Below are 72,089 nucleotides of genomic sequence, written 5' to 3' on the forward strand. Positions count from 1 at the left end.
TGGGGCACCGACTGGGGTGAGAATGGCTACTTCCGCATCGCGCGCGGCTCCAACGAGTCCGGCATCGAGTCATTCGTGGTCTCCGCCTTCAGCGACGTCACGTCCGCGTTCCTGCGCCCGTCCGTCCGCCGCACCACATAACAGAGGGGCCAACTCATCAGGCCGCTGTGTGTCGTCAGTCGCCCCTTTCAAACGTCCAGGGGGATAATGTGGTTTAATTTTACTAGGTACATTGGTTAGGTTTTGATCTGTTGTACTGTTTTGGTTTAAATGCTGTCTAGCGAGTATATGGTAACTCTGGATTCAGCGTGATCTACTTGCTCGCAACAGTAGATTTGTTCCTGTATTTTTTTCTAAGTATTCATTCTCAATTTTTGATTTCAGTGCTACCTAGTCCACAGAATAAGTAATAGTATTATCATACAGAACGGCCACGCACTGCCCCGCCCCGATTCGAATTACCTCGCCCCGCGACAGCAGATTGACGAGATTTTGGCGAACGTTCAGTTCGGTTTTTAAGCAACTTACACAATGACGCATGACGCGTGTACAGAAATGCCGTTCACACATAGAAACGGAAATGATTTTTTCCCCTCACTAGCTCGGAAAGCCGTCTTTTATCCTTTAAAACAAGCGGGGAAAAACGCATTTTATCCACTAGTGGGGAAAGTAATTTGACCTTGGATGGAGCGTGTTTAAGTAGCTTTTGACAGATAACAAAACGTAAAACGCTCATAATAATGGTTCGTTCGATATTAATTATCATTAAATAAATGGTTTGAGAATTTAATAAAAAATACCAAATTTAGCTTTATTTAATGATTTTAAGTCATAAACCTTAAACTCCATAAGAAACATTTGTTTTTTTTAAATGACGTTGAATGTAATTCTGAACGCATAAGTTGAGTCGATGCAATTTCAAAACGCATCGTCAGAAATGTCAACATTGTTAACAAAAATTTTCTCACCGACTCCGACACGTAAAAATACACAACTTCCAGAGTTTTCTGTTATAATATCGTATTATCGTAAAAAAATTAGTGATTCCTGGGATGAAGATGATCTAACGCCAGTGGATGTTGCACTTTCCTCGCTATAGTGAGGGGAAAAGTTTTGTGTTACACACTGGTGCAATTGTATTTTACTTCTCGTGTGTTGAAACACTCGCTACGCTCAGGATTCTATTTTAAAACCACTCGCTTCGCTCGTGGTTCAACTATAGAATCCTTTCCCCTGCTCGTGTTTCAATTCCACACTCGCGGGTAAAATACAACATTGCACCCTTGTATAACAAATAACTATTGATGTATGGCGTGTCCGCCCTGTGCTGGTTCTTACATGAAAAACAAAACTTAAATTTCAGCGTTATGTGGGGGAAGTAGTCCTTTTTGCCACTGTATTGACTAATTGTGTGTGTGACCCTCAGGCACAAAGGCCACGCGCTCACACAAAAGAAATAATGGCTTTTCCCCCTCACTAACTCGGAAAGCCGTCTTTTATCCTTTAAAACAAGCGGGGAAAAACGCATTTCATCCACTAGTGGGGAAAGTAATTTGACCTTGGATGGAGCGTGTTTAAATAGCTTTAGATAATAGATAACAAAACGTAAAACGCTCATAATAATGGTTACTTCCATATTAATTATCATTAAATAAATGGTTTCAAAATTTAATAAAAAAAATACCAAATTTAGCTTTATTTATTATGACTTAATGATTTTAAGTCATAAACCTTAAATTCCATAAGAAACATTTGTTTTTTTAAATGATGTTGAATGTTATTCTGAACGCACAAGTTGAGTCGATGCAATTTCAAAACGCATCATCAGAAATGTCAACATTGTCAACAAAAATTATCTCACCGACTCCGACACGACAACTTCCAGAGTTTTCTGTTATAATATCGTATTATCGTTAAAAAAATGAGTGATTCCAGTGATGAAGATGATCTAACGCCTGTGGATGTTGCACTTTCCTCGCTATAGTGAGGGGAAAAGTTTTGTATTACACACGGGTGCAAATGTATTTTACTTCTCGTGTGTTTAAACACTCGCTACGCTCAGGATTCTATTTTAGAACCACTCGCTTTGCTCGTGGTTCAACTATAGAATCCCTTTCGCTTGCTCGTGTTTCAATTCCACACTCGCGGGTAAAATATAACTTTGCACCCTTGTATAACAAATAACTATTTCAGATCTAAACATTGTATGGTAAGGGTATTTTTGTACTGGAATATATAGGTATGTTGTACTTACGATCTCCAAGAGAAAGTTATTCTATTGCTAATTATGAATACTTAATCGATCGAAAACGAATTCGATGAACAGATCTTACAGAAGTATATTTAATGTGTACGTATAGTAGTGGATAAGGTATTAATACTTACTCGTATAATGCTAATAGATTATAATTAGGGACCGTTGTAGTACAGTGCCAAAACAAAGAAATAAAAATGATTGTTGGTATTTGACCACAATCTCTGGTGTGATAGTATTTTGTTTTATTTTAGCATTTTATAAATGTCTAGTCTGTAATACTGTGAAAACAGTCTGTGTATACCAATTCTTAAAAATAAAAAAATGCTCTAACATCTGTCTACATATAATTGAGTACTTTTCAGTGGATCCAGGAAGCTAATACATAGTTTTTCTCCGAATAAATAAATACTCGCGGATTTGTGAGAGAAAACTAAATCGAACCCGCTCACAAAATTTCACGAGAATCGGTTGAGAATTGCGACCTGTAGTTAGTTAGAGAACATTCGGACATACGAAAGCATTTTCGCCGCCCAAGCTGAAACGGAGACCTTGGCTAACGCTCGGTCAATTACGGGACAATCTAACACAAGTCGAGTCAATAAGGATTTTATACTTTCAAGGATCAAATGGAAAGTGCCGTATATTTTTATATTTAGGATTTTTGCATAAAAATAGCGTAAGAATAAACCATACCTTGTTAACTTTATTGAAACAGTAAGAGTATTTCTTGCTATGTATTATATCAACTGCCATTTTGATTTTTAGTAGGTACCTAGAGTCGGACCACGGTAAGTTTTCATGCCAAGTGCTACGTCAAGTAGTTTAAGGAGTTTATAGGGATTACATTGTATGCGTTTTTATTGCAAAGTTTGTGCAAAGTTAGCGTGGTCGGAGTCTATTTTAATAATTTTAGTTTACTAACTATGTATTAATTAATGATTAAATTTATGAATTATGTCGATTAAAAATACAAAAATACATGATCTTAGAAAACTCTTGTTTTAATTAATGCTCAATTACGTTACAACATAATTACAATATCGTTACCCGCTTGTCACAATTAGGCTGCCTTGAACGGTAATTGATATCCTTTTTCACCTCAGCAGCTCAAACAAGCCTACTTTCGTCACTCCCTGGAGTGAGGAAAGTGCGACTTTCCTCACTCCAGGGAGTGAAACAATGTAGCTTTTTAATTTAGTGAAGGCCATGAACTTCATACTACGGTACGGTACGGTACGGTACGGTACGGTCCGGTACGGTCCGGTCCGGTCCGGTCTCGTCTTAGTGTGCAACACGAGAGCAAAGTTATTTTACATCTCGTGTTTTTGAGTCCCGAGGAAGCGAAAGATTGTACCTTAGAATCTTTCGCTTCCGCGGGACTCAAAATAAACACTCGCAAGAAATAGTAGATTGTGTCACAAGGGAGCAAAATGACATATTTACGGCGAGGGCGTACAATTGAATCCTAAACGAAGCGAAGGATTCTATAATAGAATCCTGAGCATAGCGAGGGATTCTAACATAGAATCCTGAGCGTAGTGAGGGATTCAAGTGTTAACGCCCAAGGTGAAAATAATTTTGCTACCATGTGACACATACTGCTTTTCACATCACCTATGAGGAAATTACATACTAACATTAGGTTTCAAAACATTATTATTTTAAGCAAAGATCGATACGGACAAAGTGCCAAAAATATGTGTACACGACCTTAGTATAGGTACATACTTCTGGCACTTTGTCCGTATCGATATTTTCAGACGTGACTGTAGTGACAAATTAAAAGTACCTACAGCTCATAATTATGTACCTAATATCTTTTCAAAAACAGCAGCAAACAACTAAAATGATACAATGAAAATCAAGTACATTATTTTTGTAGATTTTTCTGATAACAAATTAGCTCTTACCCCTTTGAACCAAATCTTCGGAAGAACACTATGAAGACTGATATCACTTATATTTATTATTATTAGTGTCGTTACCGGGATGCTGCTTAAAACATCTGACACAGATGAAAAGGCCTATTATTATTGATTTAAACTAAGTATTTACAAAATTTATACAGAATACAGAACCGCATAATGCTTTGTGAAATATTTGTACAATTTTTTTTAATATAAACTTTTTAAATTGCATAGACAAGTATGGCTGCGTTTAAGGAGACCTAAAATGTCAAAATGAAAATTAAATTATTAAACTAAAGTTTTTTACGTTTCTTTGTAAATATTACGCAAATTAATTAATTTACTTAATTTAAATATGATATTAATTAATTTAAAATACGTTAATTACATAATTACATTTTTTGTTTACAATTACAACAAAATATTATTTAAGTTAGAAAAATTGTATGCACGTAATCGATTATAAAGAAATTGTAATCGATTATCTGCATACTAATTTCATATGTCTTTGTGTCAATATTTCATACTGGCAACAAAATGTCCTTGAACAGAAAAGTGCCACTTTGATCCCTCCTAGCAGGGAAGAAAAGTTCCCTTTTCGAATAGGTGATGTGAAAAACCAACTTTCCTCTCTTGTTGCACAAATAACTATTTACAAGCTTTTATTTAACTTGCAATGTACCTATGTAAGTATGTATGTAAAATGTTTGTAAGGGTCAAATCTTGCAAGTTAAATTTGACCCACTTCCCGGTTTCCGATGAAGCTGATAATTTGTAAGTCGTGTGACAATGCAATATTATGGTACCATCGAGCTGATCTGATGATGAAGACAGGAGGTGGCCATAGGAACTCTGTGATAAAACAACGCAACCTAATTGTGTTTGGGGTTTTTAGAATTTTTTCGATGAGTATTACCTGCCTGTGGAAAAAAAGTACAGTCAGCGATAAAAGCTTGTACCAAAAATGAAATTTTTGCCAAAAACGTATTATTTATAACAAGCAAAACGGCTCAACCGATCATGTTCGCTATAGTTTCCATTCAAAGTATTCACGATTTCGACGAGATTTGCTATTGCAATTGTGGCGCTTATGGCAGAAGATGAGGGATAGGAACATACCCACGGAATTGACCAGCATATTCCAATATTGGTACGCAAATCAGCGCAATAGTGTACGGTGGACTAATGCACGTTCGGACTCGTACGGGTTAGAGTGTGGCGTAAGACAGGGTGGGTTGTCTTCGCCAAAGCTCTTCAACCTGTATGTGGACGGGCTTATATCGGAGCTCAGCAACACGCATGTGGGTTGTCACGTCGACGGTGTCTGTGTAAATAACATCAGCTACGCAGACGACATGGTGTTGTTGAGCCCATCGGTGAAGGCACTGAGAAGGCTCCTGAATATTTGCGAGTCCTATGCGAGCAGCCACGGATTACAATACAATGTAAACAAAAGTGAATATATGATCTTTAAGGCCGCCGGTAAAAGACCAGAAATGCCGCCACTTAATGAGCCGGATATTTTCCTCAACGGCACACCATTACAGAGGGTTTATAGATTTAAATATCTTGGGCATTATCTAACCGACGACCTTAAGGATCATTTAGATATCGAAAGAGAACGCAGGGCACTGGCGGTGAGGAGTAATATGTTGGCCCGCAGGTTTGCTCGTTGCTCGGATCAAGTTAAGATCACGCTTTTTAAAGCGTTCTGTCAGAGCTTCTATACGAGCAGCCTGTGGTTCAACTGCACTCAGAAGGCGCTCAGTGCCCTGAGGGTTCAATATAATAACGGCTTTCGGGCGTTGTTGAAGCTGCCCCGCTTCTGCAGTGCTTCTAAAATGTTTGCGGAGGCACGCACAGATGGGTTTCACGCCATAGTGCGTAAAAGAACTGCCTCGCTAGTTAGTAGGATGCGGAGCAGCTCTAACGGCATCCTAAAAATGTTTGTAGAAAAGCCTGACTCTCCCATGCACAAACATCTTAACAATTTAATGGTCATGAGTAGCTGATTTTGTCAAATTTAAGTTTATATTTTTAATGTAATTATTTTAATTTAATGTACTTGTTATTAATTTTTTACAAACATTAACAATAGATTTTAAGTAATTATGTACTCTAACCAATGGATCATAGAAATCTGAATAAAAAATTATATTATTATTATTATAACAGCCGATCTATACGCGCTGGTGGCGAGCCTGTCCTTAATATTCTCGCAGCACTCTTTAACCAGCTCATACAAGATACTCGAACTCCAGACTCCTGGAAAACTGCCATCGTCACGGTCACGTCAAGGAGACATTTCAAAACTTGCTACCTATCGCCCTATAAGCCTCCTTTCACATACTTACAAACTTTTTTCCAAAGTCCTTTGCAACCGTCTCACTCGTAACCTCGACGAATGCCAGCCACCCGAGCAGGCCGGCTTTCGCAGCGGATTTTCTACAGTAGATCACCTTCACGCGGTAAAACCGTTTATGGAGAAATGTCATGAATACAACCGTCCCTTGTGCATGGCCTTCGTCGATTATGAGAAGGCCTTCGACAGTGTCGAGCATTGGGCCGTGTTTGACGCTCTTCATCGCTGTTCCATAGATGCGCGCTAGGTTGATCTGTTTCGGGAGCTGTACGGCTCGGCAACGATGCAAGTTCGTCTTCACAAGACAATTAACACGATTTCACCCAAGCTTTTTACGGCGGTACGCTTGCATGGGACAGAACCGGTATTAACATCTATGGTGTCTTCTTGTCGCACTTAAGATTCGCCGACGATTTTGTTTTGTTTGCCGAGTTTCTGGATGATCTCCAAAGCTTGATCCAAGGACTATACCATGCTTCTTTAAAGACAGACAGACGGACAGACAGACGGACAGCGGAGTTAATAATAGGGTCCGGGAGTGTTTACCCTTTGGGTACGGAACCCTAAAATTACATACAACCGAATTGATAACCTCCACCTTTTGAGATTTGGAAGTCGGTTAATAATTAATTTGCCAACCAAATCAAGCTCATTATGACATTAATTGCGAACTGATTTTGAAATACTTGCTAACCTTAAGTTGCTGATCAAATACACATTTTGGCTGACCAAATATATATTTTTAACCGACTTCAAGATTTCAAAAGGAGGAGGTTATCAATTCGGTTGTTTTTTTTTTATGTTTGTTACTCCATAACTCCGTCATTTCTGGACCGATTTTGAAAATTCTTTTTTTGATTGTAAGTATATACATACAGATTGGTCCCGTTTTTGTCAAAACGCAGTTCTGATGATGGATGATGATGATGATCAGAACGGAACTCTTCAATGACGCATAGTTCACGTTTAGCGATTTGTCCTCTTCGTTATGTTTGTTAAGCAAGTTAGGTTTTCAAGAAACATTTTTGTCAAGCTCGAGTTCTGATGATGGGATCCATGAGGAATCGAGGGAACTCCTCAAATGTGAAAGGCATACATATAGTGATTTTTGTATTTTTATCAACAAATCGAGCATTTCCATTTTAAAAAGTGACATTTGATGAAGTGGAACTGCTGATGATGATCAGAATGGAACTCTTTAATGACGCATAGTTTACGTTTGGCGATTTGTCCTCTTCTTTATGTTTGTTAAGCAACTTAAGTTTTTAAGGCATATTTTTGTCAAGGTCGAGTTCTGATGATAAGACCCATGAGGAACCGAGGGAACTCCTCAAATGTGAAATGCATACACATTGTGATTTTTGTATTTTCATCAACAAATCCAGCATTTACATTTAAAAAAGTGACATTTGATTAAGTGGAACTGCTGATGATGATCAGAATGGAACTCTTCAATGACACATAGTTCACGTTTGGCGATTTGTTCTCTTCCTTATGGACCTAGACCCAAACTTGGACCCGGACTCGGACCCGGACCCGGGTCTGGACATGGACCCCAACTCGGATCCGGATCCAGAGGGAACTCTGACCCAAACTTGGACCCGGACAGCCGGACACGGACCCGGACTCGGATCCGGACCCAGACCCGGACCCGGAAATGCTACTAGAAAAGTGGGTTAGGTTAGTTTAGAACTGTGACCCTTACAGAAACGAAATGCTACCAGAAAAGTAGGTTAGGTTAGGTTAGAACTGCGACCCTTACAAAAACGAAATGCTACTAGAAAAGTGGGTGGTTTTACCTCCTTTTCTACATTATTAGGCAATTAGGCAAAATTAGTCAAAAGATGGATTAGGATAATTACGCAAAATATGCTGTCTATTTCATTTCATTGTCTGGAATCTAAGAGTGCACCATCAACAATAAGTAAACTTTCAGCGGCATCCCCCATTGAAGTCGGTTTTTTTTTTTCTTTTTTTTTTTTTTTTTTTTATACCACGTCGGTGGCAATCAAGCATACGGCCCGCCTGATGGTAAGCAGTTACCGTAGCCTATGAACGCCTGCAACACCGGAGATATTACACGCGCGTTGCCGACCCTTTAAAAACCTGTACACTCCTTTTTTGAAGAACCCCATACTGTAGCCCCTCGGGAAAACCTCGGCAGGGAGCTCATTCCACAGCCGAAGCGTACGCGGGAGGAAATTCCTCTTAAACCGCACAGTTCTTAAAAATTATTGTTCATCAAAATAGGAATATTTTGCAGATCGATTAAATAACACCCATTTTATTTTATATCAAGGAAGTAGGATTCCAATAAAAAAAAATAACCAACTTTAAGGCATAGTCAACTTTATTAAAACAGTAACAGGATTTCTAGCAATGTATTAAATCAGTCTTCAAGTGCGATTTTGGTAATTTTAGTTTACTAACTATTTATTAATGATTACTTAAGCCGTTTGAAAGCTAAAAAAATATTATTGAAATATTTTGGTTTTATTCATGATGAAGTGCGTTACAACATAATTACAATTTCCAGATAAAATTGCGGTCAAAACTAGATGGCGCACCATGGCGCCGCAATATTCTTATAACATAACATCTGACCGTCTGCGTCTAGCATGAATAGGGGGCATTACTGCAATGTTCTGCCACCAGAGTGCAGCACTAGCCCCTTTAAACTATAGAGTAACTTATACAAATACATACTGTGCCTTTAACAGTATTTTGACAAGTTTTTAGAGATAATAAAATATGACATTGATGCATCAAGGCGGTTTGTTAACAGACGACCTACCGGGAAACGCGAATCCGAAATTTTGCTATCTGCCTCTTTATCGCTCGAATATGCAAGTGACAGAGATGTTAGATAACGAAATTTAGATTTTCTTGTATCGCGATAGCCCCTCAGATTGTGGTAGTGGGGGCGCCACTACCACCTTCGCGTAATATTGCGTTCTCACGCGCGAGTCCATACTTGAAGTCGAGCAAGATGTATGGAGTCGCGCGCGAGATCGCAACTCATGCTAGCAGGTCTGATATACAGATAGAATCTTGTTTTGAAAATAGATTCATACAGTAACAATTTCAAAATATAATTTAACCATTAACTACAACGTATTGCATTAAACACATTCTTTAACTAGTAGAGTAACAAAAAACATTAAGAAGTAATTCTAAAAATAATAGTTTTTAGGGTTCCGTACCCAAAGGGTAAAAACGGGACCCTATTACTAAGACTCCGCTGTCCGTCTGTCCGTCCGTCTATCCGTCTGTCTATCTGTCTGTCACCAGGCTGTATCTCATGAACCGTGATAGCTAGACAGTTGAAATCTTCACAGATGATGTATTTCTGTTGCCGCCATAACAACAAATACTAATAACAGAATAATATAAATATTTAAATGGGGCTCCCATACAACAAACGTGATTTTTTTGCTGTTTTTTCCGTAATGGTACGGAACCCTTCGTGCGCGAGTCCGACTCGCACTTGGCCGGTTTTTTTAACTTATGTTTCTTTAAATCTAATTTAAACACTACATGTATTGTGAACTGTGTAAGGTATGTAATAAAGATGATTGTATTGTATTTAATTATTTATTGTGTTTATCTGATACTTTATTCTTCTGAGGGTTAAAAAAATGTAAACAAAAAAACTCGTGACTAAGAATATGACAAATGACAAACCAAACCAATGGAGTGCAACATTTTGTATTCATGGATGTAATCGGTAACACAGCAAAGTGTCATGATTGTTAGTTGTTATTGTTTTCATTTTTTTAGCCACATGAATTAAACTATAGGTAGCAATAGGTACAGTACAATTAACCTAAAAATAAATTAACTCTAAACTTAAATCTATATTTACAAGACTTATCCTTGTAGATGGTTGTATTAGCTTGCCCTTATCCTATTTACTTATGTACTTCCAAGTATCTGTGGCATTGTTTTTACAATATACAGGCAAATAAAATAAAACCTAATATGTAGTAAATTGTGCAATATAAGCGATATGGTCAAAATTGTTACCGACGTTCAAATGGTCCCACATCCTTACGATCCTACATCGGAGTACAAAATAAATACCATAAATCACATAAATGTCTATATTCAATATTCATAACAAAGAGTATCATTGGTATGACCAAAGAGGATATAATAAGATAGAGCGGTACTGTCATAGTAAATTTTGTAACCCCAGTAAATTCACTGCCATCTATCGACACACCTTAAAACTAAAAATGAAGATTTATAAAAATACGATAAAATGTATTTAAATGTGGATAAATGATTTTTTTTATTTGCATTAATTATTTTTATGATTTTGACCCATGTTCTTTCACTGATATGCGTTAAAATTGTGAAATAACAAACAAAACCGTCAACGCCATCTATACTACAGTACCTAGGCCAAAGCTAGTAGCGCCCTCTGATCGAGAATCAAATTTTCTTGATTTTCGAGGCACGTTTTTTCCTTAGACTGTATCCGTCCATTACGGAGTTATATCTATCTTCGGTATGACGTTACTACTTTTATTCCAACCGTTGTACAAGTAAATAAAAAGTAAAGTAAATAAAAAAGTCTGTCCATCATCTTGTTTTGTTCTTCCAATTGTAAATATTTTTTGAAAATGACGATGTACAGTTACTACAAATAAAATATATTCTATTCTATTATATTCTATTCTATTCATTAATAATGCATCGCCAATACTACACATTACATGGGACCTTGTATAAAGTTAAACAGTTTTTTTTTCCCCAAATTAAATATTGGTTTTAAAACTATTTCACTAACAAATGAAGTCGCAAAAGCAAATGTTCTACATTTAACACTAGGTGAAATTAATATGCAGTGATGATACATATAAGGTGCTTCCAAATAATTAATACTTTATAAGAGTTATTTAATTCACTAATCCTAATCTCCGCCTCATCCCACACACACTCTTCCTAATACCTGTGTGGGAAAATATAAGTACAAGAGGCTTACTAGTTCCTATTGATCTCACAGATCCGAGATCGTAACCATCATAAGATGCATGCATGGCTTACGCCTATACTGCTGCACAGACGCTCTATGGACGGGATTTTTAGTATATGGAAATGAATCTAAATTCAGTTTTAAACGAGAACGAGGGGGCAGTGCAGAGAAATTAAATACGTTTTGTTCGAACAGGGCGGCTAATAAATACATAGGATTTCACACATAACATAAATCACAGTACGATTATGATAAAATATAGTTTCAGTACTATATGTTGTATATACGTATACAACGAACGAAACTCAATTGCAAATAAAATAAGAAGTACAAATGACGGACTTAATGCTTTAAGCTCCAACTCGATGGACTGATATCATTAGGGTGTCGGGACCTTATGATATTACATGAAATATGCGGCATCGTGAGCGTAGGCTCACAAGTCACAACACAAGTGGAATAAATCTAATTTCAATGGGATGAAGTCGATAGAAGTGGGTACGATCGGCGTGTCCGTTTTGTGGCTCTCAGTTCACCACATCTATTGGTTTAGGGCTGCAATGGCTTCACTTGGCTGACTAAAGGTCGGTAACGGCGACATTCCTATCGCGGAGAAGCACCGGGGGCGTGACGAAGAGTTAGCAGTTCTAGCGAGAACAGCAGCACGCCTTGTTTCTAACACGACGGCTTAACGTATTGAAAGTCTAGTTTAAGTATTTGGCCTAAAGGTCGGTACCGGTGACATTCCTATCGCGGAGAAGCACCGGGGGCGTGACGAAGAGGTAGCAGTTCTAGCGAGAACAGCAGCACGCCTTGTTCTAACACGACGGCTTAACGTATAGAAAGTCTAGTTTAAGTATTTGGCCTAAAGGTCGGTAACGGTGACATTCCATAGCCGTTGGTGTTACAGAGTCACAGCAGTGGATCATGCGTGGTGCCCACATGGTGGGTTGTTTCCCTTGCAAAATCCGTGAATGTGTGCTGTAAATATGCGAACGAACGGTCGGAGATGTTGGCATCACTGAAGAGGACAACGGTTGGCCCAGTATTCCACGAGCGAGCAGAACTTCGACGCGCAGATTTGCGCACTCTTGGCACACCAAGCGAAGACAATTTGAAGAGTGAGGTCAGCAGCTCAAGGGTGAAGACGACGCTGAGTGACGTGTAGTGTTGTTAAGCCCAAACTTGGGGTGGAGAGCTAGAGATGCGGCCTGCCCAGAATGGGAAAAAGGCCAGGGACACAAAAAAAATTGTAGGGAGACACGAAGCAACGTGTAACAGGGTTCGAAGACGCCGCAATGTTCGAAATCGATAAGTACTCGGCACGGCTAATAATTTTCGTGTTTTTTTTTTCATTTGCAATTTGTTTCCTAGTGGTTCAGTGTTTTCTGTGTTTTGTGGCCACTCAAGTAGAACATTGAGGAGATTTGAAGCGGTAACAACGGTAAGGGCGGGTGGCGTTAAATCGTCGATCCCCGCTTTACCTGGAAGGTTAGTGCTCAGATTCACTTATAATCTCAAAGCTCTAGTGTTCCAAACTCTCAATTAAGTCTTTTATTAACGGATTCTTAGTTTAATAAACGTTCGTCCTACGTTGGCCAGCTTAGTGCTCGGATGGCCGACGTGAAACATGAGTTGTCCGCCATGCGTCTGCTATGCGCCCACCAGGAGTTGGAGCTGGTGAAGCTGAGAGACTCGCCCTCGGCATCCGCCGCCCCCCTGCCTCCGGCCACCGTTGGAGCGCCGGCCGCTGTTGGATACGCCAACGCTTTAAAGGGGCAGCCGCCTCGACCAGTGCAGCCACAAGGCCCGTCGGTCATCTTTTATCCGGAGGCCGGATCGGAAGCAAAAACAAGTGACGACACCAGGAAGATCCTGCAGGATGCAGTTAAGCCGGCAGAGGCGGGCATCAAGGTGACGCAGGTTCGCCGAGTGGGCAACTCGGGTGTGGTGGTCAGGACCGCATCCGAGGAGTCCGCACAAAAACTTCGGGACGCCGCACCGCCAGGACTTCGCGTGGCAGTACCAAAGCCCAGGATGCCGAGGGTGGCGCTGCGCTACATACGGACCGAACTGCCCGGGGAGCAGATCATACAGGAGCTGCATAGGATCAATCTGGCTGACGACACCGACTGGCCCTTGTCCCGCTTTAGGGATGAGTGCAACTTGGGCCGAAATATCTGGTCATTTTGGAATGCTCCCCAGCCGTGCGGGACAAACTGGTCAGCTTGGGTACACGGTATACATTGGCTGGAACGAGACGGAGGTATGCGATTACATCTGCTCGACATGTTGCACGAAGTGCCAGCAATACGGGCACCCGGAGAAGTACTGCAGATCGAAGGATGTGGTCTGCGGTAAGTGCGGTGAGACGGGACACAGTGCCGCCGCTTGTACACGGGGGTGGCCCGGAGCATGGCCCTATATGGGGCGCCGATTTGGGCCGACAGGCTCAATGCAGAAAATAGGGCTCGACTCCGGGCCCCGCAAAGAGTGGTGGCCATTCGGGTGGTGAGGGGCTACCACACGGTGGCGTGGGCGGCGGCATGCGCCTTAGCGGGCACAATGCCCTGGGAGCTGGAGGCATAGGTGCTCGCAGAAGCGCACAGAGAGCGGGTAAGGCGTAGAGCCCTGAATGAGTTCCCTGTTCCTGAAGAGCTAAGAGAGGAGCGCCGCCAAGCGCAAATGAGGATGAGGGACCGATGGAAAAACGACCTGGAGGACTCCCTCTATGGAGTTCGCACTATAGGGGCACTCCTCCCGTCGTTCGACCATTGGCTAGAGAGGGGGCATGGCAAGATCGGGTTTAGGCTGACGCAGGTAATGACCGGGCATGGATGCTTCGGTCATTACCTGCATAGAATCAGGAGGGAGGCCAGCACGGTCTGCCATGAGTGCAGCGACCCAGATGACACTGCCCAACACACCCTAGAGGTGTGCAGTCGCTGGGCGCAGGAACGCCGCACCCTGATCGGTGCCATCGGAGTGGATGATCTCTCGCTACACAGCGTCGTAGCTTCCATGCTGAGGAGCGAGAGACTGTGGGAGGCGGTGGCCTCCTTCTGCGAAACCGTCATTTCACAGAAGGAGGCCCTGGAGCGGGAGCTCGAAGAAAGAGCTGATGCGCTCCCGATCCGGCGCAGACGTAGAGGCAGGAGACGGGCGCATTTTGCTGCCCGTCAATACCCCTAGTGGAGTCCGTGGGTAAGGGGCCCAGGATGGAAGACTCCACATGTCTGGAGGAGGGATTGTAGCGCATTCCAATCCTTCCCTCCTTTGGCGCGGAAGCCTCTGGGTGAACCAAGGTAGCCGGGGGACGTCGTGGTAGAACGATTGCGACCCCATGGCGCCCCCATAAAAGACAGTGCGGAGAATCGCCGCAGGGGATGTTAGTGGGTATTCTCCTCCCCTCCGTCTGACTAACAGAGGGAGCAGGAGGAGCGAGTCCCACATACCACCCCCCCATATGGGCATTTACCCCTGCGACAAAAAAAAAAGGGTTCGGAGGTTGCCACCACAGAACTTCCCGTGGTTGCGAGTTCGCGCCGACTCGACCTAGTACTTGTTCAGGAACAGTACAACAGTCGGCCCGGGATTCTGCAGTGTGGCGCAAACCCTAAGGCTGGCGTCCTCGTGCTCAATCGCGCAATGGCAGTAACGCTTCTACATCATCTGAGCAACGAGTACTGCGCGGTGGTTCATGTAATCATGTCGCACACGGAGAAACCAGTCTGCATGTAGTGTCGGCATACTTCCAGTACAGTCATGACATCGGTCGCCATGTAGCTCATCTGGAGACAATTCTTCAACGGCTTTCGGGCAAACCTATTCTCATAGGAGTTGGCAGCAACGCTCATTCGCCTATGTGGCACTGCGATAGGAGACAGTACACTGGAAGAGGACCTGACACGGAGTACAGGAGGAACCAAAGCTAGTACTGCACAACGTTTCGGGACAGCCGCCGACATTCAGCGGACCCAACGGTATGTCAAACGTCGATCTGACCGCGGAGTTAACGTGTGCGACTGGACGGTACATGAGGGCGCCAGCCTCAGCGATCACCAGCATATCACCTTCAAAACGGTCTTCGGTAGGTTAGATTCGACAGCCAGTGAGTCATCGACACGTCTGCCGCCGCCATTCCGGACGCGTGGAGTCAATTGGGCCAACTTTTTTTCGAAGATACACACTCGTATGGACAGGATTCACCCAGGCCTTCCCGCCAACAGATACAGCGAACGATATTCGGAGATCTTGCTGCGCACTGCCCAGGAGACCTTGAGCTACTGCGGCAAAAAGAACGATGGTAGGTATGAATGGTGGTCCCCCGAGTTGGACGCGTACCGTCCGAAACCCAACCGGGCTCGGCGCGCGTGGCAGCAGTCACGCCGCTTAGGAGGTACAGCAGAACAGTATCTTCATGACGAACTTCGTGCCCTTCGGGGCAGATACAAGAAAGCCATGAAGCAGGCAGAGCTGGATTTCTTTCGCCGGATAGCCGAGTCAGGTAATGACGATCCATGGGGATTGGCCTACCGAGAGGCTTGCGGGCGCTTGCGCCTCCCGCCGAACATCACCAACGGCATCAAGCTTGTAGAGGGTTACACCGAATCCACCGGGGACACCATGTCAGGCCTCCTTCAGACGCTGTATCCAGACGACAAGCCGGACGGTGATACCATTTACCACCAGTCTGTTCGTGTAGCGGCCACCTTCGCGCCATCTGGTCGCGATATGGAGGCCCCTGGAAAGGAGACGGTCGAGCGTATCGTGCGCACCCTGCCTAACACGGCTCCAGGTACAGATGGTATCACGGCAGTCATTGTCAAGTGGGCGTGGAAGGCCACGTCGGATGAGATGTGGCTCATGTTCAGTAAGTGCATCACCGAAGGAGTCTTCCCGGAGATCTGGAAATCTGATCGCCTCGTCGTCGTGCCAAAGGGTAACGGTAAGCCTCTTAGAGACCCGAAAGCGTATAAACCGATCACGCTTCTTCCTATTCTAGGTAAGATATTGGAACGCGTTATAGTTTCTTGTGCTCCCTGCCTGTACCGTAACATCTCGGACGCTCAATTTGGACTCACTCGGGGCCGGTCGACAGTGTCTGCGCTGTGCCGCAGAAGGATCGCTCAGGAGGGAGATCAGCTGGACCCCAGGGAGCACCGGAATCTCAAATCGACGGTTAGGACCGAGATCGTAGCTCAGTGGCAGGACAGATGGCGGACCAGCGAAAACGGACGCGAGTTATTACAGCTTCTTCCCAGACGTGGGCGTGAGGCTAAGTTCAGACTGGATAGAACCGGACTACGTGGTTTCCCAGATCCTCACCGGGCACGGATGCTTCAGGCAGCGCCTACACCAGCTAGGCCTGTGCGAATCTGCAGAGTGCCCATGTGGCGAGTACAACGAGAACCGGGATCACGCCCTCTAGGAATGTGTGCTGTATGCGGACGAACGGTCGGAGATGTTGGCATCGCTGAACAGGACAATAGTTGGCCCAGTGTTCCACGAGGAACTAGTTTCGTGCGAGCAGAATTTCGACGCGCTGCGCAGTTTTGCGCACTCTTTGCACACCAAGCGAAGACAATTTGAAGAGTGAGGTCAGCAGCTCAAGGGTGAAGACGACGCTGAGTGACGTGTAGTGTTGTTAAGCCCAAACTTGGGATGGAGAGCTAGAGATGCGGCCTGCCCAGAATGGGAGAAAGGCCAGGGACACAAAAAAAAATTGTAGGGAGACACGAAGCAACGTGTAACGGGGTTCGAAGACGCCGCAATGTTCGAAATCGATAAGTACTCGGCACGGCTCCCGCGATTCGGTCTGAACGGCGTGAGCCAGGAAAGACCATGAGGAGGAGGTGGGAAATGCACCATCCGTGAATGCGGGTGGGAGCTTGGGTGAAGAGCGGTGGAGGTTAAATGGGAAGTTAGGCACGGTTTGCTGAACTTGTGCTTGGCAAGCTTGCGTTCACTTCTCAGCCCTGCATTAAGGGACCTTGTGATGGCGCAGAAGGTTCAACTCTTATCTCTGGCCTGCTATGGCACCGCTGCTCAAAAACGTTCACCACATCTATTGGTTTAGGGCTGCAATGGCTGCACTTGGCTGACTAAAGGTCGGTAACGTCGACATTTCTATCGCGGAGAAGCACCGGGAGCGTGACGAAGAGGTAGCAGTTCTAGCGAGAACAGCAGCACGCCTTGTTTCAAACACGACTATTCTACCTCTGAAATACTTCTTAAATCGTCTCGGAGGTGCTTGTGACCGGCTTGACTTGTTGAGTCGGTTGCTTTAGAGGCGTAGGTGGGAGTCGGCTTGACAACCTGAGACCAGGGTTGTTAGGTCGGCGGAGTGGGCTGTAGTGCTTGCGCCTACAGTAGACCCCGATGGGGTGCCCTGGGCGGGTGCTCAAGTACATCTGGCCGCTTCGGCGGGGGTCTTACCAAGTCAGAGTACGAGTGGTGCTGGCGGGTTAGCGTCCCTCCAGTACCGAGATTAAATCTGCTTTCGATGACAATACAAATAATAGAAATCGCCCTGACCTTCCACTGGAGGCAGGGGGCGGATTTGACCTGATTTCGGGCGGTTGCTCTGGCGAAGGTCCTCCGGAGAAGGAAGTGGCCGGAGTAACCTGTCCAGTTTGTGAGAGGTCCTTTCGTACTCTCCGGGGGTTGGGCGTCCATACACGGGCTGCGCACCCTCTGGAGGCGAACCTCGATGCCGCGCCCCCAACGGGGAGCCGTAGGTGGAGGGATGAGGAGGCAGCACTTCTTGCGAGAACCGAAGCCAGCCTAGTGGTTCAAAAGGGCAGCTGTGGGAATGTCGAGCTGTTCAATGCACTCGAAGCGTTCGGGAGAACTAGAGGCTATAAAAGCACAAAAGAAGGTGTCGCATAAAGCAGCGGTACAAGCGGCGCATTGCTGAGATGCTCACTGATCCGGTAGTAGGACTCCCCAGCAGTAGCTCAGCTGTGGCTTTCTTTCTCGGTGGATTAGATAAGGGATGCCCGCATTGATGTAAGGATGAAGCCAGGGCCGGACGGTATTCGTTTAGCGAAGCCGCGTGGAGTTCCTGCCCGGGTTAAGGCGGAATTATTCAACGCATGGATGGATGGTCGGTGGAGAATTTTTTGAAGTGAAAATTCAAAACAAGGAAAAAGATCGCCATGCCCTACCACTGGAAGCAAGAAGCAGATTAAATCTGATTTCTAGCGATCGGAGGAGCAAGTGACTGAATTAACCAACAAGGATAATTTTTTATTGAGCCCCGCATTCGTTAAAGGCCAGAAACATCGTCATTCCTATGATGGCGAAGCGCCGAAGGCGTGACGAAGAGGTAGCAAATCTGGCGAGAACTGCAGCACGTCTTGTTTTGCAGCAAGACGCCGCAGCAAGCAGCTGCCATAATAAAGTAAAAATATTCTGTCCATTGCGCTGCCACGCATAGGTCACGCCTCGTTCAACCTTGAACCCGGTAGGTCAGGAAACCTGGACCTCTCTGAACACCACTCGTGGCCAGCGCGCTATAACAGCCTCTCAGTAAGGGTGCATCGGCGTGAAGACGCCTGCATGCAGGTTGAATATGCATGGAGAACTTAGCCTTAAGATCTTGCCTTGTATCATATTCTAGCAAATAGATATTTAGATTTTTTTTTTATTTTTCAGAGGGGGCCCCGATGTACCAACTCCTCCTACTAGCCTCGGCGTCGCACTCCCGCGGCGATCGGACGTGCGCTCGGCTGCGCTCCGCGACGAAATTAATATTATATTGATTTTCGTTACTTCCCGCAGCATTCTTGTGTTTTTTCGTGTTTTTTTTTCATTTGCAAATTTGTTTCCTAGTGGTTCAGTGTTTTCTGTGTTTTGTGGCCACTCAAGTAGAAAATTTTGAGGAGATTTGAAGCGGTAACAACGGTAAGGGCGGGTGGCGTTAAATCGTCGATCCCCGCTTTACCTGGAAGGTTAGTGCTCAGATTCACTTATAATCTCAAAGCTCTAGTGTTCCAAACTCTCAATTAAGTCTTTTATTAACGGATTCTTAGTTTAATAAACGTGCGTCCTACGTTGGCCAGCTTAGTGCTCGGATGGCCGACGTGAAACATGAGTTGTCCGCCATGCGTCTGCTATGCGCCCACTAGGAGTTGGAGCTGGTGAAGCTGAGAGACTCGCCCTCGGCATCCGCCGCCCCCCTGCCTCCGGCCACCGTTGGAGCGCCGGCCGCTGTTGGATACGCCAACGCTTTAAAGGGGCAGCCGCCTCGACCAGTGCAGCCACAAGGCCCGTCGGTCATCTTTTATCCGGAGGCCGGATCGGAAGCAAAAACAAGTGACGAGTCGGAGTTCAAGTCGGACCACGGGTCTCGGAGTAATCGCTGAAGATCCTACATTAAAAAAATCATCATCACTATCTTTAAAACAATCAGTACAAGCAGTTGATAAATTACGAGATAAAATCATCATTTTTAAAGCCTATAGTCAGACTTTTTACACGAGCAGCCAGACTCTCTCTGCATTAAGGGACCTTCCCGTGGGACGGAAGGTCCAACTCTTATCTCTGGCCTGCTATGGCACCGCTGCTCAATGACAGAGAGAGGGGGCTTCCTCCGAATTACTGATAAATCGCCTCGGAGGCGCTTGTGGCCGGCTTGACTTGTTGAGTCGGTCACTTTAGAGGCGTAGGTGGAGCCGGCTTGGCAACCACAGACCAGGGTTGTTAGGTCGGCGGAGTGGGCTGTAGTGCTTACGCCTACGCTGTAGACCCCGATGGGGCGCCCTTGCGGGTGCCCAAGTACATCTGGCCGCTTCGGCGGGGGTCTCACCATTGCCGGAGTACGAGCGGTGCTGGCGGGTTAGCTCCCCTCCAGTACCTAAGTTTAAATCTGCTTTCGATACAAATAATGAGAATATAAATCGCCCTGACCTTCCACTGGAGGCAGGGGGCAGATTAAACCTGATTTCGGGCGGTCGCTCTGGCGAAGCTCCTCCGGAGGAGGAAGTGGCCGGAGTAACCTGTCCAGTCTGTGAGAGGCCTTTTCGAAATCTCCGGGGGTTGGGTGTCCATACACGGGCTGCTCACCCCCTGGAAGCAAACCTCGATGCCGCGCCCCCAACGGGGAGGCGTAGGTGGAGGGACGAAGAGGCAGCACTTCTTGCGAGGACCGAAGACAGCCTAGTGGTTCAGAAGGGCAGCGATCCGCAAACGCTCTCCGAGTTCAGTATAATAATGCTTTCAGAATGCTGATGGGGCTGTCAAGGTTCTGCAGCGCCTCGACGATGTTTGCAGAGGCGCGCACAGACGGTTTCCATGCTATCTTGCGTAAGCGCTCAGCCTCCTTAATGGAAAGAGCAAGAAGCAGTCCCAACAGCTTTCTGAAAGTATTATCCGACAGGTACGACTGTCGAATATGGAGGCACCTGGTGGTCTTAAATGGGCGACCTGTATGTTGACCTGTATGGTGTTTAGTTCTTTTTAGTTGTAGAATAACTTATTTAATTACTAACACTAGTATTAGGTACTTAGCTTAAGACAAACTAACAAAATCTATGGATTGTTATGATCTGCAATAAATGATTTAATTTAATTAATTTAATTTAATTATCAGGTCCACTTCATCAAAGGTCGTTTTCGAGAGAAAATGCTCAAGTTGCTTATGAAAACACCCAAATCACCATACATGTGCCTTTAAAAATTGAGGAGTTCCCTCAATTCCTCAAGGATCCCATCATCAGATCAGAACCAGATTAATATGGGACCAACTTGGAAGTAGCTCCTTTCGAACAAAAAAAGAATTACCACGGGTCTCGGAATAATCGGTGAACATACATAAAAAAAAAAAAAAAAAATAGCCACAACCGAATACAGAACCTCCTCCTTCTATGAAATTGAAGTCGGTTAAAAACCCGTAGGGGTCGGATCAAAAACCAAGTAATTAGGCCGACTCACGCTTGACTGCACTTTTCTAATAGGTTTTCCTGTAATCTATAGGTAAAGATCTATTTTGTGTATTTTTTTCAAAATTTTAGATGCAGTAGTTTCTGAGATAAAGGGGAAGGGGGAATGGTAATTTTTTGCTTATTTTCTTGAATAACTTCTAAATTCAATTTTTTTACATGCAGATACGTCTGCGAGCGATACTCCAAATTTTATATTAAAGGAAAAAATGGAAAAAGTTACACAGTAAAGTTACCTTACGGTAGATGTCGCTTTACGCCACCCCAAAGGCGTGTATACTTAAGAGCCAACAGGAGTGGTCATTTCTCCATACAAACGTACTCGACTGTTTCCTCCGTGGTTTTTGAAGCTAGAGCAATGATTTTTTCAACACAGATTAATATTGTCAATATCTGTGTCGGTGTGTTTTGCTTTTTTTGATATTTTTGTTTTTTAAGGCGCTAGAGCCCTTCACACATGGCCAAAAATGGCCTCACTGACTATGCCGCAATGAGAGGCGTGGTATTCAAAACTGGTATCAATTAGCCAAAAAATCAAAACAGTCCGACACAGACAATTTCATAATCATTTAGATTTCCAAATTTGGTTACGATTGGTTAAGTTTTGGAGGAGGAAACAGTCGAGTACAAAACCTCGATTTTTGAGATTTTTACGCAGGATTTTTCGCCTAAGCTGCAGTTGTTCTTATCGCACTAATTTTAGGGGCGGGGTCAAGTTTCTAAATACGTACACAGACAGAAAAGTGATGGGCAATAGTCGACATTAAATGTCGATAATCTAGTGATGTGATAAGATCGATAAACCTTTTCAAAGTCGCGATTTGCCTCTTAGTAGGCGAAGTAAGTAAAGTGAGTATGCACTTTGGCCTCAGGGGATATCGTTTAACACTATTTATTATTCCTTGGTTCATACAAAGCTGAGCTGACGCACTAGCTACGAGATTAAGTCCTGGTAACCCGCGAAAAAGGGAGGGGAAAAGTCGGCTTCTGCGGTCCAGTTTGCCTCTATTTCTACATATCTGTTGCTATGAGATCAAATTTGGTATAATTATTGTGTAAATTAGGGACGAATAATTTATTTTAGAAATAATAGTTTCACATTTTCATACACAAATCTGAATATATGAACGAAACATTAAAATCATATATAATTTTTGGTCACTGATTTGCTCTTGAGAAGCAAATTGTGGTGATTTGCACTAAAAATTAATTACACAATTTAGTCCATTTATTCGTTATTTAGAAAAGTATCAGTTCTAAGTACGTATTCATACATTTGATTGTAAAAAGAATTAGTAATACTTTGGTTAAAATATTGTTTTATATTTTACAATTTTCACTATTATTCTAAAATTTATTTTAAATAAAGTATTACTTTTATTAAATCGTTTATGACGTGATCTTATTAAGTATGTATATGAAAAGGGCTCCACGAGGCGAAATACTTTTTACGCCAATTATTTTCTTTTTTTTTTATTTACAACAAAGACGAAAGTTCGAGAAAAATGTGGTTACTTAATAATTGCCTAACTTGTTGAAAAAATAACTTTACATACTATCAACTTATAACCGTAGTATATTCCATGATATGTTTTAAATGCACCATATTTTTTTCTAATTTTTAAAAGAATATTTAATACCTTTAAAATAATATCTGTCTGTCTGTCTGACTGTCTGTCAATCTATCTGTCAGTCTGTCACCAGGCTGTATCTCATGAACCGTGATAGCTAGAAAGTTGCAATTTTTACAGATGATGTATTTCTGTTGCCGCTATAACAAGAAATACTAAAAACAGAATAAAATAAATATTTAAGTGGGGCTCCCCAAACAACAAACGTGATTTTTTTGCTGTTTTTTGCGTAATGGTACGTTTGCGTTTTTTGTTAATAGCTTTTGAACTTTTTTTATGTGGGAATGCTTCGAATACATTTTTCTAGACATTATTCCGAATCTAATGAGGTATCATACGTATTTTTAGGAATTAGTATCTCTATTAGTGGCAGCCGTACAAGCCCAATTTCAAAGAAAAACCGCAAATGGATGTACAAGTTAGCCGTTTGGCACACGCATACTGAGGTCAAAACAAAATTTTTGACCCGCAGTTCCTAAAAAAATCCCTTAGGAAGGGTGTGCTACAACATTTTTTTTTGTATGGAAAAAAACATTTTTTTTTTCAAAAACCTATCTTATGTGGTATCATACGAAAGGGCTTTTTGAGGCGATTCTAAAAGTATACCAAATCATTACATTTTAGCCATTTTTTTTGTAAATTAAAACAAATAGAATTTTCAAAACATACCAAGTTTGGGGTCAAGTTAAAGGGTTAAAGAGGTATTTCCCGTTGGGTATATGGATATTACGTATCCTTGTATGATTAATATGTACCGTATCTGCAGTACAGTTCCATAAGTCTCGTAAAATAGGTATTGAAGTAGAACGGCCGGTCCGGGCCGTAGCAACTACGCTCGCATTCCATTGCTAATTGTTCAGTTTATAAGTTATTGATATACCCGACAAAAAAAAACAAAAAAAAGTGTTTTTTGTTTAATTTAGTTTAATTTGTATACTTTTAGTTTAAGTCATATATGTTAATACCTACAGTATTAAGTTATTTGTTATAGGTTAAGTGTGCGCTCACCGATAAAATGTATTTTGCGTGAAAAAACAATTAATTCTCGTGTAAGTGAATATTATGTATTCTTATGAGAAAATAAAGATCTTTAAACCTAACTGTGTCACTTTGTATTAAAAAAAAAACTAAATAAATTTTTTTTAAAAAATTTCTTTTTTTGGGTTAGATATGAGGAAATCACGTATCATTTTTGGTATATTGTACAAAAAAAAATCAGCCATATCGTATCTGGAGGAGCCCAAACTTGGTATGTTTTGAAAATTCTTTTTGTTTCAATTTAAGAAAAATGGCTAAAATGTAATGATGTGATATATTTTCAGAATCGCTTCAAAAAGCCCTTTCGTATGATAGATAAGAGAAGAATACGATAGGTTTAAAAAAAAAGTTTTTTTATACAAAAAAAAGATTTTTTATACAAAAAAAAGTTTCAGCACTCCCCTCCCAAGGGATTTTTTTTAGGAACTGCGGGTCGATAATTTTGTTTTGACCTGTAGTATACGTGTACCAAACGGCTAACCTGTACATCGATTTGCGGTTTTTTAATGCGAACAGCTTACACTATATTTTTAACCACCTTGAACGTTTTGTAGACTAGACTATTGTCCCAAATTGGGGTTTCTTATTCATTCCGACCAGGATTAGGAGCTCTTCAAACATACCTATTTTAATCAAAATCTGACTCGTAAATAAAAAACGGACCATTAATAAAACTGTATAATTACATCAACGTAAGAAATATCTCATGTCACATGTTTCTTTGTTATGATAATTTTATCTAACCTGAGGCTTTCTTTTTTTCTAATCAACGAAGCCGGAGAGCGACAAATTTGTTTTTCATCACACTTGCTCGAAAAGATCTTATTTCATGCAGGTGTACTGAAGGGAAAACAAAAGGCCTATATTGTTCCCGCGGGAGTTATAGCTTTCTTTTTTTAATTAGATATGTCACTAATTCATACGAAGTACGAACCAAGTAAGTTATAAGTAAAATACTTTGTTTAAAGTATAAGGGTGTGTAAGGGAGTTTTACTTCTAAAATACTGACAATTATAATTTAGTATTTTTGTTTATAATATTTAATTGGATTAATTTAATAGCCGTTTAAAATATTTTTACACAAAATTTTCAATCGTGGCTGAATGCCGAAGGTCTGTGCCTTAGATGCCTAACCTGTCAAGAAATGACAATATGGCGGACGAATATTTGAAATGTCACCGTATTTTATAATTATTTCCCTGAAAATTTAGTTTTTCATCACAAGTGTAACGAAAACCATTGTGTGTAACTCCGGGGGTAAGAATATTGTAAACTCCTCCTTTACAAAATCTCACTTACCCCCCTCGTTGCACAATGTAGGTGCTAATAGCACAGCGTGTCGAAAGTTGATACTTTCCGCACGGAAACGAGAAAAGAAATGATTGTTTTTTTACTCTCCTGTAAAAGTCAAAATGTTATTTGGATTGCAGGTTGTAGAAGGATATTGAATTCAGCTACCTAAAATCAAGAAGTTAAATCACAATAACAGTAAATAAGTAAACGCTCAGTGGTGGTAGCGAGCTAAGCTAACAGAAAAAGTTTGTAAGAACTAGCTATAGCCTATGATATGCCTATATAGCGGGCCGCGACCGCGACGCGACTTGCAGGCATAAGGTCCGTGAGCGCAAATGACGTGCGCGTCTGTGTGCGTGCACCACACACACGGGGATATGGCGGCGCCGCCCCCGTCAGCGCGACGGAGATAATCAGTTTGAAATCTCAAAATTGAGAATTCGCTCAGCTCCTGTTGGCTCTTAAGGGAAGGAATGGAAAGATTTGCAAGGTTCTGGTAGGCTTCCGTAGCTCAATTGGTTAAGAGCAACGCACGGATTGCGGAGGTTGCGGGTTCAAATCCTGCCGGAAGTGTAACTTTTTCCATTTTTTTCTATTAATATATAACTTCTAAATTGTTTATCCTAAAATTATTAAAAAAAAAAAATTGAGATTCTCACAATCAGCTCTTTCATTTGATATGTAACGCGATATAGTTTGAAAAACGTAATTTTTTTAATTTTCACATTTACCCCCCAAAAGTGGCCCCCATGTTTAAAATTCATTTGTTTACGTTACATGTTCGTCTTTGGGTCACAAACTTACATATGTATGTATACCAAATTTCAACTTAATTAGTCCAGTACTCCAGTAGTTTCGGAGAAACAGACGGCTGTGACAGACGGACAGACAGACAGACGCACGAGTGATCCTATAAGGGTTCCGTTTTTTCCTTTTGAGGTACGGAACCCTAAAAACAAAAAAGAAGGATGTGATGTCCTACGTCGGTCAACTTAGTGCTGCTAGAGCACCAAGAGTTGAAGCTCGTGAAACTGAGAGGGTCGCCTTCGGCATTCGCCCCCCAGCTTCCGGCCACCGTGGGAGAACCACCAGCCGCCGCTGACGCGTTAAAGATGGGGCAGCCGCCCCCACCAGTGCAGCTACATGGCCCATCAGTCATCTTTTACCCGGAGGCCGGGTCAGACGCCAGAACCAGCGACGACAGTAAAAAGATCCTGCAGAACGCAGTCAAGCCGGCTCAGGTGGGCATCAAGGTCACCCAGGTACGAAGAGTGGGCAACTCGGGTGTAGTTGTCAGGACCGCATCCGAGGAGTCCGCTCAGAAACTCCGCGACGCCGCACCGCCAGGACTTCGTGTGGCGGTACCGAAGCCCAAGATGCCGAGGGTCGCGTTACGCTACCTAAGTGCCGAACTGTCTGGGAAGCAAATCATTCAGGAGCTGTATCGCATCAACTTGGCTGACGACGCTGACTGGCCCTTGTCCCGCTTCAGGGAGGAGTGCGTTCGGCGTCTCGAAACAACTCGGACTGAAGTACTTAGTCATCTTAGAGTGCTCCCCAGCAGCGCAGGATAAACTGGTGAGTCTAGGTACCGTGTACAGTACATTGGCTGAGGCGGAGGTATGCGACCACATTCGCTCGACGTGCTGTACGAAGTGCCAGTGCCATACGGGCACCCGGAAAGGTACTGCAGGTCGCAGTCCGGCTTCCTCTAGCGCGACTCTCCATTGCTCCAGTGTTTGTCTGCTTTTCGCTGATGAGTGCTATATCGTCGGCGTAAAGCAGGTCCCAGGGGGGCGGCCGTTGCAGCTTAGCGGTTAGATGGTTCATTACTAGATTAAAGAGCAGGGGACTTAGCGCTGAGCCCTGGTGAACACCAACCTTAACTTCGAATTCATCACTTACACCGGCCGGGCAACTTACTCTTGTTGTCACGTCCTTGTACATGTCTTTGACAACGCTGATGTAATATTCTGGTACATTATGTGCTCTTAATGCCCGCCAGATTAAGTCGGTCACAGAACTCGGTCAAAGGCTTTCTCTAGGTCGATGAACACCATATGGAGATCAGTCCTTCTGTCCCAGTACTTTTCCATTAAGATTCGTATGGTATGGATGGCGTCAGTGGTCGACTTTCCTGCACGGAACCGCACTGGTTTTCGGTGTCCTCTGTGAGTTCAAGCAGTCTCCTGTTTATTATTCGTTCCCAAATTTTAAGGGTGTGCGAAATTAATTTAATTGCGCGGTGATTTCCACACAGCCTAATATCTCCCTTATTTTTGTAGAATGGGACTAGGTAGCTTTTCCTCCACGCCTTGGGAATACCATTAGTGCGCTCGCGAACGCGACAACGATCGGGCGTGTGTGAGATGCGCGGCGCACTGCGTTAAAATGCGCTACCTGCAATATTGTAATATGTGAGTTATTGTGTTTCGTGCAAAACAAGACGGGACTTATGGATAACGAAAGTATGCTGCGTATTTGTTTGACTGCATTTAATGAGGCAGAAATAAAGGAGGCAAAAACGATGTTGTTTGACTCGTTAAACGAAAAAGGCAGGAAGAAAATACTAAGAAGAAATGAGGGTAAAAAGCAGAGGGATCTTGAAGATATTATGATGGTGTTTAAGGACGTGGACAGGGAAATGCTGCCGACTTTTGTGGCCAGTGATTTAAATAAACTGCCAGCGGTGACGTTCGATTTTTTAGACGCGTCGTCGTTGTTAAAGGATATAGTACGATTAAAACACGAAGTACAAGAAATAAAGAGTACGTACGCCACTAGCAAGCAAGTGGAAGAACTTGAAGGAAAATGGCATCATGATAAATATGCTTCGTTTGTGAGCGGACAAGCAAATGTAAATATGAGAAGAGGTGCGTGCATGCAAAATAGTGGACCGATGGGCTTCTTATTGCTAGCCGGTGAGGGGTCATTGCCCGAGCAACGAGTCGGTGACCGCGCCGAGTCTACGATGACGTCACAGGTGCATGCGGAGGCGCCGAGTGAGATCGACTGGCCGGTGCCGGACGCGCCGTCCTTATCGCACGAGTTGCAGGAGCGTCCTCGCGCTCACACTTCACTGCAGTCTGACCGCGAGAAACAGGTAGAGGCGACCGTGCAAGATTCGACCGAACTACCTGGTGATAGGGACGAGATTCAGCCTTCACAAATAAGGGATAACAGTACAATTCAACAGATTGCCTCAAATAATAAATTACCGGCGAAAGAAGTAACGAAACCTACGTTTGCGGATTTATTAGTAAACGGGGAACCCTGGAAAAAACCGGATATCGATGAGAGATGGGAATTGGTACAAAGGAAAAGACTTAGGAATAAGTATATAGGATGCAAAGGTAACGCCGAGTCTAGCGCGAACACTAGATTTAAAGCGGCAGAGGAAAAAGTTCCGATATTTATCTATAATGTACACAAAGATGTTGCGGAGAAGGATATCAGAGATTATGTTTACGAAAAAACGAGTGAACGGGTTTCTTTAGTTAAAGTTAAGATGCGAAGGCAGAAAGATTACCATTCTTACAAATTGTTTGTATCAAGCAATAAGATCAATATGTACCTAGATGAAAAGTTATGGCCGAAAGGTATATATTTTAGGCGGTTTATTTCGGTAAGAGACCGGCAGAGTGATTTGCCGAACGATAACGGTGAGAATGGATCGCTTAAGCATGCTAAATAAATATAATTAAATTAATGAATAAAAATAGCTTGAGTAAACTTATTAGTTTTAATTGTAAGTCTCTGAAAAGATCGATGGAGGGAGTAAAGGCGTTATGCGAGAGGGCGGACATACTAGCTTTGCAAGAAACCTGGATGCTGGCACACGATTTGCCGTTACTTGGAACTATACACGATGACTTTGCGTACACAGGTACCTCCGCGGTCGACACGGGTGCGGGTGTGTTGACAGGCCGTCCGTACGGTGGTGTAGCAATTTTGTGGCGGAAAACGGCTTTCCCGAATGTGTCTATAGTGAAATGTGTAAGTGTGCGGTTAGCGGCGATTAAGATAATTTTGCCAACCACAGCGTCATTAGTGTTTAGCGTTTATATGCCAGTAAACTCTATAGACAATTTGCCGTTGTTTACCGAATGCTTAAGCGAAATAAGTGCCATATGTGAGGAACATGCTGACGTACAAACTGTATATATGCTAGGTGACTTTAATGCGCACCCAAAAGAATTGTTCTGTGCTGAAATGTTGCAGTTTTGTGAAACACAGAAGTGGTGTTGCATTGATATGGAATTATTAGGTGCTCAATCGGGGACGTATACGTTCACTAGTGATGCGCATGGATGTAATAGGTGGTTGGATCACTGCATTGTCACGGAGGCTGCGCGGGCAACCGTGCGCAATGTTAAGGTGGAACATGACGTGTATTGGTCCGACCACCTACCGCTCACGGTTGTTTGTGAGATGAATAGAACCCATTGTCACTATAGTCCCGTGAGGCGGCTGTATGAGGGAGTGGTATGGGGGGACAGATGTGCTTCACAAATTGATGAATATCAAGAGGTATGTAACGAAAAACTGAGGATGCTCGACTTTCCGGCCGAGTTAACGTCATGTGCTGATCGGTTGTGTACAGATCGTAAACATCACGACATTTTGAATGATATGTATACTTACATAATATCCACATTGACGGAGGCGGCTAGAAAGTCAAGTAGGCCAGCAGGGAGGAAGCGTTCGAAGGCTGAACATCTGGCGGGCTGGAATAAATACGTGGCCGATGCCCACAGAGAGGCGAGAGCTAAATTTCTCGTCTGGGTGTCGGCTAACAGGCCTCGTCAGGGTCCCGCTTTTGACAAAATGTGTGAAACCAGAAGGCTTTTTAAGTCTAAGTTAAAGTGGTGTCAAGACAGGCAAGAACAAATAAAATGCGACATACTTGCCTCTAAACAGGCAGCCAAAGACTTTAAAGCCTTCTGGAAGAACACAAAGAAGCATGACGTTCGAATGTGTGTTCCGGTGACTGTAGGGGGGGCGAGCGATGCAAAGAGCATTGCCAATCACTTCAAAAGCATGTTCGCTGTATCTCCGCTTCTGAATACTGCAGGCACAGCGACGCACGAGATGTGCGATACTGAGACTGTAATGGGCGAGAGTACTGTAGAGTTTACGGCTAAGGAGGTTCATAATGTAATCAGAAATATGCAGAGGGGAAAATCGCCGGGATATGACGGTCTCAGTATCGAACATCTTAAATATGCTGGAATACACCTACCGCGGTCGCTGGCAATGTTTTTCACTCTGTGTCTGAGGCACGGATACCTACCCGAGCAGCTGACTAGGACAGTGGTCATACCACTAGTCAAAAACAAAACGGGAGACCTGTCAGACTTTGCAAACTACAGGCCTATTTCACTGGCGACTGTTATTGCAAAAGTGCTGGACAGTTTGATTAATGCGCAACTTTGTCGGTACATAAAGTTAAATGACGCTCAGTTTGGCTTTAGGCCCGGTTTGTCAACTGACAGTGCAATTGTGTGCGTTAAGCAGGCTGTCCAGTACTATACGGATAGAAACACACCTATCTACGGGTGTTTTCTTGACCTGTCGAAAGCGTTTGACCTGGTTGTGTACGACATACTGTGGGACAAACTAGCAAGCACGGGCCTACCAGCGGAATGTGTGGCGTTGCTAAGGTATTGGTACAGCTCCCAGGTCAATCGTGTGAGATGGGCGGGGGAAGAATCGGACGAGTATAGACTAGGGCTCCCGGTATCCGTGTTACACGCCGAAACGAATACCCGTGTTCTTAAGCCCGGCGGTACTAAGAACCCGGTTTACACGGAACCGCCGGGATTCGAAAACGTTTCGAAGGAACGTTCCCAAGAAACGTATCTCAGACACGTATCTCCGTTTACACGGGTACTTAAGACCGTTCCGAACGGGTCTGAATACTCCAAACCAGTTTGAGCCAATGTACAATGGTAACAAGGTCCACTTTCCACTATTATTATGTTGACTTCAGATGAATTCGTTTGTCGTACGATTTTTAAAGTAAAACTTTTTTTCTATCGCCCCAATTTATTAAGTTAACATTAAAACCGCGATTTTAATACCGTAATTCGAATTAATTTCCGAAATTTTTTAGTTAAATGCCTACAATCCGAAAAAAGTTTCACTTGCATCGTGGTTTCATAAAACCGCACAATTACTTTTTTTTAAATTGTTTTTAACCATATTGATAAAACATAGGTACTGAGCCATCTTCCTATGTTTAATAGTAGGTATATAATTTTTATTTTAAACTATTTATATCATTTAATAAAACCGATTGCTTCTAAGCTAATTACATAAATTTGATATCGATCATAGTTTTTTTTAATAATTACATTATGGTATTGTATTTTTTCATTAATAATAGGTGTGCAGACAGAATACAATATTCATTAAAAATAACAGTTTAATTATTTCGTGGTTATTTTTATCTCAGGTGTATTACTGCTTTGCGAAAACAACAAACCTGCCAACGGCGCAAAAAAAGTTAGGTACACAAAAGCGGGATTATCGAGTAATCATGCTCAAATGAAAAGCAGAATTTTACCCAAGAACCATAAAAACCCATACTACCTTGGATAACTTGCGATAATATTGCTAATTACATTAAGATAGATCTTTAAATTGGTAATCATTCATAATTCACTTTGGTCACTTTCTCACTAGCGTTCAGGTAATAAACTTGAATGGTCCATCCATCCATTGTTTTCCAATATCCTTTTGTTTGTCATCGTCGAAAACATGTAGGTTCCCAAACTATTATCACAAGTGTCACCGCGAATTATAAGCTTTATGTCGTTGTAATAAGGTCAAAACATCTGCACAAGAAAATGTTTTCCATTGTTTTGTAGCCGCGCCGCACTAAAAAGCGTTTTATTATGGTAAGAGGTACCTAGAGCAAAAACAATTAGAATTTATTGAGAAGGTGCAATTTTATCAAGTTGATTTAAAATGTTTATTAATAACTAGCGACCTTCGCTTGGAGAGTCAAGCATAATAAAATACATTCTGTAACAAGTATTCACATCGGAAGCCCAATAATACTAAGACTTCCATCCACCTGTCTGTCACCACTCACTAGGCTGTATCTCATGAACCGTGATAACTGGACAGTTAAAATTTTTACACATGTATTTCTGTTGCCGCTATAACAACTAAAATTTAAAATTAAATTTTGTAAGGAACCTTCGGTGGGCGAGTCCGACTCGCACTTGTCCGGTTTTTTTAGAAGTTAATAATGGGTTAATTATTCTTAAAATATAGACAGACAGCCATCGCGCACTTTTTTGTAGACTTTTTTCCACCATACATTGTGTCGTTATATCTCAAATAGATTGGGCAGCGTTTCCGATTAAGCTCCTGGCCAGCGTGATTTTTTCTAACTTCATTAGCAAACATCGTCATATTTCTACCAATTTAAACAAAACTTTAACAAAATATACACATAAACATTCCCAAAGAAAAACTTCATTCATAGGTGAGGTCTGGTTATCGCGAACATACAGACAGACATACGGACGCGGCGGGGGACTTTGTTTTATAAGGTGTACCTACACTACATTATATGACAAGAAATAGAATTTCATATCATGTTCTCAAACTAAACTAGTAAGGGCAAATCGCCTAGCATGGTATGGGCACGTGATGCGGAGGGATGAAAGTCATGTGACAAGAAAGGTATTAAGAATGAATGTGGAGGGAAGTACGAGGAGAGGAAAACCGAGGAAAAGGTGGATGGACTGTGTGAAAGATGATATGAAACTAACGCAAGTGAATGATGAGATGACGGGTGACAGAGATGTATGGAAGAAAAAGACATGCTGCGCCGACCCCAAGTGAATGGGACAAGGGCAAGCGAATGATGATGATGTTCTCAAATTAAACTAAAAATAAAGAAGCAAGTTAAAAATTTATTTTTTTGTAAATACTTACCTAATGCCAATTTCGAACATTAGTTTGACTTCCTGCCTACATACTGAACTCGATGGTTCTAATTATTTTTTTAAATAGGTACTAGCAGGTTTTTATTTTATTTTATTGCTAACCCGCAACGTAAAAAAAAGTAGCTATTTAAAGTGCTATATAAAATACTACTTTGATAAGAAGCGTGAATACTCGTAATACCTATTGCAAGCAAAAACTACCTGCTCAAGAAAGGGTTTTCTAAACCGTTTATTAAATTTCGACTCTATGACCCCACGGAATAAGGTTAAATATGACAGAAACTCGTCATAAATCTTTTGTCTATTCATTTGTAGCTGGCGTTCGTTCCTTCGCTACTATCGTCAAGGACGTGTCCGGAGCCACGGATAAATAAGATACGTATCTTCGAATACCCGTTTATCCGTGTACACGGGTCTTAACTACACGTTTCTTAATTAAACGTGCGGAACGGGCCAGAAAACCGTTTACGTATTATTCGGAGACGGGTATTCGAAACGTGTAAACGAAACACGGATTCGACCGCGAGCCCTAGTATAGACTCCAATGTGGTGTTAGGCAAGGGGGGCTTTCGTCACCTATATTGTTTAACCTCTATATAAATGAGTTGATCGATGGCCTCAGCAGGACGCGTGTCGGTTGTCACATGGGCGATAAGTGTTTTAATAACATTAGCTACGCGGACGATATGGTGCTGTTGGGGCCATCGGTCAACTCCATAAGGCAGTTGCTGGCACTATGTGAGGGTTACGCTGCGCAGCGTGGTCTCAGGTATAACGCTACCAAAAGCGAGCTGGTAGTGTTCAAGGCCCGTAAATACAACCGGGAAGCTGTCCCTGAGATCACGCTGGGTGGGGTACCTCTAAAAGTAGTTGATAGGGTTAAATATCTTGGTCATATGCTCACCAGTGACCTGAGCGATGACCCGGATCTGGAGAGGGAGAGGAGAGCGATGGCTGTGCGGGGCAATATGATCGCCCGCAGATTCGCACGCTGTAGTAACGAAGTCAAACTGACGCTTTTCAAGGCCTACTGTCAGACGTTCTACACGTGTAGTCTGTGGGTGAAATTTACACAGAGAGCCTACAACGCAATTCGCGTGCAATACAACTACATCCTCAGAATGTTGTTGCGGCTAGCGAGACATTGCAGTGCATCCAGAATGTTTGCTGAGGCGCGTACAGATGACTTTTTCGCCGTCAGGAGAAAAAGAGTTGGATCACTGCTAAGTCGTATGCGGGGCAGCAGCAACGGCCTTCTGAGGGCGTTGGCTGAGCGTCTCGACTCTCCTCTCACTCGCTACTGGGTGGAAGTGGCGATTGGCAGGGCCAAGTAGAGCAGGTTGTCTGCCTTGCTTGCCCCTGCCAAATAATATTTTTTTTCCTATGTCGTGTAGGTAATATATGTAGTTTTATATTTGTATTGTTAAATTTTAATTATTGTTGTTTTTGTATTGTGCCACTAACATAGTTATTAAGATACTCTGTAACTAACAAACTATGGATCAGCTCGGTCTGAAATAAATGATTTATTATTATTAGCCAGAATTTTATCAAACATGTTGGTCAGGAACACTACCATCCAGTCCTAATTTCTTCCACAGCTCAGCAGGGATATTATCGGGTCCCGTAGCTTTGTTGTTTGCCATTGCCTTAACAGCTGCTTGTACTTCGGCTGGTGATATGCACGGAATCGGTCCTACTGTTTCAGGCGTTAGTTGAATAGGCTGTATGCGAGGGTATGTCTCATTTAGGAGATGAGAGTAGTATTCCTTCCATCTTTGTTGGATGTATTTATCAGAGGTGAGTAGCTGACCGCTTTCATTCTTAATGTACTTAACGGTTTTTCTGAGTCTAGCTATCTTGAAAAGTTCCCTGTCGGTGGTAGCCGCTTCTAGTTTCGCGTAGATATCGTTATCGCTACTTGCTTTTGCCTGCGCCACGGCGCGCTTTGCTTCCTTTTTCGCTTCTTTGTACGAATTCTTATCACCATCGTCGTTTGTTTGTTGCCACAGCTTAAAGAGAACTTTTTTCTGCTCGATTTTTAATTATACGTCTTCGCTCCACCAGCTCGTTTCCTTGTTGTTACTTAAAGGTCCTTTTGATATGCCCAGATGTTCGGCTGCTTTCTCGTTGCACAAACATGGTCAAGTGGTCAAGGTGAAATGGGATTGGCCTATCGAGAGGCCCTCCGCCGAACGGTCCGCTCAACGGAATCAAGTTTGTAAAATTGTGAGCTCCCTACCTAACACGGCTCCAGGTACAGATGATCACGAATCTCTTGACTTTACCTTCAAGAGAATCATTGACCTATTCTTCGGAGAGGGTGTCGAATTTTGCTTGCAGGCGGCGAGTATATGTATAATTTTATACCTAAATCTGACTTTTGTGAAGGAGTGAATTTAGATTTAATCTATATTTTTTATAGAGCCTACAGTTAGAAGGTACCTAGTCCGGTGGTGATTCCGTTGCGCGGACCGTTCGGCGGAGGGCCTCTCGATAGGCCAACCCCATTTGACCTTGACCACTTGACCATTTGACCTTGGTCACTTTTTCTTAGTATATGACATTTATTTCAGGTTATAATCCCATTTCAATTCCAGAAGTAGTCCCTTACCAAGGATGAGTCCATCTGGTTCCTTCTGTACTCCGTATCAATCCCCTTTCAGTGTACTGTCTCCTATCGCAGTGCCTCATAGGCGAGTGAGCGTTGCTGTCAACTCCTATGAGAATAGGTTTGCCCGAAAGCCGTTGAAGAACTGTCTTCAAGTGAGCTATGTGATGACCGATGTCATGACTGTACTGAAAGTATGCTGACACTACATGCAGACTGGATTCTCCGTGTGCGACGTGAACCAGCGCGCAGTACTCATTGCTTAGGTGCCGAAGAAGCGTGACTGCCAATGCGCCACACTGCAGAATCCCGGGCCGACTATTGTACTGTCCCTGAGCAAGTACTAGGTCGACTCGGTGCGAACTCGCAACCACGGGGAGTTCTGTGGTGGCAGCCTCCGAACTCTGTAAGTTAAGCTGCTAAAAGAAATGCTAAAGCTGCCTGTATCTGCTATCGATACAGCATTTTGACAACCTTCTGCTGGTCAGCCTGAAGCCGAGCCGGGCAGGAAGGCGACGCGGTCGCGTGTGTGGACGCCTTCGCTCGCTTGAAGCGTTTGCACGTCGCACAGCACTTGGTGTCTGACTTGCACTCTGCTGACCTGTGACCAGTCTCGCCACACTTACCACAAACCACGTCCTTCGACCTGCAGTACCTTTCCGGGTGCCCGTATGGCACTGTCACTTCGTACAGCACGTCGAGCGCATGTGGTCGCATACCTCCGCCTTGTTCCAGCCAATGTACTGTACACGGGCTCAAGGTTGAACGAGGCGTGACCTATGCGTGGCAGTGCAATAGACAGACTATTTTTACTTTAACTAAATCTAGGTACGGGCTGTCATGATCGGAAAGTCAGGACCTCATGAAGTAGCTAAGTAGCAAGACGAAGCAGCTACCAGCTGCCATAATTAAAGAATAGTCGACCCCAGACTTCCACGAGTCGTGGCAAAATGCCGGGATAACGCGAGGAAGAAGGAAGAAGGAGTCTGTCTATTGCGCTGACTGAAAATACTAGCCAGAAAAGCAACCTCTTCGTCACGCCACCGGCGTTTCTATTGGCCAAGAAGTAGCGAGAAACGTGCCTCCTGCCTGCTACTGTCCGCAAAAGTAACTTTTAATACGGGGCTCTGTTGCCCGGTAAGGATATTTCTGGAAGCAGAAGTTTAACTAACCGGAAAAAGAAAATTAGCTAGAAATGCAACCTCTTCGTCACGATAATCTAAGGTTTAGCTACCCAGACTAAAAGTACTAGCCAGAAAAGCAACCTCTTCGTCACGCCACCGGCGTTTCTAGTGGCCAAGAAGTAGCGAGAAACATGCCCCCTGCCTGCTACTGTCCGCAAAAGTAACACTTTTAATACAGGGCTCTGTTGCCCCGTAAAGATATTTCTGGAAGCAGAAGTTTAACTAACCGAAAAAAAAACTAGCTAGAAATGCAACCTCTTCGTCACGATATTCTAAGGTTTAGCTACCCAGACTAAATGTTCTAGCCAGAAAAGCTACCTCTTCGTCACGCCACCGGCGTTTCTAATGGCCAAGAAGTAGCGAGAAACGTGCCTCCTGCCTGCTACTGTCCGCAAAAGTAACTCTTTTAATACGGGGCTCTGTTGCCCGTAAAGATATTTCTGGAAGCAGAAGTTTAACTAACCGAAAAAAAACTAGCTAGAAATGCAACCTCTTCGTCACGATAATCTAAGGTTTAGCTACCCAGACTAAAAGTACTAGCCAGAAAAGCAACCTCTTCGTCACGCCACCGGCGTTTCTAGTGGCCAAGAAGTAGCGAGAAACATGCCTCCTGCCTGCTACTGTCCGCAAAAGTAACTCTTTTAATACGGGGCTCTGTTGCCCCGTAAAGATATTTCTGAAAGCAGAAGTTTAACTAACCAAAAAAACTAGCTAGAAATGCAACCTCTTCGTCACGATAATCTAAGGTTTAGCTACCCAGACTAAACGTCCTAGCCAGAAAAGCAACCTCTTCGTCACGCCACCGGCGTTTCTAATGGCCAAGAAGTAGCGAGAAACGTGCCTCCTGCCTGCTACTGTTAACTCTTTTAATACGGGGCTCTGTTGCCCCGTAAAGATATTTCTGTTTGTTTTGTTTGACCTCCATACACAATTTTAACCCCTTTTTTTACAACCAGGGATCAATTTTCAAAAGCGCTGAAAGTAGTTTTTCCCTTCACTAGCTCGGAAAGCCGTCTTTTATACTTTAAAACAAGCGGGGAAAAACGCATTTTATCCACTAGTGGGGAAAGTAATTTGACCATGAATGGAGCGTGTTTAAGTAGCTTGACAGATAACAAAACGTAAAACGCTCATAATAATGGTTTGTTCGATATTAATTATCATTCAACAAATGGTTTGAGAATCTAATAAATAATACCAAATTTAGCTTTATTTAATGATTTTATGTCATAAACCTTAACCCTTAAATGCATGATTTTTTGTATAACTTTTTAATAAATTGAAATAGATGTGTCATGTTGTATAGATTGAGGGAAAAATAAAGAAAAAAATCATAGTATTTAAAAAAACATATCAATATACGATGCATATATACATCATTATGCATTTAAGGGTTAAAGTTCCATATGAAACGTTTGTTTTTTAATAATGATGTTAAATATCATTCTGAACATACAAGTTGGGTCGATGCAATTTCAAAACGCATCATTGACATTTCATACGTCAGAGATGTCAACATTGTCAACAAAAATACAGAATTTCCAGAGTTTTTTGTTATAATTTCGTAAAAAAAACAGTAATTCCAGTGATGAAGATGTTCTAACGCCTATGGATGTTGCACTTTCCTCGCTATAGTGAGGTGAAAAGTTTTGTGTTACACACGGGTGCAAATTTATTTTACTTCTCGTGTGTTAAAACACTCGCGGGTAAAATACAACTTTGCACCCAAATAACAACACCTCTCCACTCCTTACAAAGATAAATTTTAAGCTTTCCTGTTAATATTTTTAAGGTTCTGTACTAAAAAGATACAAAAGGAACCCTTATGGTGCGACTATGCCCGTCCTTCTGTCTGTCTGTCACATTGCTAAATATCTCGACAACTACTTGAGCTATCGATTTGAAATTTGGAATAGTTATGAACAACGCTAACCCAGAAACACTGATTTATTTTTTTATTATTTGATTAATTTTGAAAAATGCCCCATATGAAGGGGGCAAAATTTCAAAGTCTAGTTAGCAGGTCAAGTGGGGTATCGTTTGAAAGAGCTCAAATTGTACATTTCAAAACAATTTTTGATTTAATTGTCATAGTAAAAAAATGGTTTATGAAGGAAAATGTAAAAAAATACCATCCCCTCCCTTAGATCCGAAGTTTACCAATGAAAAATCATGAAATTTTAACTTAACATTAACATTATTATAAATATTACAGGAAAAATATAATCTTTTTTATTATCAAAAAAAAATTCGGAATTGACTTTGCAATTTTGCCACCTTTGCGAGTGTTTATTATAAGATTTATAAGTACTTAAAATTTCTATGAGATTACATATAAAACGCCTTTCTATAAATAAAATAAAAAAAATGTTTAGTTCGGTTCTTATGATAAAGAATTATCCCTGAAAAACCAACATACATACTACCGGTCTTGCAAATTAGTTAGCCGATTTGAAGACAGACGGCGCTGTACATAATCATGTTTAATATACTTCTGGTCAAAAGTCTTGTGTTTATAGTTACATGAAATAATTGAGTTTGTACGGAACCCTCGGTGCGCGAGTTAAACGAACTCGCACTTTTATTTTTTATTAATGTGTATAGATACAAATTTTTCATTCTTGATAAGCCCGAATTGCCGTAAAGTAGACGACCCACAAATAACAGAACTAGATGATAAGGGATTGGGAAAGATTTTGACCGCTCCAGTAAAATAGGCTTTGGCATATTTTACTTTAACTTGGACTTTTTTTTTTTTATTATAAACTGATCGGCGATTGGCCCTAGTCACACCTGATGGAAAGTGAAGACAGGGCCTAAGATGGAGCTCACCGGTTCAGTATATTATTCCGGACTGGGTAAGTATATTGATCCTGAGACCTTGTAAGTACAAGTACATCATTTGGAAGCACCCGATACATAATACAGCATCAATGTGGTCTATATACAATGCTACCTCTGTAATGTTATGTTCATTAGAAATATAAACGCAAGATTACTTAAACACGGTGTTTTCATTGAATTGGAAGTGCCATCTAGCGACACAAACATTTACTATTGGCTTAAACACTATTTAGACGTATGTAGTTAGTTTATCGCTCGAATATGCAAGAGAGACAGAGATGCTTCATAAAGAAATTTTCTTGTTTCACTATAGACCATCAGATTGTGGTAGTGGCGACCTGGCACTTGGCGCTCCCTACGCAGAGTTTCGCGTAATATTCCCTATTGGAGAAGAACTCGCTTGTCTGAGATATATAGTGCTAATTGCCGAATATGTAAACTTTGCGTACTTTTCGAACAAATACCCAAAAGTTCGTGCATTAGACAAACTTAGTACATACATTAACGTGCATTAAAAGTAACCATAATAATCAGTTTTTGATTTTTAAGGTTAAAAAAAATATTTTTCACCTCAGCAGCTCGAACAAGCCTACTTTCTTCACTCCAGGGAGTGAAACAAAGAAGCTTTTTAATTTAGTGAAGGCCATGAACTGCCACTTCATACTTCTATTATAATTTCGTTTTTTTTTGTTTCTCTGTATTATTTCTGTGTAATTCGAAATACTTTTTCACCTTGAATATGTTCTCACTACTGAGGTGAAAAATTATATGTACAACACGAGAGCAAAGTTATTTTACATCTCGTGTTTTTGAGTCCCGAGAAAGCGAAAGATTCTATAATTGAATCACGAGCGAAGCGAACACTCGCAACAACACGAACACAAACACTCGCATAAACACTCCCAAGAAAACCAACTGTCCTCTCTCGTTGCACAAATAACTATTGTGATTTCTTTACAAATTTACATTATTGGTCATTTAAAATGCCAACGCTTTCAAGATTACATGTATTACATTAACACGTTTGCTGTGGCAATTAGCTTAACTCTTGTAAATAAGCATACATATGTCAGGGGTCGAATGGACTTCAACCAGTGTGTTAAAATTTCTAATCTATTCTAGACATACCTTATAAAATATGTCTTACTTTTTGCTGACATTCTCACATCGATGGCAGCTCCGCTCCGCTTGGTTACAATTCTTGCACGTGCCCTCAATGAAGATCAGCCGTGTAGTATCCTTGTCGTGATTGGTGGAATGTAGTGCTTGCCGGATGACGTCAACCGCTTTCTTTGCTTCTCTGATGGCGTTCTTATTAATCTTAGGGTTTTAGGGTCAGGAGCCGCCATATCCGGTGTCTTCTCAAGTTTGACAACCCACACGATTCTTCTACAAGTAACTTTCTGCTTCACCGAGCATCTGATCAAGCTCAACTCATAAATATTAAAAGATGGCATTGTTCTGCAAACCAATATTCAAGCTAATAGATGGCGTTGAGATCACATAAATTCTTAAGATTGCTTCTGAAAAATAAGTTTGAATCACCACCTATTCTAGGTTTTTTTTTTCTTTTCTAGCCGGTCAATATAGGTAAGGAATGTCCCTTTGGTCCGCATATAGATGTATATGTATAGTATATGTCAGGTGTGTATGTGCTACTAACTGCCGGTCGGTTTGTTGTGTTTGGTGTTGGCAACTTTCTCCACGGCCGCCGCCCGCGTCTGGGAACAGGTACAACAAACATTAGGACGGGACTCACGGGGCGGCACCTAAACTTTTAATAGTAGATTGTTAACCAAGAGTGGAAAGTGAACCATCTCACCCGAGATAGTTCGAGGGGTCGAGGGTGAGATATTTACTTTTACCCGATTTAAACTTTTATTTCGACTATGAGGAAAGTCAAACACAAGAAATGTAGGTTTATTATTGGTAAGTATATTTCTTTAGAACATATTATAGGTAAACCACATAACAACAATGAAATTAAATTAGTTGAAGTTTACGGTAAAATTTGAACAATTCGAAAAATTTCAAGTTTTGCCGTGCATATTTTTTTACAGTACATATGGTGCTACTTTCTCGCACTAGTGCGTCAAATAGCACTTTTCGTGCATATGTCGAAAGTTTAAAGGGCCATATGTACTGTAAAACGTTGTACGATACACGTGCGAATAGGTAATTCGCAACTCGTGTCGATTTAAAACACTCCCTGCGGTCGTGTTTTAATTTATCGCCACTCGTTTCGAATTTCCTCTTTTCCGCACTTGTATCGTAAATAACTATTTTATATTAGAATTACTTTCCACCCTAGGGTGGGAAAAGCAATTTTCCACCCGGCTATCAGCCTATGAAAGGTGAATTTTCCGAACAGGAGAGATGCCAATTAATAAAAAAATAAGGAAAAACCTTTAAAAGATTCATTAATTATGTATTAAACAGAAACATCTGCAAATGATATCACAAAGCTTAGAAATTAATGAAAAGTGGAAAATTAACTGTCTCAGACGAGACTGGAACTGATGATGTGTAGTATAATATGTGCGTTAGTTTAAAATAAAATAAATCTTTAAAAAAAACCGGCCAAGCGCGAGTCGGACCCGCGCACGAAGGGTTCCGTACCATACTCATACTCAAAAACGGCAAAAAAATCACGTTTTTTGTATGGGAGCCCCAGTTAAATATTTATTTTATTCTGTTTTTAGTATTTGTTGTTATAGCGGCAACAGAAATACATCATCTGTGAAAATTTCAACACACATCACAGATCACGAGATACAGCCTGGTGACAGACAGACAGACAGACGGACAGACGGACAGCGGAGTCTTAGTAATAGGGTCCCGTTTTTACCCTTTGGGTACGGAACCCTAAAAACCACAGATCTAGAAGGACGCTAAAAGATAATCGAAGTGTGCAAAAGGGACGTCATCAGCATCACGTAGGTATATGGTATATGAACATTTTATTAGTGCGAAACACTAAGGGGCAGACTACAAACTACTTGTAAGATACTTTAAAGGAAATTGTGGCAGTCACCTTTATTGCTGACCACTTAGACTGACAGATCAGCTCGATGGTACATAATATTGTATTTTCACCCAACTCACGTATGTATGTGAAGTGTCACCCTAATCGAATAATGTGCAGTGGGTCTGCAAGCTAAATAAAAACTTGTAAATATACCTGCAGTGACTGGACTCTCTTGTGCAGCCCCAACATAGAGTTGGAGATGGTGACCAGCCGCTCCCTGTTCGTCGCTATGTCCGCCAGCTGAAATTTTCGGCAAGCACTCAAGCAAAACTGTGTTCGCAGATATATCCTAAAGTTCAATCCTCAGACAAAGAATAAAGCATGATGTGACAATATACCTATACCCAATTACCCACCCAGATCAAACTGGATGGTTCTATGGGTGAATCAAATATTTCGTTGTTATTGTGTCCCGTCAGCCAGGGGACAACGGGGATAACGATCCACAAACGTACTTATTAGTGGTAGCTCAGTGGAAAGTCCTTATATGTACCACAAAAATGCATGTTTGGTTATTTTAATTACCATAAAATCGGGTTTTTAAGTGACCCAGGAAAACGTAACCATGGCAACGAGTGACAAGAAAAAGTTGATTCACCCCTATGGAACTTTCTATGTATAAGTGGGAGAGAATGAATTATTTTTATTTCCTTTTGTCTTTGTCATAGTCTTACTTCGTTATTGGCCAACTCAAAGCACTGATATATAACATACTAGCGACACGCCCCGGCTTCGCACGGGTTACACAAAACAAAACCTTAACAAATTATACACTTAAACCGGTTGGCCTAAAGCAAAGGGGGTGCAAAAAAAAAGACGGATTTTTTTTAGTAGGTACAATAACATGTCTGTTCTGTTTGATCGCGATCGTCGCGGTCAACCTAACACTCCTCCTCGCTTCGCTCGTCGTCGCACCTATCTTGTCTCTGTTACTTAAATTTACTTGTTCCAAATGATTGATTTTAATTTGTCAAGTAGTAGTTTCAACTTGCGGGTCAAATATCTCGGCCATTTTTGATTTTAGAGAAAAGTTTTTCCTACAAAACATGCTTTTTTTAGCGTATTCTCTACGATAACACAATAAAAATAGGTGTCATAATAACATCACTCCGATGAAATTTTTTCTAAGTGTCGGCACCCCCTTTGCTTTAGTCCAACCAAAAAGTCTGATTCAATTTTTAAATAAATATTAATTCAAATCTACTTACAAATTACTTTACCAACATTAAATTAACCTCCTTGTAATACACTCAACTTTGGGAACAAATCAAATTATTTTATTAAATATTTCCCTTTATTTTTTGCTTGCCTTTAGTTCAAGTAGTTTGTGGTCAAAGACGCCTAGTCTTACTAAGATGGCATATAGTCGAGAAATTCGGACGGGCACCGCCGTGGCGGGGTGGCCCAGGGGCTAAAGACGCCGGTTCGAATCCGGCCTTCACCACTGGAGGGCTTTGTCACTTTTTCTTTAATATATGACATTTATTACAGTTTATTACTCCTTGTAATATGTTATGTTGTATAAGAAGTAGGTTAAAATAGACCTGCAAGAAGTTATCCAACTGTCAGTTAGTTAGCTACAAGTTATTGTAAATGTGTTAATAAACCTTAATATTAAGTAATGGTGAAAGAGAAGTGAAAGTGATATAATAAAGCAATACTCACAAGTGCATCAACCATGGCATCATTCTGCAAGTCTTCTAACCGCCTCCGCTCTGAAGTCAGCGTGCTGTGGACTGCTTCCTGTCTTTCCCTGAAACATAACAATTACATTATAATAATTTAAGGATTCTCTGAGGCTCGGCGACGAGAGGAGGACAGTGAAAGGGCCCCAAGTGTCCAGATACAGTGGACATCCACTAGCCAGGTGGCAAGAGGAAATTGTTGCTACTGCAGGCAAAAGAATGGCAAAGCATAGCACTAGACAAAGTCAGATAGAAACAGCTGGAGGAGGGGGGGGGCAGAATGAGGTGGACTCCGTGGTGGCTCCGGACCTGCGGGGGCTGCCCTCCCTCCGCGCCTCCGGGCTTTTATATACACTCTAGGGGTAGGGACCACAAAGACCACGTGGTGTCGGGGTTGACAAATTCGGTTCCGTGACAAATTAAAACTTTAAAACAGAAAATATGCTTGGCTCAGGATAGTGGAGTGCTCTGATTCGATTTTTGATATGTATGGTGTACAAAAGTAGCCACAAAATATTCAATGAAATCAAAAAAATAAGGCCGCCGTGCGTTTTGTTTCACGTAATCCATACTAATATTATAAATGCGAAAGTATCTGTCTGACTGTGTTTTACCTCTTCACGCTTAAACCGCTGAACCGATTCAGTTGAAATTTGACATATAGTTTGAGTCCCAGGGAAGGACATAGGAGTTTTTATCCCGGAAATCATCCCTTAAGAGGGTGAAAATTATCTCACTTCTACCCCGAAAGCAAGATAATTGATGCGTCGCCTGACAATGATGTAAGTATTATGTTCTAATTGAATCATTGCCTATACATTTTATCAAGGCCATAGAAGTTAGAATTGTCTCTCAGATAAGGATTTAACAAAGTTGGTATAGGGAATCAATAAACCCAGTCAAGTGCGAGTCGGACTCGCGTACCGAGGGTTCCGTGCTTTTTAGTATTTGTTGTTATAGCGGCAACATAAATACAAATATTATCACGGTTCATGAAATACAGCCTGGTGACAGATAGACAGACGGACAGCGGAGTCTTAGTAATAGGGTTCCGTTTTTACCTTTTGATAGCAGATAGGATAAAAAAAGAAGCCACCCAAAATACTAATTTTTCGCAGACGAAGTCGCGGGCAAAAGCTAGTATTCAATAAAATCAAAAAAATAAAAACATCTCTGGCGGCTAAAATTGCTTTAAATCATTTAAAATCAACCCAAAAAAGCCCCCCACAGCGTCAGTTATCCTCAAACAAGGCGACTTATTTTAAAATCCAACCCTTTTTTCTTGTTAACAATAAAACAGAGACATAAGACAATTTTGTCTGGGTTGAAATGACTAAAATTTCGAGAATATAACCTAACTCACAGTCAATGTTATTTATTATATTACCAAATCATACAATTAGAGATGATAAGAAGTGAATAAAAGCTAATTTATGTTTAATCCCTAAGCTATTCTATTGAATTCACTTGCTTAGACCACATAGGGAACCATACTAGTCACATGGCTGTTAGGTTAGAATGATGTGGCATATCAAACTTCTCAAATTAATTTGATTATGATAATTATACTTTAATATTTTAATCAATCAATCATTTTTACAACCTGATTGCACGACAATCCTAATATTCCCTATCTCTAAGATATTGTACTCACCATTTTGGTCTATGAGAATGTGCTAGTCATCAGCTTGCAAAGGAACTTGGCGAGAAATGGAATGGCAGACTACATTTTCACATCTACCTCAATTTGTAATTTTTTAACATTACCCCCATTGTGTTTTCCTACATTTATATTTTTAATGCTGGCAACTGTATAACAGTATTTCGTAACAAGTAGTGCTATAGAAATAGAATATAATAAAAATATATATTGTGGTCAATTAAGCTATAATTTATTCACAGGAAAGCATGTAATATATCGGTTAGAGTATAGCAAAGGGGGGCCGCTCTTGGGACATAAAATTTCAGTGTCATTTTTTTTGCCAACAACACCAAATTTTTATTATTTTGTCTTGTCAGAAATGTTAAATTACTACCCCTTCTATCGTTACAATGGTTGATCTTAGAGAAAAAATATACATAACAAAAGATACTCATTTTAACATTTCTTCCATAATGAAGTAATAAAAAGTTGGTGTTATGTTTGAAAAAAAGTCATCTACCCCCCTTTGCTATACCCTGACCAAATTTTTATTTATTTATTTATATTCCACATAGGTATACAAGATACTGAAGATACACTTGTGTCCGTCCTGTACATTATTACATTATATTATTGTTACATATTATTGGTAGTAATAATTAAGACATACAGAAATGCTTGTTTTAACAATGTTGAATATGCTACATAAAATAAATAAGTGAATTGTTTTCTGGTAATAATGATTACTATTCAGTTAGACTCGATGAGCCTATGCCGGTGAACAGGGGTCATTATTCAGGCGAGGCTAGGCAAATAAAATTATGTATGGAATGATCTACTTAGACTTACGTTAGTTCCTTTAAATGGGTATTTATCGTGGCCAACGGCGGTTCATACAGCTCCATTATACCTTTACTTAATAACTGAATGGTCTTCGCATCATCAGTTTGATTTATGCTAGAAAAAAAAGGAAAACGAAAATTTAGCCATGGAAAAGTATTTCGTCATAATCCTTTGCATGGCTGTGTATTCTTACTTTTCCATTGTTTGGCGAGAAATCTGAACGGGCTTTGTTTGTGTTAGTTTTATATTAATATAATATCAGAGGAAGAAAGTCTTGACCACCAGATAAAACAAATGCATGACATGACAATCATGACATGACATGACATATCTATTGCATTTGAACATGGCAACATTGCCCGACAGTTGCGTTCCACTTATCAATACGAGGTTTGGTATTACTTTTATTTCATTAGTAAATATTTTCTCCTAAATTTCGTTACGTTTTATATAGTTTTCATGTAGTTAGTAAATTCCAACATGTAGTTAAAAAAAATTAAAAGTGATTTACTATTTTACTTTCCTTTTTAATTTTATGTTCAAACTTTATGTGTAAGAGGAACACACTTTTTTATATGCGGAGTTGCCGGTTGATGGCCGGTTGGAAACATTAGTTTCCATTTTACGTACGTTGTTTCAATAAAGTATAAAATTAATTAAATTATACAGGGAAAAAAAGAAAATAAATTACGGCAATGAACCGTAATGCTTGAATTCAATTAATAATTTTATTAGTCGATTTCGCATTCAATACAGTCATCTCAAGTAAACACCAAATACACATTTTTATGTATTTCCCTCGAAATATCTGCGTTGTATGAAATGTGAACCTTATGGCCGCTAGAAACTTTGATAGAAAAAAAAAACAATTTCACTATCTGCACTTGTTTATTAGTGGTTATATTATACTCTCTGGTGTAAGCATTTTGTTTGAGAGGGGATTACACGGACAGTAGAAGTGTAATCGTTTACATTTCTTGGAGAAATTGATTTGATATCAATAAAACTGGAGGTCTTGCAAAAACCGGAGGGCGGCGACGGCGACATGTCAGTCGTAGCGCGACGGGACTCCGGAGACTATTCAGATTCCCAGGACATCGAACGAAACTCAACAAACGTGAGTGACCAGCTACAATGCCAAAAATCAACTTTCGTTTGGCCATTATAAGTATTACGCGGGCACTTTCACCGGTGCTTCGCGTGACGGTGTGACCATTTCTTTTCGCAAATGAGGTCACGATTGGGACACTCTCCTCGGCGCCGTTGATGTGTTTAGACTTTAATTTTAGCCGCGGGTGACGCCACGTAGAATTTGATACTAGTTTGTTTTAAAAGCAAAGTCAAAAGTCAGACTTGATTGTTGTCATGCAACTGCTAAAGGTGGCTGGTTTGCAGGATGGGCCGGAGTCCGACTACGACTCGGCGGCCAGCGACTCCGTGCACTCGGACCAGGACCCTGACACTCAGGTAAATTATTCATGCAATTTCTAATCTAATATTGTCTTCGGTTACCGCGATTGCTACTCATGAAATAAAACTATGAAAACGGGTTATATCACGTATATTGAAATGTCGGGTTGTATTATAAATTCAATACGCGATATAATCCGTTTCCATAGTTTTAATTTGTAATCTATTCCAACAATTCTTAAAGCTCACAACCTTGAAGGAGCGCAGAGAACGCGGAGATCTGATTGAGACATACAAAATACTAACCCAACACTACGACCTTAAAGATTTCCATAAGATGCTAGAACGCAATAGTAACAACCGTCTGAGAGGTCATCAGTATAAGCTGGTGTCTCACAGGTCCTACAATAATCCTCATAGACACTTCTTTAGCAACAGAGTGGTCAACGCTTGGAACAAACTCCCAGGGGATGTAGTAGCGGCCCAAAGTGTCAATGAGTTTAAGAATAAATTAGATAAGCACAAAGCAAATTCTACTCGACACTGAGAACTTGGTTTATGACTCTGGATACAGGCGTTATCAGTTGTTTAAACTGCCTGCCTGCATTACAAATAATAATAATAATAATAATAATTGTCACATTTCTACTAAAATCACCAATTCTAATGGCATGCTTATTGGAAATTGTGTTAAAATAATTTAATCAATAGCCTATAAACATTATACGGAATTACTTTACTATTATAACAATCATTATTATGCACAAATGCAATTGTTAGTACCACACCATATAGTATTTGTGTTTAGTTTTATAATAGTCATACTTGTTATGGCCATTTTTTGCCCGGATGCTGCACTTCATGATAAAAGCAAGCCGCTTTGCACAGTGCTAGTAGGGACCAAACTGAGTGATTTGACCCGCAGCAGCGCAAGTTTCACCCCTTAGGAACAGAGATGGCGCCACTTCTTTAAAAAATATTTCAAAAAATTCTACAAGCTAAACCAATGAACCGATTTAAATGTTTAATATCTCAAATGAAAGCTCATTATATAAATTACTTTTAAAAAAATACTCAAAAAATATATACTGATTACTTTCGACAAAAAACGGCATCTTAAGTTTTTTTTTTACTCGATTGATAGTTTTTACTTGGTTTCTCAAAAAAAATGTATGGAACATAAATAGCTTAATGCATGTATATATTACTGAATAAATAACAAGTATTATAAAAAAAACCCGACACCGATACCTCTCATACTTCACGAAATATAAAAGTTTGAATGTGAGTGTAAATTTCTTCAAAATATATTTCAAAAAATTCTACAAGCTTAACTATTTGACTGATTTCGATGTTTAATATCTCAAATAAAAGCTCATTATATACATTACTTACAAAAAATAATCATAAAACATATACTGAACCCTTTTGGCAAAAAACGGCATCTTTTTATTTATTTTTCTTACTCGATTGATAGTTTTTACTTGATTTCTTAAAAAAAATATTATGGAACATGAATAGTTTAATAAATATATATATAGTACTGAGTATATAAAAGTATTACAAAAAAACCCGACACCGATACCTTTTATTCTTCACGAAATATTTAAGTTCAATTATGCACATTCTTACAAATAAATCCTTTAAAAGAAATCTTCAACCGCAGTAAGTGCACTGATTTTAATATGAAATGTGTCATATGAAAAGAAATCACCCAATTTATTTTAATAAATAAAAAAATTATCAATAAAAACTGAATAAAGTTTTTTCCTGGTGGTGAATTACAAAAAAATATAACAAATCTAAAATTAGGAATTATTTTTATTTAAAGTGACTACATTTGTAAACAAAAAACTTAAATGTCCTCTTCGGGTTCATATTTACTTATTGCAACCATGGTTTTATAGGTATTACAAATTCTTGGTAGTTCCACATGGACCCCGTGGGGGCATAGCAATAATACATGCATACTTAGGGTCTAATCTTAAATCTATGTGTATAATATAAAAGTAGGTCAATTTAGTAGTTTTTATACATATAAGCCGAATTGAATCAGATAATTGTCAGTGTATTAAATACAAAAATAAAAGGGCAACTAATTATTATTAGGTGATGTCAAATTATATGGTTCACCGGTAGATGTAAAACTGAAAAAGAAAAGTCGTTTTGAAGTACTCGTACCATTCCAATACTACAAAATCACTGATCATACATGAACTGGTTGCTGTAGATTACTGTTGAATTATTTTTGTGCCTAGTTGATAACCATTAAACCTAAAATTTTGTGCCAGACCTATAATTAGTGGTCAGCATGCAAAATAACCCTGGATTGAAAATTACATTAACTTACTTTTGATTTGTACAGCCACATTTGCATGATTTACACTGGGCTGTGCATGGCCAGCTGACGCGACGACACCCACAATGCATAGTTTCGCAGCCAGATTTGCAGCCACAATGGTCCAAGAGGCTTAATTGAGACCAAATCGCGGTAACTGCCGACCATTCCGGAGTCCAACTCTCTTTTTCCTCAGTCCATCCCCAAAAAGATGTACATGGTATGGAAACTTCTGGTTTCAGAGCGTTTCCCCATATATGGCCCTCTTGGTAAGCTGCTCGAAGTGCATGTTTATAGAGAGCAGCTGATGTAGGTGGCAGGGTTGGCAGGTTCTAATTTCTCGGCCAAATCAGATTTGTTCCCTGAACGACGCCCTCCATTGACTGACAACGAAGGTGGACAAATTTGGTTTTCGTACTCCAGTACAACAATTCAAGAATTCTTCCAAGAATTCGTTCAGATCAAGCTGCCTTTCTCTGGCCACTATAAAAAGACGGGAAAATAGGAGTATGTCAACTTTTAAGTTTTTGATTTTGTCAGTTGTCAGGTGTGTAACTTTTTTTTTTTTTTTTATTAGCCAATTTTGGTGTCCCACTGCTGGGCAAAGGCCTCCCCTCGTTTTCTCCACTCGACCCTGTCATCGCCATTTTCCCACCATTTGGGGTAGAATGCGTCCAAGTCGTCCCGCCATCTCCTTTTTGGTCTGCCTGAACCCCGGCCTGCACCATCTATGGTGCTCCGTGGGTCCCACTCAGTAACCATTTTGGCCCATCTTTCCGGGTGCATACGACAGACATGTCCCGCCCAGTCCCACTTAAGCTTAGCGGTCTTGACGCCTACATCTGCAACTCTAGTTCTGGAGCGTAGTTCCGTGTTTCTGATTCGATCAGTTCTACGAACACCTAATATACTACGCTCCATAGCTCGCTGGCAAACCTTGAGTTTCGATTTTAGGGCCTCAGTTAATGACCAAGTTTGTGCACCGTAAGTTAGGATGGGCAGGATGCACATGTCAAGGAGTTTGCGCTTAAGACACAAGGGAAGGTCACCCTTCATTAGCGCTTTCATGGACCAGAAGCTCTTCCAGGCGTGTAACTACATATTTTAATTTTAGTATAAAGTTACCCTAGATTTGTGTTATTGTTTGGCCAAACGGAACACATAAACGTAAATGAAGTTCACAAATATTTGTTTGCTTCAAAAAAACAAGTTTGTGACAAGCCTGCCACCTACATCAGCTGCTCTCTATAAACATGCACTTCGAGCGGCTTACCAAGCGGGCCATATATGGGGAAACGCTATGAAACCAGAAGTTTCCATACCATGTCCATCTTCTTAGGGATGGACTGAGGAAAAAGAGAGTTGGACTCTGGAATGGTCGGCAGTTACAGCGATTTGGTCGAAATTAAGCCTCTTGGACCATTGTGGCTGCAAATCTGGCTGCGAAACTATGCGTTGTGCGTGTCGTCGCGTCAGCTTACCATGCACAGCCCAGTGTAAATCATGCAAAGGTGGCTGTACAAATCAAAAGTAAGTTAATGTAATTTTCAATCCAGAGTTATTTTGCATGCTGACCACTGATTACAGGTCTGGCACAAAATTATAGGTTTAATGGTAATCAACTAGGCACAAAAATAATTCAACAGTGAATCTACAGGCACAAAAATTATCCAACAGTAATCTACAGCAACCAGTTCATGTATGATCGGTGATTTTGTAGTATTGAAATGGTACGAGTACTTCTCAAAACGACTTTTTTTTTCAGTTCTACATCTACCGGTGAACCCGAAGAGGACATTTGAGTTTTTTGTTTACAAATGTAGTCACTTTAAATAAAAATAATTCCTAATTTTAGATTTGTTATATTTTTTTGTAGTTCAGCACCAGGAAAAAACTTTATTCAGTTTTTATTTATTAATTTTTTTATTTATTAAAATAAATTGGGTGATTTCTTTTCATATGACACATTTAATATTAAAATCAGTGCACTTACTGCGGTTGAAGATTTCTTTTAAAGAATTTATTTGTAAGAACGTGCATAATTGAACTTAAATATTTCGCGAAGAATGAAAGGTATCGGTGTCGGGTTTTTTTGTAATACTTTTATATACTCAGTACTATATATATATTTATTAAACTATTCATGTTCCATAATTTTTTTTTATGAAATCAAGTAAAAACTATCAATCGAGTAAGAAAAAAAACTTAAGATGCCGTTTTTTGCCAAAAGTATTCAGTATATGTTTTTTTAATATCTTTTTATAAGTAGTATATATAATGAGCTTTTATTTGAGATATTAAACATTAAAATCGGTCGAATAGTTTAGCTTGTAGAATTATTTGGAATATATCTTGAAGAAATTTACACTCACATTCAAACTTTCATATTTCGAAGAGTATGAGAGATATCGGTGTCGGGTTTTTTTATAATACTTGTTATTTATTCAGTAATATATACATGCATTAAACTATTCATATTCCATACAATTTTTTTGAGAAATCAAGTAAAAACTATCAATCGAGTAAAAGAACAAACTTAAAATTCCCGTTTTTATCAAAAGTATTGAGTATATATTTTTTGAGTATTTTTTAAAAAGTAATGTATATAATGCGCTTTCATTTGAGATATTAAACATTTAAATCGGTTCATTGGTTCAGCTTGTAGAATTTTTTGAAATATTTTTTAAAGAAGTGGCGCCATCTATGTTCCTAAGGGGTGAAACTGCCGCTGCTGCGGGTCAAATCGCTCAGTTTGGTCCCTACTATCACTGTGCAGAGCGGCTTGCTTTTATCATGAAGTGCAGCATTTTGTTCATAACAAGTATGACTATAATAAAATCACAAACATATGTTTACGTCTAGAAACTTGGGGGTTTTTTGTATACTTTATCCTTAAAATTAAGCTGTTCACACTAGCCAAATACAAAATAAGGTTGTGAGTTCAAGCCTTGACATTAAAAAGAACTAATGATTCTGGTTAGGAAAAAGTACAAATAAGGTCAAAGGTTATTCCAATATTTTGGGTGGTTTCGAATTAAGGGTTAAACAAGTTGATTTCAAAGAGCAGCAATGAATGTTGACAAATAACTTGTATTGCACATGTTTCCAGGAGACAGAGAGGCGAGTAGACGATGATGAAGACAGGAGCAACCCTCAGTATATTCCAAAGCGGGGCACATTTTACGAACATGATGACAGAACTGCAGCCAGGTGAGATTTATTTTACAAACTTTTTATTAACTTGCTATGTATCTAGATGTAGATGTAGTGTAGGGACGCACGGCCGGAAGCAGGTGGGCTGTTGATCGTCACATGTCGCATTCATTCAGCCCAGTTCTCTGAAGTTGGAGCCGCAGGTTACTGTCCCAGCGGCATTCGCACACAATACTCCTCAAATCTTCTTGTTTTCCTGCAGAACAGAAGGACATCTTTAAGTTTGATGTCCTTTAGTTTGTTCTTTCAGTGTGTCTACCAAATGTATTATATCATGGTGCCGCATACATAAAGCACTCTGCCAGTAAGTGAAAGGTAGTGTCCTCCTTACCACAATGTGGACAGGAGGCGTCTCTATTATTTCCATTATCTTAAGGTGTCTGTTGAGAGTGTTATGACCTGTAATGATACCTGTCAGTAGGCTCAGACTGCTCTTACCTAGTTTTTCAAGATACCTGGTTTTCCTGTGATCTATACCTTTAATCATCATCTTCGATTGTCTGCATCCAGTCTCTTCTTCCGCCTGTGCTTTTATCTCTTTTACCTTCTTTATATCTCCCTTTGTGACATCCGCTGACATAGGCAGAGCCTTTTCCGGACCTATATATCCTGTCTCCGCCCCTACCTCGCCCGCTCTCTCATTTCCCGTTACTCCCTGATGTACTGGTACCCATGCTACCATAAGACTTCTTTGCTTACTTATCGAGTTAAGCTCTCACGAGAGAGGAGGTAGCCGATATTTTCTTTAGTGCCTTCAGTGTTGCCTGACTATCTGAGTATATTACAACAGCGCTCTCTTGCTGCACACTCTCTTTAACTATGCGTGCACGGTGCGCTATAGCACATACTTCTGCTTGGAACACGCATATCTACCCAGTGGTATTGATAGTTAATCCGGTACTACACTCTATGTCTACTTAATTCTCTTTGATGACGCCTATTAGCAACTATATTTCATCCATACCAAATAGCCAACTGACCCCCAATTACTAAAGAACTTGTGGTAAACAAATATTACAAATATAATGGGTGCAGCTTTCTAATGTTTGCGCTCCGCTGCCCATCGCGCCCGTCGCGTGTACTGAGCACTGCTTGGCGTGTACGCTGCCAGCACTTGGCTGACCATTGGTCTTGGTGGACCTTATTTATTTGCTAATAAGATTCAAGGATGATCAATTTAAACTATGAATTGATGATATGTATCATGGCAATGTTAAACTGATTAGCAGGCTTAATGTATTTGCAATTAGTTTTGTTATGAAGACAAAACAAGGCCGAGTTTGTTAGACTGGACGTTATAAATTTTAGATTTCCATACGTTTCTCACTTATGTCACGTATTTAAGAGCATAATAAAAACCGGCCAAGTGCGAGTCGGACTCGTGCACGTATCCGCTCATCGTGACAGCCAAGTCAAACCTTAGGCTTCAATATATTATCCTAAGTTTTAAAAAGAAATGATACTTTGAGTTGTTATAACATTTTCTATGTTGTTATAAATAAATTTCAGGACTGACTATTGAACTTGGCACCCATTTAGATCTCACTTTTTGTCGATGAAGTGAACAACCAAGTGAACCAAGGCATATATAATATATTGAACTTGGCTCTCATTTCACATTTATGTTTTTGATGGGTTACTATTAGTTTTGTGAGATTCAAAGGCTAAAGACTGAATAGTGAATCAGTGCAAGAGAAAGAGCTTTTAAAAACAAGAGCAAACTAGAATGAACAGAATTTGATCAGCAAGTCATTCTCAAAACCGGCATACAATTATATTGGTGTAGTGCAGTATAAACCTACTTGAATATCTACAATCCGGCGTCAATCATTCGACGACCGGTCTGGCCTAGTAGTATATAGCTAGTGACCCTGCCTATGAAGCTGATGGTTCTGGGGTCGAATCCCAGTAAGGGCATTTATTTGTGTGATGAGCACAGATATTTGTTTCTAAGTCATGGATGTTTTCTATGTATGTACTACAAATACTTAAATTGTTTAATATATATATCGTTGTCTGGGTACCCACAACATAAGCCTTCTTGAGCTTATCGTGGGACTTAGTCGAATTGTGTAAGAATGTCCCTATTATTGCAATAGTAGTCAGCTAACAATTTCTGAAGCATTTTTGTATTGTAGCGGTGAGGAGCCAGCGAACACGACATCGGAGACATCCTCTGAGAAGAAGGAGGGCTCCCCGCCCGCCGAGCGGCGCCGCGCACCGCGCAAGTCGGAGGTCATCGACCGCTGGGCGCACGATAAGTACATCGAAAACGAACAGGTGCCTATACCTTATGTCCTCTAGCTCGTGTAGCGGAGCGGAGCCAGCCAACACGACGGAGACTCCTCGGAGGAGGATGGCTCCCCGCCCGCCGAGCGATATCCATAACCGATGCTATACTTCCGGATACTTCACCATGGCCATACACGGCTTTCTCCTTTGTAAAATGAAGGCCCTTTGATTTGTTGCCCTTTTAATTATAGAGCAGAAACGCTAAGCATGTAAAATTTCGTAATTTCCTTGTTGCTTGACTCGCCCGTTCCTTGTGTGATAAACTGATAAAGTAGGAACAGACATGACAATGTACGAAATTTTTCATGTGTAGCGTCGCTAGTAAAACATACGATCATTTACTAATGAAAAAGTCAGTCAAGACACTATCGTGAGGGTTAGGATACGTAATTATTATTTACTTAAAAGTCAGTCAAGACACTATCGTGAGGGTCAAGATACGTAATTATTATTTTCTCAAACATGCTATGTAATATTGATATTACGTTCTTTATATTAGGCTGGGAAGTATCACGACTCCGGCGCGGCTAGACGAGGGGCCTGTAATGAAATTTCATACAAAGTTGCAGGCCTAGGCCGGGAAGTGGCTCTTTTTTAATTTCCATTTCACATATATTTGAGACACAGCATCATGGCATTCAGCCAAAAAAAAAAAATTATAACCAATATTTGCTTATGGTTCGGAATGACATTCTGCCAATACCCCTTAAAAAAAACAATAAACGATTATTAATATATTTTGCAGTTTTATTTGTATCAAATTTACAAAAAATATATAAATAAAACATTATTAACAAATTCCAATAATATTTAATTACAAATTTACCTACAAATACAGATTTAAAATATAGTTGGTCAAACCAGTTTGTCAGTAAATAAGAACAAAAAAACTATACTCATCCTTTTCTTTTGGGTGCTAGTACCAGTATAAGACAAAGATAGTATGATTATCTCTGTCTATGTTTGAAATGAGACAGTCCTTTGACAAACATATTTCATTTAAATATTAGCGGTAAAAATGTCTACTCAAACACGCGTTGGTGGTTTTTTAATCGTTTTGGAGGTAAAGTTGAACATTTTTCATTGTGTATCTGTAATTATATTTTATTGGATTTATTGTGCGTTGTTTATTGTGTTATTTAATATGAGTTCCGACGAAAATATTAAATGAATACCTGTTAATTATACTGCATGTTTAAGGCAACGATGTATGTGAAGCATAATATCAACATAAAAAACGATGTAATCTTAGTTATGTGGCTAAAACTACAGTCAGAAGGATACAAGGCGAAAAATCAAAGATACATAAATATACCTTTGAACATTTGTGTAATAAATTGATTAACTACATGTGTAAAATATACGACACGTGTGATAAAGATAGGTACAAGTGGTAGTTATATTTTGTGCCTAGTTTACTTTTAGTTTCTTTAGAATTAAAACTTTGATTTCGTGGAGATTTCTTTATTTATTTCATTGCATGTTTGAGAAAAGCACTATACATACATCGGCGTGAAAAGGGGTTGTCGGCCTCATAACTATCCGGCCTCACTACGTTCGGCCGTATATATGCATTCGGCCGGCAACCCCTTACTTCCCGGCCTCTGTAGTAATGTACTATTTCTCAAACATGCTATGTAATATTGATATTACGTTCTTTATATTAGGCTGGGAAGTATCACGACTCCGGCGCGGCTAGACGAGGGGCCTGTAATGAAATTTCATACAAAGTTGCAGGCCTAGGCCGGGAAGTGGCTCTTTTTTAATTTCCACATCACATATATTTGTGACACAGCATCATGGCATTCAGCCAAAAAAAAACTATAACCAATATTTGCTTATGGTTCGGAATGACATTCTGCCCCTTAAAAAAAACAATAAACGATAATTAATATATTTTGCAGTTTTATTTGTATCGAATTTACAAAAAATATATAAATATAACATTATTAACAAATTCCAATAATATTAAATTGCAAATTTACCTACAAATACAGATTTAAAATATAGTTGGTCAAACCAGTTTGTCAGTAAATAAGAACAAAAAAACTATACTCATCCTTTTCTTTTGGGTGCTAGTACCAATGTAAGACAAAGATAGTATGATTATCTCTGTCTATGTTTGAAATGAGACAGTCCTTTGACAAACTATATTTCATTTAAATATTAGCGGTAAAAATGTCTACTCAAACACGCGTTGGTGTTTTTTTAATCGTTTTGGAGGTAAAGTTGAACATTTTTCATTGTGTATCTGTAATTCTATTTTATTGGATTTATTGTGCGTTGTTTATTGTGGTATTTAATATGAGTTCCGACGAAAATATTAAATGAATACCTGTTAATTATACTCCATGTTTAAGGCAACAATGTATGTAAAGCATAATATCAACATAAAAAACGATGTAATCTTAGTTATGTGGCTAAAACTACAGTCAGAAGGATACAAGGCGAAAAATCAAAGATACATAAATATACCTTTGAACATTTGTGTAATAAATTGATTAACTACATGTGTAAAATATACGACACGTGTGATAAAGATAGGTACAGGTGGTAGTTATATTTTGTGCCTAGTTTACTTTTAGTTTCTTTAGAATTAAAACTTTGATTTCGTGGAGATTTCTTTATTTATTTCATTGCATGTTTGAGAAAAGCACTATACATACATCGGCGTGAAAAGGGGTTGTCGGCCTCATAACTATCCGGCCTCACTACGTTCGGCCGTATATATGCATTCGGCCGGCAACCCCTTACTTCCCGGCCTCTGTAGTAATGTACTATTACTTAAAAGTCAGTCAAGACACTATCGTGAGGGTCAAGATACGTAATTATTATTTACTTAAAAGTCAGTCAAGACACTATCGTGATGGTCAAGATACGTAATTATTATTTACTTAAACGGGGCTTAGGGTCGGTTGCACCAAACCGTCTGTCACCGTTTTACCGTTCGCTAAATTTTATTGTATGGAAAGTTTCATAGTTCTCTGCTGCTTGACGTTAATCAGTCTGTTAATTGTGGTTGGTGCAACTGGCTCTTAATCGCTTATTTATTTTATTGAGCGTTAAAAATTACCTACCTAACTTCGACGTCGGAAATTACTATCATACTTGTCAAAAGTTGAAACTTGAAACAGTTCTAGGCTGTCATATTCGTGGACCAAATATGGTTCGATGATTTATTGAATTAATTGTTACTTTGCGGAAATCCATATTAATTAAAACATTAATATTGATTTGCCAATGTTAATGTTTTAATTAATTATAATTGCTCTCTGGCAGCCAGAGGCAGAGAAACCTGTCCCATCCACCCACGTTTCGGGTGACAAAGCTTCCCCCAGAGTACACGGGTACTTGGGTTCGCTACTCCCCAACACCCTGTGTTGACGGTTTGTCTGTGTGTAGGCGCCGAAGTCGCGTGACGAGCTGGTGGCGATCTATGGCTATGACATCCGCAACGAGGACGCAGCGCCGCACGCGCGCCGCAACCGCAGATACGGGTAACGACTACACTCTACTTGTACAACTCAACCGATCTTGCTTTTAATGTACCGATGGATTCACAGCAGCTGGCGCGGAATTTCTATCAAAAGATTAACAGTTTGAAGCTAATCTTGCGCCAGTATTCTTGGCTTGATTCGACTTAGTCTACAGCAAAAGTTGCTTAGAAAAGCACATGATTCATGATTTGTGAACACATTTTATTATTAAAAGGATATTGGGGATAGGAGCGGGTGCATAGAATATTTTGACATCTTGACCGCTTAGCTATTTCTATTGCTGACTGTACACTGAAGTTTACATAATAATTTATTTGATGATGAACTCTGAATTAATAAAAAAAACTAATCTGTTCTTACGCGTTTCAAAATGGAGGTACCGACATTTCCGGTCAGTGAACTAAACTATTTCAGCATGATTATTGGCTTACTAAATTCGATCAGTGCATGGCATGCTTTGTACGATATTTTGTTATATTCCATGACGCCATTGAGAAAATTTAAAAACCTAAGAGCTTAGTGTGCATTGATTAGTGTTTAACTGTTTAGTGCGAGTTCATACATTCACTTATCACTGCAAGTAGCAAATGTATGTTATGAACTCATACTAAATACAGTTCAGCATCCTTGCCGCTTCGCAATCGTAAGGGCCTCCCTGACACGTTAGTCCTCAATCTGATTTCTTTCTAGTCGTCATGGGTGAGGCGAACCCCCGTATTTGCGGGAATCATCGTTGTACGTTGTACAGTGTACTGATGTGAGCGGCCTCTAATCGATAGGCCGAAAAGACGGGTCCCTATCCCTATTGCTCCTATTTGATGAATCTATAGACCTAGCTGTATATTGACAGTCAGAGGACAGGAGAGGCCTAACATAAATAGTCTCGTATGATATGATTCAGTTTCAGTTTCTTTATTCATAACAAGAGTTACATGTCAATTTTATTATACATATTTACATCTTGTGTCTATTTTATATTAACAATAATCAGTATTCCATTTTAATAATAATCACATAACATTGTTTTTATTCATAAATTCATCTAATGAGTAGAACGCCTTAGTGAGATTGACGTGTAATAGATTTGTGTTGTATGTAGGCGCGGGCCCAACAAGTACACGCGCACTTGGGAGGACGAGGAGGCGTACCGGCGAGCACAGGCCGCGCCGCCGCGCAAGCCGCCCAACCCGGAGGACTTCCCCGACCTCGACACGGCGCACAAGCACAGGTACACTGTAGTACATGTGTGTAGTGTACATGTACCGGCGAGCACAGGCCGCGCCGCCGCGCAAGCCGCCCAACCCGGAGGACTTCCCCGACCTCGACACGGCGCACAAGCACAGGTACACTGTAGTACATGTGTGTAGTGTACATGTACCGGCGAGCACAGGCCGCGCCGCCGCGCAAGCCGCCCAACCCGGAGGACTTCCCCGACCTCGACACGGCGCACAAGCACAGGTACACTGTAGTACATGTGTGTAGTGTACATGTACCGGCGAGCACAGGCCGCGCCGCCGCGCAAGCCGCCCAACCCGGAGGACTTCCCCGACCTCGACACGGCGCACAAGCACAGGTACACTGTAGTACATGTGTGTAGTGTACATGTACCGGCGAGCACAGGCCGCGCCGCCGCGCAAGCCGCCCAACCCGGAGGACTTCCCCGACCTCGACACGGCGCACAAGCACAGGTACACTGTAGTACATGTGTGTAGTGTACATGTACCGGCGAGCACAGGCCGCGCCGCCGCGCAAGCCGCCCAACCCGGAGGACTTCCCCGACCTCGACACGGCGCACAAGCACAGGTACACTGTAGTACATGTGTGTAGTGTACATGTACCGGCGAGCACAGGCCGCGCCGCCGCGCAAGCCGCCCAACCCGGAGGACTTCCCCGACCTCGACACGGCGCACAAGCACAGGTACACTGTAGTACATGTGTGTAGTGTACATGTACCGGCGAGCACAGGCCGCGCCGCCGCGCAAGCCGCCCAACCCGGAGGACTTCCCCGACCTCGACACGGCGCACAAGCACAGGTACACTGTAGTACATGTGTGTAGTGTACATGTACCGGCGAGCACAGGCCGCGCCGCCGCGCAAGCCGCCCAACCCGGAGGACTTCCCCGACCTCGACACGGCGCACAAGCACAGGTACACTGTAGTACATGTGTGTAGTGTACATGTACCGGCGAGCACAGGCCGCGCCGCCGCGCAAGCCGCCCAACCCGGAGGACTTCCCCGACCTCGACACGGCGCACAAGCACAGGTACACTGTAGTACATGTGTGTAGTGTACATGTACCGGCGAGCACAGGCCGCGCCGCCGCGCAAGCCGCCCAACCCGGAGGACTTCCCCGACCTCGACACGGCGCACAAGCACAGGTACACTGTAGTACATGTGTGTAGTGTACATGTACCGGCGAGCACAGGCCGCGCCGCCGCGCAAGCCGCCCAACCCGGAGGACTTCCCCGACCTCGACACGGCGCACAAGCACAGGTACACTGTAGTACATGTGTGTAGTGTACATGTACCGGCGAGCACAGGCCGCGCCGCCGCGCAAGCCGCCCAACCCGGAGGACTTCCCCGACCTCGACACGGCGCACAAGCACAGGTACACTGTAGTACATGTGTGTAGTGTACATGTACCGGCGAGCACAGGCCGCGCCGCCGCGCAAGCCGCCCAACCCGGAGGACTTCCCCGACCTCGACACGGCGCACAAGCACAGGTACACTGTAGTACATGTGTGTAGTGTACATGTACCGGCGAGCACAGGCCGCGCCGCCGCGCAAGCCGCCCAACCCGGAGGACTTCCCCGACCTCGACACGGCGCACAAGCACAGGTACACTGTAGTACATGTGTGTAGTGTACATGTACCGGCGAGCACAGGCCGCGCCGCCGCGCAAGCCGCCCAACCCGGAGGACTTCCCCGACCTCGACACGGCGCACAAGCACAGGTACACTGTAGTACATGTGTGTAGTGTACATGTACCGGCGAGCACAGGCCGCGCCGCCGCGCAAGCCGCCCAACCCGGAGGACTTCCCCGACCTCGACACGGCGCACAAGCACAGGTACACTGTAGTACATGTGTGTAGTGTACATGTACCGGCGAGCACAGGCCGCGCCGCCGCGCAAGCCGCCCAACCCGGAGGACTTCCCCGACCTCGACACGGCGCACAAGCACAGGTACACTGTAGTACATGTGTGTAGTGTACATGTACCGGCGAGCACAGGCCGCGCCGCCGCGCAAGCCGCCCAACCCGGAGGACTTCCCCGACCTCGACACGGCGCACAAGCACAGGTACACTGTAGTACATGTGTGTAGTGTACATGTACCGGCGAGCACAGGCCGCGCCGCCGCGCAAGCCGCCCAACCCGGAGGACTTCCCCGACCTCGACACGGCGCACAAGCACAGGTACACTGTAGTACATGTGTGTAGTGTACATGTACCGGCGAGCACAGGCCGCGCCGCCGCGCAAGCCGCCCAACCCGGAGGACTTCCCCGACCTCGACACGGCGCACAAGCACAGGTACACTGTAGTACATGTGTGTAGTGTACATGTACCGGCGAGCACAGGCCGCGCCGCCGCGCAAGCCGCCCAACCCGGAGGACTTCCCCGACCTCGACACGGCGCACAAGCACAGGTACACTGTAGTACATGTGTGTAGTGTACATGTACCGGCGAGCACAGGCCGCGCCGCCGCGCAAGCCGCCCAACCCGGAGGACTTCCCCGACCTCGACACGGCGCACAAGCACAGGTACACTGTAGTACATGTGTGTAGTGTACATGTACCGGCGAGCACAGGCCGCGCCGCCGCGCAAGCCGCCCAACCCGGAGGACTTCCCCGACCTCGACACGGCGCACAAGCACAGGTACACTGTAGTACATGTGTGTAGTGTACATGTACCGGCGAGCACAGGCCGCGCCGCCGCGCAAGCCGCCCAACCCGGAGGACTTCCCCGACCTCGACACGGCGCACAAGCACAGGTACACTGTAGTACATGTGTGTAGTGTACATGTACCGGCGAGCACAGGCCGCGCCGCCGCGCAAGCCGCCCAACCCGGAGGACTTCCCCGACCTCGACACGGCGCACAAGCACAGGTACACTGTAGTACATGTGTGTAGTGTACATGTACCGGCGAGCACAGGCCGCGCCGCCGCGCAAGCCGCCCAACCCGGAGGACTTCCCCGACCTCGACACGGCGCACAAGCACAGGTACACTGTAGTACATGTGTGTAGTGTACATGTACCGGCGAGCACAGGCCGCGCCGCCGCGCAAGCCGCCCAACCCGGAGGACTTCCCCGACCTCGACACGGCGCACAAGCACAGGTACACTGTAGTACATGTGTGTAGTGTACATGTACCGGCGAGCACAGGCCGCGCCGCCGCGCAAGCCGCCCAACCCGGAGGACTTCCCCGACCTCGACACGGCGCACAAGCACAGGTACACTGTAGTACATGTGTGTAGTGTACATGTACCGGCGAGCACAGGCCGCGCCGCCGCGCAAGCCGCCCAACCCGGAGGACTTCCCCGACCTCGACACGGCGCACAAGCACAGGTACACTGTAGTACATGTGTGTAGTGTACATGTACCGGCGAGCACAGGCCGCGCCGCCGCGCAAGCCGCCCAACCCGGAGGACTTCCCCGACCTCGACACGGCGCACAAGCACAGGTACACTGTAGTACATGTGTGTAGTGTACATGTACCGGCGAGCACAGGCCGCGCCGCCGCGCAAGCCGCCCAACCCGGAGGACTTCCCCGACCTCGACACGGCGCACAAGCACAGGTACACTGTAGTACATGTGTGTAGTGTACATGTACCGGCGAGCACAGGCCGCGCCGCCGCGCAAGCCGCCCAACCCGGAGGACTTCCCCGACCTCGACACGGCGCACAAGCACAGGTACACTGTAGTACATGTGTGTAGTGTACATGTACCGGCGAGCACAGGCCGCGCCGCCGCGCAAGCCGCCCAACCCGGAGGACTTCCCCGACCTCGACACGGCGCACAAGCACAGGTACACTGTAGTACATGTGTGTAGTGTACATGTACCGGCGAGCACAGGCCGCGCCGCCGCGCAAGCCGCCCAACCCGGAGGACTTCCCCGACCTCGACACGGCGCACAAGCACAGGTACACTGTAGTACATGTGTGTAGTGTACATGTACCGGCGAGCACAGGCCGCGCCGCCGCGCAAGCCGCCCAACCCGGAGGACTTCCCCGACCTCGACACGGCGCACAAGCACAGGTACACTGTAGTACATGTGTGTAGTGTACATGTACCGGCGAGCACAGGCCGCGCCGCCGCGCAAGCCGCCCAACCCGGAGGACTTCCCCGACCTCGACACGGCGCACAAGCACAGGTACACTGTAGTACATGTGTGTAGTGTACATGTACCGGCGAGCACAGGCCGCGCCGCCGCGCAAGCCGCCCAACCCGGAGGACTTCCCCGACCTCGACACGGCGCACAAGCACAGGTACACTGTAGTACATGTGTGTAGTGTACATGTACCGGCGAGCACAGGCCGCGCCGCCGCGCAAGCCGCCCAACCCGGAGGACTTCCCCGACCTCGACACGGCGCACAAGCACAGGTACACTGTAGTACATGTGTGTAGTGTACATGTACCGGCGAGCACAGGCCGCGCCGCCGCGCAAGCCGCCCAACCCGGAGGACTTCCCCGACCTCGACACGGCGCACAAGCACAGGTACACTGTAGTACATGTGTGTAGTGTACATGTACCGGCGAGCACAGGCCGCGCCGCCGCGCAAGCCGCCCAACCCGGAGGACTTCCCCGACCTCGACACGGCGCACAAGCACAGGTACACTGTAGTACATGTGTGTAGTGTACATGTACCGGCGAGCACAGGCCGCGCCGCCGCGCAAGCCGCCCAACCCGGAGGACTTCCCCGACCTCGACACGGCGCACAAGCACAGGTACACTGTAGTACATGTGTGTAGTGTACATGTACCGGCGAGCACAGGCCGCGCCGCCGCGCAAGCCGCCCAACCCGGAGGACTTCCCCGACCTCGACACGGCGCACAAGCACAGGTACACTGTAGTACATGTGTGTAGTGTACATGTACCGGCGAGCACAGGCCGCGCCGCCGCGCAAGCCGCCCAACCCGGAGGACTTCCCCGACCTCGACACGGCGCACAAGCACAGGTACACTGTAGTACATGTGTGTAGTGTACATGTACCGGCGAGCACAGGCCGCGCCGCCGCGCAAGCCGCCCAACCCGGAGGACTTCCCCGACCTCGACACGGCGCACAAGCACAGGTACACTGTAGTACATGTGTGTAGTGTACATGTACCGGCGAGCACAGGCCGCGCCGCCGCGCAAGCCGCCCAACCCGGAGGACTTCCCCGACCTCGACACGGCGCACAAGCACAGGTACACTGTAGTACATGTGTGTAGTGTACATGTACCGGCGAGCACAGGCCGCGCCGCCGCGCAAGCCGCCCAACCCGGAGGACTTCCCCGACCTCGACACGGCGCACAAGCACAGGTACACTGTAGTACATGTGTGTAGTGTACATGTACCGGCGAGCACAGGCCGCGCCGCCGCGCAAGCCGCCCAACCCGGAGGACTTCCCCGACCTCGACACGGCGCACAAGCACAGGTACACTGTAGTACATGTGTGTAGTGTACATGTACCGGCGAGCACAGGCCGCGCCGCCGCGCAAGCCGCCCAACCCGGAGGACTTCCCCGACCTCGACACGGCGCACAAGCACAGGTACACTGTAGTACATGTGTGTAGTGTACATGTACCGGCGAGCACAGGCCGCGCCGCCGCGCAAGCCGCCCAACCCGGAGGACTTCCCCGACCTCGACACGGCGCACAAGCACAGGTACACTGTAGTACATGTGTGTAGTGTACATGTACCGGCGAGCACAGGCCGCGCCGCCGCGCAAGCCGCCCAACCCGGAGGACTTCCCCGACCTCGACACGGCGCACAAGCACAGGTACACTGTAGTACATGTGTGTAGTGTACATGTACCGGCGAGCACAGGCCGCGCCGCCGCGCAAGCCGCCCAACCCGGAGGACTTCCCCGACCTCGACACGGCGCACAAGCACAGGTACACTGTAGTACATGTGTGTAGTGTACATGTACCGGCGAGCACAGGCCGCGCCGCCGCGCAAGCCGCCCAACCCGGAGGACTTCCCCGACCTCGACACGGCGCACAAGCACAGGTACACTGTAGTACATGTGTGTAGTGTACATGTACCGGCGAGCACAGGCCGCGCCGCCGCGCAAGCCGCCCAACCCGGAGGACTTCCCCGACCTCGACACGGCGCACAAGCACAGGTACACTGTAGTACATGTGTGTAGTGTACATGTACCGGCGAGCACAGGCCGCGCCGCCGCGCAAGCCGCCCAACCCGGAGGACTTCCCCGACCTCGACACGGCGCACAAGCACAGGTACACTGTAGTACATGTGTGTAGTGTACATGTACCGGCGAGCACAGGCCGCGCCGCCGCGCAAGCCGCCCAACCCGGAGGACTTCCCCGACCTCGACACGGCGCACAAGCACAGGTACACTGTAGTACATGTGTGTAGTGTACATGTACCGGCGAGCACAGGCCGCGCCGCCGCGCAAGCCGCCCAACCCGGAGGACTTCCCCGACCTCGACACGGCGCACAAGCACAGGTACACTGTAGTACATGTGTGTAGTGTACATGTACCGGCGAGCACAGGCCGCGCCGCCGCGCAAGCCGCCCAACCCGGAGGACTTCCCCGACCTCGACACGGCGCACAAGCACAGGTACACTGTAGTACATGTGTGTAGTGTACATGTACCGGCGAGCACAGGCCGCGCCGCCGCGCAAGCCGCCCAACCCGGAGGACTTCCCCGACCTCGACACGGCGCACAAGCACAGGTACACTGTAGTACATGTGTGTAGTGTACATGTACCGGCGAGCACAGGCCGCGCCGCCGCGCAAGCCGCCCAACCCGGAGGACTTCCCCGACCTCGACACGGCGCACAAGCACAGGTACACTGTAGTACATGTGTGTAGTGTACATGTACCGGCGAGCACAGGCCGCGCCGCCGCGCAAGCCGCCCAACCCGGAGGACTTCCCCGACCTCGACACGGCGCACAAGCACAGGTACACTGTAGTACATGTGTGTAGTGTACATGTACCGGCGAGCACAGGCCGCGCCGCCGCGCAAGCCGCCCAACCCGGAGGACTTCCCCGACCTCGACACGGCGCACAAGCACAGGTACACTGTAGTACATGTGTGTAGTGTACATGTACCGGCGAGCACAGGCCGCGCCGCCGCGCAAGCCGCCCAACCCGGAGGACTTCCCCGACCTCGACACGGCGCACAAGCACAGGTACACTGTAGTACATGTGTGTAGTGTACATGTACCGGCGAGCACAGGCCGCGCCGCCGCGCAAGCCGCCCAACCCGGAGGACTTCCCCGACCTCGACACGGCGCACAAGCACAGGTACACTGTAGTACATGTGTGTAGTGTACATGTACCGGCGAGCACAGGCCGCGCCGCCGCGCAAGCCGCCCAACCCGGAGGACTTCCCCGACCTCGACACGGCGCACAAGCACAGGTACACTGTAGTACATGTGTGTAGTGTACATGTACCGGCGAGCACAGGCCGCGCCGCCGCGCAAGCCGCCCAACCCGGAGGACTTCCCCGACCTCGACACGGCGCACAAGCACAGGTACACTGTAGTACATGTGTGTAGTGTACATGTACCGGCGAGCACAGGCCGCGCCGCCGCGCAAGCCGCCCAACCCGGAGGACTTCCCCGACCTCGACACGGCGCACAAGCACAGGTACACTGTAGTACATGTGTGTAGTGTACATGTACCGGCGAGCACAGGCCGCGCCGCCGCGCAAGCCGCCCAACCCGGAGGACTTCCCCGACCTCGACACGGCGCACAAGCACAGGTACACTGTAGTACATGTGTGTAGTGTACATGTACCGGCGAGCACAGGCCGCGCCGCCGCGCAAGCCGCCCAACCCGGAGGACTTCCCCGACCTCGACACGGCGCACAAGCACAGGTACACTGTAGTACATGTGTGTAGTGTACATGTACCGGCGAGCACAGGCCGCGCCGCCGCGCAAGCCGCCCAACCCGGAGGACTTCCCCGACCTCGACACGGCGCACAAGCACAGGTACACTGTAGTACATGTGTGTAGTGTACATGTACCGGCGAGCACAGGCCGCGCCGCCGCGCAAGCCGCCCAACCCGGAGGACTTCCCCGACCTCGACACGGCGCACAAGCACAGGTACACTGTAGTACATGTGTGTAGTGTACATGTACCGGCGAGCACAGGCCGCGCCGCCGCGCAAGCCGCCCAACCCGGAGGACTTCCCCGACCTCGACACGGCGCACAAGCACAGGTACACTGTAGTACATGTGTGTAGTGTACATGTACCGGCGAGCACAGGCCGCGCCGCCGCGCAAGCCGCCCAACCCGGAGGACTTCCCCGACCTCGACACGGCGCACAAGCACAGGTACACTGTAGTACATGTGTGTAGTGTACATGTACCGGCGAGCACAGGCCGCGCCGCCGCGCAAGCCGCCCAACCCGGAGGACTTCCCCGACCTCGACACGGCGCACAAGCACAGGTACACTGTAGTACATGTGTGTAGTGTACATGTACCGGCGAGCACAGGCCGCGCCGCCGCGCAAGCCGCCCAACCCGGAGGACTTCCCCGACCTCGACACGGCGCACAAGCACAGGTACACTGTAGTACATGTGTGTAGTGTACATGTACCGGCGAGCACAGGCCGCGCCGCCGCGCAAGCCGCCCAACCCGGAGGACTTCCCCGACCTCGACACGGCGCACAAGCACAGGTACACTGTAGTACATGTGTGTAGTGTACATGTGTCCCGAAATCGAGACTGCAATGTTTTTAATTTATGACTGACCATAAACTACGCACTTCGCGACCTGTTTTTTAACCGGAAAACTCGATTTTGCGAATCTTCGGCATTTTAACCGAATGATTCGGCCGAATACGAACATTGGAAAACTTGCTGATTGTGCCGAATACCGAATAATTACCGAATATTCTTGCCATCTCTGATTAGAATCACCCTTTGAGTAGTAGATCTAACTAAAACTTAGTACTTACCCAATAATGTTTTCAGCAGTAGAAGGCTCCGCGGGCCTCGTCCGCGCTCCAAGTCGCAGCCCACGTCCAACGAGTCGCTGTCCAACGGCACGGGCACGGGCACCGGCACGGGCACGGGCACCGGCACCGGCACCGGCACCGGCACGGGCACCGGCACCGCGCTGCGCCGCCACGCCTCCACCAAGGCCAAACCCGCCGCCATCGCCAACGCCAAGCCCAAGGAAACGTTGCCCAAGCTGGAGAACCTCACCATCACCACCACTGTACTCAATAACAAGTGAGTATCGGTGGCCACCAAACACGCAGTCTTCCGTGACCACAGCTATTGCAACCTAGCAGAAACGTCGAGTTAAAAGTATCATTTTTGTGCTCACCATTTGCCGCCACTGTAGATGCAGATCTCAAAATTCTTCTATGCTTATTTTTATAAAATCAATACGTTCTAATATACACAAAGGTATTTTTCTCAAAAATGGACGGCAAAGTCGACGTTGCCGGTTAAAAAGTAGGTCGCGAAGTGCGTTGTTTATGGTCAGTCAAAAAATTAAAAAGTTAAAAACATTGCGGTTTCGATTTAGGGACTGCAATGTTGCATACAAATTCCATTATTTGTCGAGTTCCAAACTTTTTAAAAGTTGAAGTGGCCATATCAAATGAAGGCATACGTCCAATAAACAGCCAAACAGATGATCAGTACTTATTATTATAACCAACATTATAATAATACCGCGACTATTTAGGTGTCTCAAATAGGTTGGCGTATTTTCAGCAGAAAAATACACTTCTATTTTTAATAAAAATATAAAACGGCGGTAAAGCAAATCTTATTACTTTTTTCTGTGAAAATATATACGTAAGAACGTTGCTTCTGTAAAATATTTCTATTATATTTGTATTTGTTGCGCCATTTTTGAGAAAAGCACTATATATGACTCGGCTGGAAGGCTACTTGCTGGCTTCGGATTCAATTAAACGGACTCCCAAGGTCGTCCGTTTAAAACGAATCCTCAGCCAGCAAGTAGCTACTTCCGAGCCTCGACAATAATGTACTATTAACGTCTAAATGAGTAATTTTTCCCAACTTGTTTAATTTTGCATATAATTTAGTTGGCACTTTTTTTAAACCACTAACATTTATTGAGCTATATCTATTGTTTACTATGATTAATCAAAAATGTACAAAGATTTACCACAATTATGAATAAGGAGTGAAAATTCCCTATAAGTAACACCCCAAACTTCCGTTTTCGAAATTGCCCGCTGCCGGTATCGACTAAATTGAATAAATAAAAAGCTATATGAATAAGAAAGCGGAAATTGCAAATAAGTGTCGATCAGGACTAATAAGTAATAACATTTTAGTAGCCGTGAAACGGATAACGAAATTACATTGTACATATGGTATGGTATTTCCTATAAAAAGGTACCTTATTGTCGATGGCGCTTACGCCATTATAAACGATGCTCCGATATAAATACAATGCCGCGCGACGCTGTGCGGCGTAAGCGCCATCGACAATACTTTTCATAGAAAATGCCCCATATTATAGAAGCTTGTGTATCGAATGTTGTTTGTGTGCAGCAGTCAGCCGTCGCGGAAGGTGAACGCCGTGGCCGTGGCGGTGGCGCAGCAGCGGCCCGTGCCCACCGACCAGGGCAGGAGGAAGGCGCCGTCGCAGGTACGCTGTACACTCACTTGTACAGTTAACGCTATTATTATTATTATTATTATTATTGTTGGGGTGTTGTGTCACGTCGACCAAGCAGTCATCTATTGTGACGGCCCTTTAAACAGTTAACAGTTAACGCTATCTCTACTGAGCTCGTTCACTTACCTGTACTAACAATGGTATTCTTTTAAACAAAAGCCATTATTTCTTTTATGTGAGCGCGTGGCCTTTGTGCCTGCGCGCGTGGCCAATTGTGTGTGAGCAACACACAGGCACAAAGGCCACGCGCTCACACAAAAGAAATAATGGCTTTTGTTTAAC

At 43.6% G+C, this 72,089-nt stretch overlaps 4 protein-coding genes and 1 long non-coding RNA gene across 5 annotated transcripts in view; 4 read left to right on the forward strand and 1 right to left on the reverse strand.

The window, feature by feature from the left end:
• Positions 1 to 1,458, forward strand: part of LOC134750864 (uncharacterized peptidase C1-like protein F26E4.3) — a 13,589-nt gene extending 12,131 nt beyond the window's left edge. Inside the window, exon 4 of the mRNA XM_063686101.1 lies at positions 1 to 1,458. This exon is cut by the window's left edge and continues 15 nt beyond it. Coding sequence (XP_063542171.1) covers positions 1 to 141 — 141 coding nt within the window. The 3' untranslated portion in view covers positions 142 to 1,458.
• Positions 1,459 to 5,264: 3,806 nt separating this feature from the next.
• LOC134751227 (uncharacterized) lies at positions 5,265 to 6,176 on the forward strand. The gene has a single exon (XM_063686610.1). The coding sequence runs from the start codon at positions 5,265 to 5,267 to the stop codon at positions 6,174 to 6,176; it is 912 nt and encodes a 303-aa protein (XP_063542680.1).
• A 10,795-nt stretch (positions 6,177 to 16,971) lies between these two features.
• Positions 16,972 to 26,987, forward strand: LOC134751228 (uncharacterized). Its single transcript, XM_063686612.1, has 4 exons — positions 16,972 to 17,102; positions 19,167 to 19,278; positions 19,640 to 19,826; positions 26,410 to 26,987. The coding sequence occupies exons 1-4, from the start codon at positions 16,972 to 16,974 to the stop codon at positions 26,985 to 26,987; spliced, it is 1,008 nt and encodes a 335-aa protein (XP_063542682.1).
• A 7,076-nt stretch (positions 26,988 to 34,063) lies between these two features.
• LOC134751229 (uncharacterized) lies at positions 34,064 to 34,711 on the forward strand. Its single transcript, XM_063686613.1, has one exon. It carries the CDS (start codon positions 34,064 to 34,066, stop codon positions 34,709 to 34,711), a length of 648 nt encoding a protein of 215 aa, XP_063542683.1.
• Positions 34,712 to 43,235: 8,524 nt separating this feature from the next.
• Positions 43,236 to 46,477, reverse strand: LOC134751086 (uncharacterized). Its single transcript, XR_010128601.1, has 3 exons — positions 46,384 to 46,477; positions 44,710 to 44,797; positions 43,236 to 43,284 (listed from the first exon to the last, which is right to left on the reverse strand). It is a non-coding gene; the product is annotated as an uncharacterized LOC134751086 (long non-coding RNA).
• Positions 46,478 to 72,089: the final 25,612 nt, after the last annotated feature.

Source organism: Cydia strobilella, chromosome 21 (genome assembly GCF_947568885.1).
Source record: "Cydia strobilella chromosome 21, ilCydStro3.1, whole genome shotgun sequence".
Taxonomy (NCBI): Eukaryota; Metazoa; Arthropoda; class Insecta; order Lepidoptera; family Tortricidae; genus Cydia; species Cydia strobilella.

Excerpts from the sequence above, each read along its gene's own strand:
- LOC134751227 (XM_063686610.1), top strand. The coding sequence starts at position 5,265 with ATGAGGGATAGGAACATACCCACGGAATTGACCAGCATATTCCAATAT.
- LOC134751228 (XM_063686612.1), top strand. The coding sequence starts at position 16,972 with ATGTTGGCATCGCTGAACAGGACAATAGTTGGCCCAGTGTTCCACGAG. Across the intron at positions 17,103-19,166 it reads AAGCGAAGACAATTTGAAGA|AGGGGGCCCCGATGTACCAA; the intron begins GTGAGGTCAGCA and ends TTTATTTTTCAG. Across the intron at positions 19,827-26,409 it reads CGGATCGGAAGCAAAAACAA|TGCTGCTAGAGCACCAAGAG; the intron begins GTGACGAGTCGG and ends CGGTCAACTTAG.
- LOC134751229 (XM_063686613.1), top strand. The coding sequence starts at position 34,064 with ATGGTGCTGTTGGGGCCATCGGTCAACTCCATAAGGCAGTTGCTGGCA.